The 71,690-nt window shown below is 40.3% G+C and overlaps 1 protein-coding gene across 5 annotated transcripts; it reads right to left on the bottom strand.

Moving 5' to 3' along the window:
- Positions 1-11,554: 11,554 nt before the first annotated feature.
- TFRC (transferrin receptor) lies at positions 11,555-40,247 on the bottom strand. 5 transcript variants are annotated; one of them, XM_032869383.1, is made up of 19 exons: positions 40,195-40,247; positions 32,949-33,007; positions 32,151-32,361; positions 30,933-31,146; positions 29,607-29,756; positions 29,324-29,429; positions 27,470-27,583; positions 26,682-26,780; positions 26,168-26,307; positions 24,492-24,649; positions 23,640-23,759; positions 21,875-21,960; positions 21,227-21,290; positions 20,009-20,076; positions 18,729-18,787; positions 18,435-18,516; positions 16,708-16,929; positions 15,414-15,554; positions 11,555-14,614 (listed from the first exon to the last, which is right to left on the bottom strand). In XM_032869383.1, the coding sequence occupies exons 2-19, from the start codon at positions 32,982-32,984 to the stop codon at positions 14,372-14,374; spliced, it is 2,313 nt and encodes a 770-aa protein (XP_032725274.1). In that variant the 5' UTR covers positions 32,985-33,007; positions 40,195-40,247; the 3' UTR covers positions 11,555-14,371. The 5 variants fall into 5 exon arrangements, with proteins under 5 accessions (XP_032725274.1, XP_032725277.1, XP_032725276.1 ...); XM_032869386.1 differs by having other exon boundaries at positions 29,324-29,426; XM_032869385.1 differs by having other exon boundaries at positions 40,219-40,228.
- Positions 40,248-71,690: the final 31,443 nt, after the last annotated feature.

Genomic DNA, 71,690 nt, shown 5'->3' with positions numbered 1-71,690 from the left:
AAGCTGTCCCGGCTTACCCTTAAATGGCAAGATATTTTATCACTTTTGCATCTCTCCTTCTTTGTTCAGATCGCCCCATTGGTAGTGTAGACACAGCACAGTCCTTTGCTGCCTGTTCTTCTCTCCTTCTGCTCCAACGATGACCATCCCGGAGAAGCCCCTTCCGGCTGCTTTTTGAGACACCCTCTCAGCTTGGTAAGCTCACATCCACTAACCCGCACACATCCGGGTTAATGAGGCCTGTATGGACAGAGCCTCCCGCATCTGCAGCCGCAGCGGGAGTGACAAGTGACGATGTTCATTGACTCCCAGACACTTAGATTTGGTTACACTGATCCGAGGAAGTAGCAACGGAATCCAAACTCAAATCCAGCTGTCTCCCTTACTCCCCTAGAAACTTGCCCAGAAACTGGACTCAGGTCTTTGGCAACCTCTTTACTCATCTGGTCTGTCACCACTCTCTGCAGACCCCAAACATTGTAGGGTTCCACCATCCCTCCTGCCTCCTCTCCTAGCGTCCTCTCAGCCACCACCTCAGTGTTGTTAGGGAGAATCTGGGCCCAGGGCCCACCTTCTTCATTTAAGTTGTAATCAAGGACCCAGACATCTACCTACACATTGAAATCCCTGTGAGGTGAACAAATGCTTTCCTCAGTGGGCCTCTGTTTCTCCCTTCCCTAGAAGAGCGTATGGATTCGACAAGATGATACTGTGATATGTGTATCCCGTGGATGGTGTTTTACCGCAAATGTCCTTTCATGACCTTACCGACTTCAGTCTCTTTGCCTCCTTGTTAATTCTCTATTCATGTTTCTAAAATACCTGTTAATCGTATTACTCCCTTACTCAAGAACTTTTCATTGCTCCCCAGTTCCTCCTAAGTAGTCTGCAAATCACAGCAGGTGATTCATCCTAGTAACAATGAGAAATTGGGTCCAGATGGGCCAACAGGCTGAAACTAGAGGTCAAGACAGTTCTGCGGATTAGAACACAAGAAAATTCTGTTTCCAGAAGACAAGGCGGTCAGTATGTTGGAAATGAGAGGTGCAGCTAGAACAGCAGATACAAGTCACCAGCCAGCTAAGACACAACCTATAACTCCTACAACAGTGGGCTTGTCCATAGTAAAAAGGCAAGTTCTAGAAACATTAGTTTTAGTTGTCTAAGACACCTCAGTATCAACAGCCTCAAAGGAGGTGATCAGATGGTGAGGCCAAGGGGAACCCCCAACACACCTGGACAGATGCCTGAGATTGCCTACAAGATAAGTTCAGATTAACACAGTCCCATCAATAGCACAACTGCACTCTTGGGAAGGGGAAGAAAGGATTATAATGGTACCCTTAAAGGAAAAAACTAAATCTGGGGTTGAAAGAGGAAATGCACATTCTCAGTGGGAGAAGGATTTTATGTGAGAGCTAGAAAGGCTATCAGAGAACATCAGGCCTCACCCCCAAAGTGAGGGAACTGAGGGGCATAGTAGGTCACTCAAGGACACCCAACAATTTAAGAGTGGTGATTCCACTTGGATTACAATCTCCATGACCCAGATACCAACTCTAATTTTCTTTCACCTGACTCCCTAGCCCCTCTAGCACATATATGTATGCCATGCCAAAGCTGAGTTGCAAAAACAAAGCTAAGAGAGTGAAAATATTTTAGTGGAGGAGCACCTGGTAGGCACCCGACTCCTGATTTTGGCTCAGGTCATGATCTCAGGGTCGTGAGATTGAGCCCTGCATCAGGCTCCACACTTATGATTCTCTCCTTCTCTACACTCCTTGACCCCCCACCACTGGCTTGTGTGCACTCTCTCCTTCTAAAAAATATAAAAAATAAAAAATAAATAAAATAAAATAAAAATATTTTAATGGAGTTGAGGACTTATATGTAAGGATTAAATATGGTGGCCTGGTCTCTATACACTTGGTTGGGAGTGTTGAGAAAGCACTTTAAGGGATTTGTTGAAGGGACCAGCTGGATATCAAGAGAGGCTAGGACTGGATTCTAGCACAGGGACTGGTTAGACCATTAGGACCTCCCTGTTACCCTCCAACTTACACATACATGAACATACCCACATACACTCTCTTCTTGAATACTGGTAGCTGACATAGATAAGAGTCACAGTTTGAGCTGATGAGGTTCCTGGTCCTTGGTGTGGGCACTTGTGTAGGACAGACTATTCAGCAGGGAGAGGATCAGGAAACAGGCAGCAAGTACAGAGAAAAGGAGGAGACAGGGGAGTGATGCTGTATCAAAAGCTACTATAGAGCCTCTTTAGGTATTAAGGAAGCCTTTCATGTGTGGAGAAAATACTTTTTATCAGTTTGTCAATTACCTTAGGATTGGTTTGTGCTGTTTCTTGGCCATGCAACCATAATTTGTATAAAATTGGTTTATCCATCTTTGCCCACAATGCACCTGTTTTGGCTTTGTTTTTTATTTAAAGTCCGTTTTGTCTGATAATAATATAGCCACCCAGTTTTCTTTTGGTTACAATTTACGTAGATTATCTTTCCCCATTCTTTTACTTTCAACTTTTTTGTGTCTTTACATCTAAAGGAAGTCTTTTGTAGATGGCATATAGATGGATCCTGTTTTTTTATTCCAATCTGCCGATCCTGCCTTTTGATGAGAGTTTAATCCATTTACGTTTCATGTTATTACTGATAAAATAGGATTTTCTTCTGCCATGTATCCTGTATTTGGTTTCTATATGTGTTTTATGGTTTTTTGTTCCTCAATTCCCCTATTTCTGCCCCTTTTTGTATTTATTTTCTGTACTGTGACATTCTAATTCCCTTCTTTCCTTTTCTGTATATTTTTAAATTATTTAAAATGTTATCTATTTATTTGAAAGAGAGGGCACGCACAAGTGGGTGTAGGGGCATAGAGAGTGGGACAAGCAGAGTCCTCACTGAGCAGGGAGTCTGACATGAGATCCCAGGACCCTGAGTTCATGACCTGAGCCAAGGTAGATGCTTAACCAACTGAGCCACGCAGGCGCCCTTTAAATTATTTTCTTAATGGTTACCTTAGGGATTACAATTAACATCTTAAATTTAGGACAACCTAGTTTGAATACCAATTTAGTTTCAATAGGATACAAACACTCTGCTCCTATACATTTCCATCCTTCCCTCTTTATACTGTTGTTGTCACAGATTACACCTTTATATATTGTATGTCCATTAACATAGATATATAATTATTGTTTTATGCATTTGCATATTAAAACATATAGGGAGAGAAATTACATACCATACCAGAAGCACAAGAATACTGGCATTCATGTTTACCTAGTTACCTTTACCAGGGTCCTATATTTTTCCTCATGTCTCTCTGTTATTTTCTAGTGTTCTATCATTTCAGTCTCAGTGTCTCCCTTTAGCGTTTCTTGAACATCAGGTCTATTGATAATGAAGTCCCTCAGTTTTCACATGTGATATCTTTTTTTTAAGATTTAATTATTTATTAAGAGAGAATAATAATTTATTATTTATAAATAATTATTGGGGCGCCTGGGTGGCTCAGTGGGTTAAGCCTCTGCCTTCGGCTCAGGTCATGATCTTAAGGTCCTGAGATCGAGCCCCGCATTGGGCTTTCTGCTCACCAGGGAGCCTGCTTCCTCCTCTCTCTCTCTCTCTGCCTACTGGTGATCTCTGTCAAATAAATAAATAAAATCTTTAAAAAAATTATTTATAGAGAGAATAAATAATTACTTATTCAGAGAGAGAGAGAGAGAGAGAGAGAGAGAGAGAGAGACCATGAGCAGGGGAAGGGGTAGAAGGAGAAGCAGACTACCTGCTGTGCAGGGAGTCTAATGCAGGGCTCCATCCCAGGACCTGGGGATCATGACCTGAGCAGACACTTAACCGACTGAGCCACCCAGTCACCTTACCTGCAATGTGTTATTTTTTCTTTCTTTTTTAAAAAAAAAAAAAAAAAAAGTCTTGCCAGACAGAATTCTTGGTTGATAGTTCTTTCAGGACTTTAAATATGCCATCCCATTACCTTCTGGCCTTCATAGCTTCCAGAGGGTAATCAGCTGTTAATTTTATTGAGGTTTGCTGGTATGAGAGGAGTTACTTCTCTTGCTGCTTTCAGACTTCTCCCTTTTTCTTCTGGTTGTGAAAATTTAAATATAATGTGTCATCTTTTAGAGTTTATCTTTTTTGGAGTTCACTGAACTTGGATATGGAGATTTATGTCTCTCCTCAAATTTGGAAAAGGTTTTTGTTGTTGTTTTGTTTTTTGTTTGTGTGTTTAAGATTTTTAAGTAATTTCTACACCCAGCGTGGGGCTCAAACTTAGAACCCAGAGTTCAAGAGTCACATGGTCTACCGACTGAGTCTGCCAGGCACCCCAGGCTTGGTAAGTTTTAAACCATCACTTCTTCAAATGTTTTTTTCTGCTCCATATGTCTCTCTTCTCCTGGGACTCTAATAATGCCTATGTTGGTACATTTGATGGTGTCCCATGGGTACCTCAGGCACTGTTCATTTTTCTTCCTCTTTTTTCTTCCTGCTCCTCATACTGGGTAATTTCAATTGTCTTGTCTTTTAAGTTCACAGATTCTTTCTTCTACCTGCTCAAATTTGCCACTGAATACCTCTCATGAGTTTTTCATTTCAGTTATTTTACCTCTCAGCTCCAGAATGTTTAGTTCCTTTTTATAATTTCTATCTCTTTACTGATACTCTCATTTGTTCTACAGTTTTCCTGATTTCCTTTAGGTCTTTGACCATGGTTTCTTTAGCTCATTCAACATATTTAAAGTAGTCATTTTTCAAATCATTATCCCCCAGTGTGGCTCTACTTTTTCTTTTTTTTTTTTTTTTAATTGAGAACTCGACATACCGAGCATGATGTAGTGATTCTAAAAATCTAATTCTCCTCAAGGATTGTTAAATCTTGCTTGTTGAGAACTAGAGCTGTGTGTTTGTGATGTTTCCAAATTAGTTTTGCAAAGTGTGAATTGCTTGTTGTGTCATTCAAGTTTCTGTTCTGTTATCTATGCAGACAGCCAGTGACCTGACACAAATTTCCTTAAATGTCTGGCTCCCAAAGAGAAATAATGTCTTTTTAAATCCCTTGTAAGTCACTTCAGCCCCTAGGGGTGCAAACAATCAAAAGTGATCAGGAGCAGGGGTGCCTGGGTGGCTCAGTTAAGTGACTAACTCTTGGTTAGAGCTCAGGTCATGATCTCATGGATCACGGGACTGAGCTCCATGCTCAGCAGGAAGTCTCCTTGAGATTCTCTCCCTCTGCATCCCCGTGCACATGCTCTCTCTAAAATAAATAAATCTTTTTTAAAAAGTGGTCTAAAATAAATAAATCTTTTTTAAAAAGTGGTTAACTGACTGAGCCACACATGGGTGGCTCAGTCAGTTAAGCATCTGCCTTCAGCTCAGGTCATGATCTCAGGGTCCTGGGACGGCATCCTGCATCATCAGTCCTACTGTGAGCAGGGAGCCTGCTTCTCCCTGCCTGCCATTCCCCCTGCTTGTACTTGTGTACTCTCGCTCTCTCTCTCTCTCTCTCTCTCTGACAAATAAAATCTTTAGAGGACAAGATCCTTATTGCTAACTCTGTCTCCAGGAAGCTTTACCAGGAATGTGGGCCACTGTCTCTCCTTCCAACTGCTTGCTGAGGCTGAGTAGGGGATGGTAGCCACTATGTGAAAGGCCAATATTAACTAGAATTTACTGAAATTTACTAGCCTCTTCATCGAAGTCTACCCTGGCCATTGTGAATGTTCAACTAGATTTGAGTTCCAAAAGTTACTTTAGACAGTTCTAGCCAGTTCGATAGCTACTGAGGTGAAGGAATGGCTTCCAACTCTGCCATCTTCTGGGATATTACTTCATTCCAGTCCTTTTTATTGCCAAATAACATCCCATTGTATGCTTATACCACATTTTGTTTATTCATTCATCAGGTAATGAACACTTGGGTTTTTATTTTTTTACTATTATGAATAATGCTATGATCTTTCATGTATAAATTTTTGCGTGGACATATGTTTTCATTTCATGACACTGCTGCATACATTGATTTTGGAGTATTAACCCTACATTCTTGGAATAAATCTTACTTGGTCATGATATATTATCCTTTTATACATTGTTTTCAATTTGCTGGTATTGATGAGGATTTTAGTGTCTTTATTCATTATAATATTGGTCTGCAGTTTTTGTAACATGTTAGCCTTTGCTATGTTGTATTAGCCTCAACAGTTTCCTTTTCCTGTTTCCTGAAAAAGTTTGTGTAAGATTGGTGGTATTCCTTCCTTGAATGTTTGGTAGGATTCACCAGTGAAACTGAGTCTTAAGTTTCCTTTTTGTAAAGTTTTGATACTTTTATTTGCTACAGGGCCATTCAAATTTCCTGATTTTTCTTATGTTTTGGTTAAATTGAATTATAAATTTGCTGACTTTGTGTAAGTGGTCTAATTTGTTGGCCTAAGTTGTTCGTGGTATACCTTTATTTTCCTTTAATGTCCATAGGACCTGTTGTGATAACCTCTTTTTCATTTCTGATAGCATGGTTGTTTCATACGTTTTTCTTGATCAGTCTAGCTAGGGGTTTTTCAGTTGTGATTTTCATTCCAAATAACTGTCTGTTGTCTGATTTCTACTTTGATTTTTGCTATATTTTTTTTTTCTATTTCACTTTGGCTTACTTTGCTTTTCCTTCTCTACCTTGTTCAGATAGAAACGGAGGTCATTGATATAAGATTTTTCTTTTTTAAGATTTTATTTGTTTATTTGACACAGAGAGAGATCACAAGTAGGCAGAGAGGCAGGCAGAGAGAGAGGGGGGGAAGCAGGCTCCCTGCTGAGCAGAGAGCCCGATGCAGGGCTCGATCCCAGGACCCTGGGATCATGACCTGAGCGGAAGGCAGAGGCTTAACCCACTGAGCCACCCAGGTGCCCCCCTTTTTTTCTTTTTTAATATAAATATGTAAAACTAATTTTCGCTCTAAGCCATGACTAATAGGAGTTTCTACAGTGATGGAAATATCCTATTTTCTGCTGTCCAGTTCAGCGGCTGCTAGCCACATGTGCCTACTGGGCACTTGAAATGTGGCCAATGTGTCCGAGGAATTGGAACTTTTAATTCTAATTAAATTGAATCACATGTGGCTAGTGGCTACTGTATTGGGCAGTGCATCTCTAAGCACAGCTTCACCTGCATCAACAAATCTTATATTGTATCATTAAATTCAGATTTGTCTAATTCCTCTTGTGATCTCATCTTTGGCCCATACATTACTTATGTGGGTCTAATATGTGGTTTAATATCCTAATGTTTTGGGGGTTCCTGGCTATCCTGTAACAGATTCCTCATTCCACTGTGGTCAGAAAATACACTGTATTTAATTTTAATATTTTTGTTTACACTTGCTTTACAGCCCAGGATATGTTCTATCTTGATGAATATGCCATGCATACCTGAAAAAAAAGTATTTTGCAGTTGTTGGAGGTAGTACTCTATAAAAGTCAAGTAGATTGAGACAGCTGATAAAGTGATTTAAGTCTTTTGTCCTGATTTGTTTAGTTATTCTATTAATTGTTCAGTGGGTGTTAAAAATCTACCACAGCAGGGTGCTGGCTGCGTCCATCAGTAGAGCTTGTGACTCCTGATCTCAGGGTCACACATTGGGTGTAGAGCCTATTTTTAAAAAATTTTTAAATTTATGGCAAAATTGTCAAGTTTATTCAGTTTCTTCATGTACTTTAAGGCTGTTAGGTACATACACATTTATACTTATACTATCGTCCCAAGGAATTGTCCGCTACCATTGTGAAATTCTCCTTATTTTTACCTATGGCAATAACCTTTGAAGTCCATTTTATTTGGGATTTATATAGCCACTCTAGTGTTTTGCTAATTTGCATATTCTATTTTTTCCATCTTTTGACTTTAAACTCCTCTGTAAAGTGTTTCTTTTAGATAGCATATAAATGAGCTTTTCCCTAACACACTGTCATTTTTTAAATTAGAATGTTCCTAGGTCAATAATACATAATTATCGATATGGTTGGACTTTGGTATACCATTATTCAATCATTTTTTTGTCTCCTCTATTTGTTCTTGCCAAACACTTCAGGTTTTACTCCCTCCAGTCCGTTAGCCTTTGTTTACTTTTCAAAGTCCCTGAGTGGTTTTCTTTTTTTTTTTTTTCTATTTTAACCAGTTTTATCATTGTAAGCAGTGGGAGGGTTGGGTTGTAGGGCTTGCATTGTGATAATGGAACCAAACTCCCCATGAGTGCTTTCATGAAGGTTTCATGGACATTTTCACTTATGAAAATATAATAAGAAATTGAAAGTATACATAAGAAATTGGTGGCTGAGGGGAAAAAAAGAAATTGGTTATTGTGGATATAGGGAGAAATTGTGAAAAACAAGAGGAAAAGCTTACTTTTTTCAATACAGACCCCTCTGCACTTTGACCATTAGCATGCACATATTTTCAAAAAATGTATTAACTAGTCAAAGCAGTCCATGTGGGATGGATTAAACATTAGTTTAAAGGACAGATGTAGCAAACAGCAAAGGCTCTAACTTGATCACCTAAAGAAGTAAACCTATTGGTAGCCACAAGGAAGATATCGGTACCTGATGCGTTGTATTCCAAGTGAAAGTGTTCTTACAGATAAACAGGTCTTCAAATATTTGTTTAGGGTTGCTGCCTGGCCCATCTTTCACATAGGCACTATCCTCTGTAGAATACAGCAATACAATTTTTTTTAAGATTTTTATTTATAGGACAGAGAGAGATCACAAGTAGGCGAAGAGGCCGGCAGAGAGAGGGGGAAGCAGGCTCCTGCTGAGCAGAGAGCCCGATGTGGGGCTCAATCCCAGGACCCTGAGATCATGACCTGAGCTGAAGGCAGATGCTTAACTGACTGAGCCACCCAGGAACCCAAGCAATTTAATTTTTGTCACGCTTCTCAAGAGTGGGTGTGCGTGCAGCTACTCATTCTCACAGGAGCAAACTTGGGCACAGGTAAAGCAATTAAAAAGCTTCCTATTCTAGGGAGGGCAATTCCTGTAATCCTACTGAAGAACCCTAGTTGGCACTTGTAGTGAGATTAAATAATATAATTTTGATATTGCATAGAAAACCTGTTTGAAAAAAACAAAACACAGGGGGCTCCGTCTGCCTTCAGCTCATGTCATGATCCTAGGGTCCTGGGATCAAGTATTGCATCCAGCTCCTTGCTCAGTGGGGAGTCTGCTGCTGCCTGCTTGTGCTCTCTGACAAATAAATAAAATCTTTAAAAAAAAAAAAAAAAGGGACACCTGGGTGGCTCAGTGGGTTAAGCAGCTGCCTTCAGATCAGGTCATGATCCCAGCATCCTAGGATCAAGTCCCACATCAGCCTCCTTACTAGGTGGGGAGCCTGCTGCTTCTGCCTGCCTGTGCTTTCTCTCTCTCTCTCTGAAAAATACAATCTTTAAAAAACCAAACCAAAAACAAACTTTACCAATCATGCCTTTCATTATATAGCGGCAGGGTCCACTAACCATAAGTAGCTATGAACCACTTGAAATGTGGGTATTCCAAACTGAGATGTGCTAGAAATACAATAGATTTTGAAGCTTTACCCTGAAAAAATGAATACAACATATCTTGTCAACAATTTTTAAAGCATACATGTTGAATGATAGCATTTGGGGTATATGGAGTTAAATATAGAAAAATTTCACCTGTCTCCTTAGTTTTTTAATGTGGCTTTAAGGACATTAAAAATTACATACATGGCTCATATTTCTGGGGGGAGTGTCCTACTAGAGTATTAACAAAAACTCAAGACGATTTGGACACCCACATGTAAAAAAAATGAAATCTAGACACAGACCATACGCCCTTTGCAAAAATGAGCTCAAAATGGATCACAGACCTAAATGTAAAATGCAAAACTTATTAGAAAACTCCTGCAAGATAATGCAGGAGAAAATCTAGATGATGCTTGGTTTGGTGGTGACTTTCAAAAGCACGATCCGGGAGAGAAAGAGAAGTTGGACTTCATTAAAATTAAAAATTTCTACTCTGTAAAAGACATTGTCAAGAAAGTAAGACAAGCCAGAGACCAGGCAAAAATATTTGTAAAACACTTATCTAACGTAAGACAGTTATCCAAAATACATAAACATTTCTTAAAACAATACCCAATTACTAAAAGGGCAAAAGGCCTAACAGACAAGTCACCAAAGATATACACTTGATAAACACATGAAAAGATGTTCAACATGTCATCAGCGAAATGGAAATTAGAACAAGATACCACTACAAGTACACCTATTGGGATACACTTGACACCACCAGATGCTGGCAAGTATGCAAGGCAACAGCAACTCATTTGTTGCTATAGGAATTCAAATGGGACAGCCACTTTGGAATAGAGTTTGACAGTTTCCTACAAAACTAAACATACTGGGGCACCTGGGTGGCTCAGTGGGTTAAAGCCTCTGCCTTCGGCTCAGGTCATGATCCCGGGGTCCTGGGATCCAGCCCTGCATTGGGCTCTCTGCTCAGCGGGGAGCTTGCTTCTCTTCCTCTCTCTCTGCCTGCCTCTCTGCGTACTTGTGATCTGTCAAGTAAGTAAATAAAATCTTGGGAAAAAAAAAAACAAAACTATTACTTCTATGATCCAGGATCTGTACTCCTTGCTATTTACCCAAGTGAACTGAAAAACCTGTCCACATATCTTTATAGGAGCCTTATTCATCAATTGCCAAAATTTGGGAGCAATGAAGAGGTCATTCAGTAGATGATTGGATAAACAAGCTGTAAGTTACATCCAGACAATGTAAAATTCAGCACTCAACAGAAGTGAGCTATCAAGCCATAAAAATACATGGAGAAATCTTATGTGCTTATTACTACTAAGTGAAAGCAGCCAACTTGAAAAGGCAAAAAAGTATGGAGACAGTTAAAAACACCAGTGCTCCCCAGGGATTACGGAAAGGGACAATGAAGAGAACAGAGATTTTCAAGGCAGTAAAACTATACCGTATTGTATTAAAAATGGTGGATAACTTTCATTACAGATTCGTCTAAACTCACAGAATATGTAACATCGCAAGTAAACTTTGATGTAAACTATGGGCTTTGGGCAGTAATGTGGTATCAATGTATATTCATCAACTGTAACTTGTGTCCTACTCCGGTGGGGGATATTGATCGGTGGGGGATATTGGTCATGGGGGAAGTTGGGCCAGTGGGAAGCAGGCAGAGAGTATATCAAAACTCCATACATTCTGCTCAATCTTGCTATGAACCCAAAACTGCTCTCAAAAAATAGTATCTGGGCACCTGGGTGGCTCAGTGGGTTAAGCCTCTGCCTTCAGCTCGGGTCATGATCTCAGGGTCCTGGGATTGAAGTCCACATTGGGCTCTCTGCTCAGCGGGGAGCCTGCTTCCCACCGCCCCCTGCCTGCCTGTCTCTTTGCCTCCTTGTGATCTCTGTCAAACAAATAAGTAAAGTATTAAAAAATAATAATAATAAAATAAAATCTATTTTAAAAAATGACAACTCAGTGTTCAAGCATTTTATTAAATCAGATGAACTTCCACCCTGTTGCACATACCAGCTTGGACACAATTTTAAGGGCATATCACTTATTTACAACGATAAAGATGAACAGTAATTTGGCAAGTCTAATAAGCCATGTTTAGCCAACTGAAATTTCAAGAACATTCAAAGAGAAAACAGTAAAGGTCATGCAAGTTCTAAAACAGTGAGTCATGATAGAGCTCACTTCTTTTATCCTTTACCTTCAAAATGTGCTTGACATCTTTAACCAGACAGAATCTTAGTAAGTCCAGCAGGCTGTTGCTAGTCAGACACACATTTCATTCAGGAATAGCAAGCCTCTTACGCCTTACTGGCTTTTTTGATTGGAAGTAACTGAATCCCCACCATAGAAAAGAGGTTTTTGAAGAGATTTACTGCTGTAAATGGAAGATTTACTGCTGTAAATTATTCATATTATGTCTTGAAGTTACTTGAGCTTTCACTTAAATATGATTAAGTGTGACACCCAAACCAGGAATCCAGCTATGACCTTTTCACTCAGCTACACTAAATACCAGTTGAAGAGAAAATGCTGTGAAGACTAAACAGATTGAGCAGTGAAGCAATTCAGTGAGGCTGTAATCATCTAGATCTAGGTTAACTTAGGCAGGTGACACAAAGTTTAAGAACCTTAAAAGACCCTATGGACTTTTTCTTAGGTGATGGTTTTAGGGTGAACTACCCTATGACAAACAGCTGATTATCAGGTTTATAATGATGGCTGACAAGAAAATAAAAGTCTTTATTCATGTAGCTTCAAACTTATTTGCTCCCATCTATATTTAACAGAAAACTACCACATACTAATGGGTAGGTAGACATGATCAAAGATCCTTTTGCAAGCTTCGCTTTGCTACACCTTTCACTCCCCACTCCCCCTGAGGCTCCTAGGCAAGTTTCCCTGATTTAAGCTAAAAGGTCAATTCTGGATTCAAACTTGTAGAATTAAGTTTACAGGAGAGAACATGCAAATAAGGGGATAAAGTTAAATTCATCTGTCAATGGCAAACATTATAAATGTATACTACTATCCCACTAAACAGAAGACCTGGAGAAACCACAAATATAACGAAATACTACATTAGGTTTAAAAACAAAGAATCTTGAAGAAGTAATTTTATTTTGTAGTGGTTGAATGCACCCACCAAAAGCCTAATGACCATAAAATATTTCTGCAACTAAAACTAAAAGAGAACTATAGGGAGCTGGGAATACATGTTAGATACTAACGATCTTCAAGCTTTGAAGATGTCATTGCATGAAGAAAATTATGGGAAACACTGTTCCCGATAATTACGTACACCCTTAGTGTAACATATGGAGATCACTGTCTCCGATATAGACACTGTGGTAGGCAAAAACTACCTTGTTCTTTATACATTATGGAAGACACTGCTCCCGATAATGTGAGTTAGGTTTGTGACAAAGGTACTGGAAATTTTGCAAAATTCAAATTAAAGTTACACCTTGGGTAAACTGAGCTGTAAAACTTCACACACATGAGTACTATCACAGCCTTTAAGTGACATTAATTTATTATAATTTGGTCGCAATTTCTTCCCTTTAGGAGAACTGCCATTTTTATCTGGTTGGCTAAACAAAAGTCTAACTTCATTTGCAACCCCCAATTACATGGAATTCTTCAGATATTTAGCTTTGAATTTTTATTTGGCTTGTGGCTGTTTTCTAAAACCCTCGAGTGTTGGCCATATATGCAAAACTTCCAGTATCTGTTGGGTTTTATTAGCAGATGCTGCTTTTATTAAAAAAAAAACGACAGTATAACTGTCATAATTATGGAAGGCACTGCTTCCGATAATTATCTTCTATAAAAAAAACACCATTTATAGTGAACTCTGTCACTGATAAATAAACAATAAATATCTCAGTGCCAAAATGATAGAAAGCTTTTCCAAAAAAGTAACACTTTGGCCAAAATCTGGCAGTGTGTTCTTTAACATCTGACAAACTGAGTTTGAAGTTAAACACCTGAAGCTGGTTCTCTTTCAAAATACTTTGGGAAACACAAGAACGACAAAAAAACTAATAAACAAAGGCTTATGGGGAAGGGGCAGATTAAAAGAAAACATAGGTCTTTGGCTTCTGGTCTCCTCTTTTCATAAATAATCTTGAGGTTAACACATTAAGGCCTTACTCCTGTGATAAACAGTTGAACCTCGTTTTATCCAGCTGAAGGACCTGTTTCAGACCTCATGAGCAAGAAAACAAGTCCCTTCCGAAAGTTAACTTTCATTCAGGGATGTGGAAACCAGCTAAATCCTTAAAGAAGGCATGCATCTCATTTGGAGAATGAGGTCTTACTACCTGGTATCTCCTATCCAGCATCAACTGAAAGCAGAGGTTTGCACCAAGCTACTACTTTCAACCTTCAGCAGATAGCGCCCTCCTCCTCCCTCTCAGAAGATACCAGTTCATGTCCTTAGGGTTTAGAGCAGTAATTCATATAACTGGTTCTAACTTTTTCATAACTAACAAGAAAGAGGCAGTTACCATACAAAGCATTTAAAATTTTAGAGATGATCTGAGAAAAGATTCTATCATGAACATTTTTAAGTGGTTATTCACTTTAACTTGAAGTGCAAGTACCTACCCTGTATTAAAAGCTGCTGCCTAAAGACATCTAGGAGTACCAAGACGCTTGGGTAGAATTTTAACAATATTGGGTTTTGTAGCCCTACAAGAAATTTAGCACAACCAGCACAAGTCTAGAAATCACACTACCCTGATGATCTTACAGAAGTTATGGACATCGCATTTAAAGCTCATTGTCAATGTCCCATATGTCACCGGAGAGAGCATTTGCAGCTCCTTGAATAGTCCAAGTTGCTAGAGCCAACTGGTTTCTCAACAGTGTTTCATTAAAAGCACTGTTATTTTTCTGACGCAGCTTCAAATGCTCTAGTAAAGCTGACAGAGTGTGAGAGCCAGAGCCCCAGAAGATATGCCGGAAAGGAGAATCTCTTGGAGATACATAGGGTGAGAGGAAGTGATATTCCACCTAAGGAAACAAAAACATACGAGAACTTACACACACTGCTGGGACTTTCGCTTTGAGGGGAGGACCTGATGTAGTCAAACAACTGTCATTCTCTCACTTGAAATGTTAAAATTCCCCAAATTTAAGAATATGGAGAACCAGGCTATAATCTTCTAACATTAACATTATAAAGTAAACTGTCAATTCCTTTGTAAAAGTGGTATTGGTCTTTTTAGTTGCAGCCTGGTTATGGAAGATTAGTTAAGTTCCCACTGTGATCAAAGTCTCCTGCTTCTTCCAAGCAGATTAAGATAAAAGCAGTTAAGGGCTGAATTAGGAAAGGGAATACAGAGAAAATGACAGCTACAAATCATTAATGATCCCTTCCTAAAATGTTTTTAAAACCTAAAAGTGTTAATACCAGGTCAAAAGCCTTTAGAACTGGGGCGCCTGGGTGGCTCAGTGGGTTAAGCTGCTGCCTTCAGCTCAGGTCATGATCTCAGGGTCCTGGGATCGAGTCCCGCATCGGGCTCTCTGCTCAGCAGGGAGCCTGCTTCCCTCTCTCTCTCTCTTGCCTGCCTCTCCATCTACTTGTGATCTCTCTCTGTCAAATCAATAAATAAAATCTTTAAAAAAAAAAGCCTTTAGAACTTTCAGTTTGGATACACCAGTTCTAGGTCTTGCTAATGAGAGTTCAAACTCTGGGCTCAATTCTAAAGCAGCAAAGGATTCTAGGCTCCTGGAATTACTACTTTACTTTTTAGAAGTTATACCAACAAAAAAGTAACATACTTCAGTTCTTTTCCAGACTTGTACTTACTTTCATGATACGGTCATTGATCTCCCTCATGACATATCTGTTCGTTCTCTCCGCGTTCTTATAATCTGTTGTTAGCCTGGAGGTGGCGCGGAAAAAGTCCCCACGAGCAGAATACAGCCACTGTAGGTTCAGACCCATCTCCTGAAGCAGAAAGACATGAAACTCTATTAGATGTTCTATTTCTAAGGATATTACTCCATATTTCTTTCTAATTTAGTGGTAGCAGATGAGATGGTTCTGGTAAAAGGGGGTGACTCGTGGACAGAGAAATGCTAGACTTAGGCACCTTGCCCAGGAGGTCCCTGGCTTTATGAACTAGAATAATACACTCGTATCTGAAACCAGCAGATGGCAGTTACACATTCTTAGTCTCCCAAGGAAGCCATCCTCCTTGAGAATTTAATGAGATTAACAGTCCTGTGTAGTATCCAGTTTCCAGGCCAATCTGCTGATGGAAAATCTTAACCATTTTGGCTCAATGAACTTAAGTCTAGAGATTTTTCTCAGAAGTCCCATTTTCTGATCAGTTATGATTAGTTTCAAGTTTTGAGAAAGACATAATCATTAAGATTTATCAGTGATTTACTTCATTTAAGTGATCTGTTGACTTCTAGTATCACAAAACCAATTAGAAACCATATTATTTTTTTTTTTTTAAAAAGACTGATTTATTTATTTATTTGATAGAGAGATCACAAGCAGGCAGAGAGGCAGGCAGAGAGAGAGGAGGAAGCAGGCTCCCTGCTGAGCAGAGAGCCCGATGTGGGGCTCGATCCCAGGACTCCGAGATCATGACCTGAGCCGAAGGCAGCGGCTTAACCCACTGAGCCACCCAGGCGCCCCATAGAAACCGTATCATTAACTTGACTTTATCAAGCATTTGAATACTAGACACGCAGGGACACTAAGTAAGACTGTAACTACCAGCTATGCTCTCTCTCCATCCTTGACATCCCTGAAAGGCATATATGACATACAGCACAAACTCACAGGTCCAACCAGAGTCATGGTTGAGATCTTTATATTCTCTGGGACCTCTTTACAGGTTGCTTGGAATTACATAAATGTAACATACCTTAGGCTAATTATATTCTGAAATACTTGCTCTGTTGTATCCTAGCTTTATAACCCACAGCCTCTCAACTTTCCTTTCAAATGAGTTCTAAATTCTAAGAAAAATTATACATTAGTTCACTTTAAAATGTACTTTGGTTACCAATCATGTCCCTTAGGAACAGTTAATTATTCTTCAATCTATTTCAGTAGTAAGAACCTGATATTAATTAGTACTCACCTTTATGTCTGTTCTGAATCGGTTCATATCCCTCACAAATGAAAGTATTTTGTCATTATACATCTCATAGTTCAGGTTCAATTCAAGATCATAGGTAAGTTTCATTATGAGCTGAGCAGCGAATTCTGCTGCTCCACGTGCCATTTCGCTCAACTGAGGAATTTTCTTTGCCAGTTCCTCATAGACATCCATGGTAGTACCCAAATAAGGATAATATGTGTCCTGAAAAACAAAGCTAGGTAAATGTACTCACCAGTGGATCCTAAGAGCAGGAGCCACGCATTCATTTTACAATCAAGGTTAATAGTAGTACCAATTCTTCCCTTGCTTCTAATGTATTTCTACTCCGATTTTATCTCCCATCCACTACTTTGGTACCGCTTTTGCTACTTCCTCTGAACCTAACCTCCTAGAATAAGGTCTTAGAGAATCCTTGTTCTATCGCATCATATACCCTGAAGAGAAGTCTAGCCAGATTTCTTGAGGTTGTATCCTTATTTTCCTCTCTGGGAAGTTTGACCCATTAGATAAGGACAGCACGCATGAAGTGTGCTTTTGATATAAAGTGTCACACTTAAGACTAAAACTGACCTCCTTTCTAATGATTCAGCACTCAATCCATTCATACATGCTACCCTTTCTAACAAAAGTTCCCTCTACCTTCATTAGACAATTTAAGTTAACCATTTCTTCAACTCTATTTCCTACCATTGTCCTTGGTGATAATCTCACTGACATTCCTTTGATCTGACCTCATTCTTTACTTTCGGACTATACAATTCTGTATTACCCGCTAGGTTTCTAGTATCTTAAGAAGTCAGTAAGAAGTTTTTTAAAAACCTTCTGGAGGTCAACAGGAATCATCCTTAAATCTCAACCCTAGAACCAGACATTCAGTTCTTTCTAATGTACTAAACAAATACTGTGACCAACTATTTCAATGCTATCCATACCGCTGTTCTAGCAGAAGGTCAAGAGAATTCCAGCTAGGTTAACCTCCAAATCCAGATCTTACTTACATCAGTCCCTTGCTTCAGACCTTTCCCCTCCTAGTCCCAGGCCAAACATCCAGGGATAAAAAATCATGTGAGGACATGTCCTCCGTGGGATCAATAATTTGATGTCAAAGTCAACAGCTCCCAGCCTGACCTCCTATACTAAAAACTCTAGGATCTTTTCATCCCTTGGAGAGCCCATTCCAGGGCTGGCTTTCCAACTTCACCACTTGAGCACAGAGGCCTTCATCCTTCTATTTACTCAGAGTAGCCTTCAGTGCCTTCTAACTGGCTCCTGAAACAAGTCAATCTTGCTTTCCTACAACTTGGTCTGTTCAAAGTTCAGTCTCGTAACAACCTGACATCGGTTTGGTTTTGTGCTTTTACCCATAATCCCTGTTTAAGAGATTAACATCTCTAGACAAACGTCTAGAACCGTATCTTAATAGGTATCAAGTACAGCAATGTCCAGGTGAACCTTCTGTTTGGTGGAAATTTTTTTACCTGCACTGTCCAATAGGTAGCCTTGTTACTAAAACTCATCATATCGAATTGAAGATGTTTTAGCAAATAAATTCAACTGCTAATTAAGCTAATTGAGAACAATTCTATCTGATAATAAGGGAGTATGCAATAACTGCATGTGTATAACTTCTGAAAATATTTTAAGTACTCTAGGTCTCAAAATTGATGAAAGAAGATCAAAATTATGACTTCAGAGTTCAGACTTACCTCACAAAAACAGAAAGAAACTGCTGGGATTCCAGAATACGCAAGGAAAGGGAAAGCAGCATTATCCAAAGAAAATTCCTCGCTGAAAGGAAAGCAAGAATGTGACTCTAGAAAGTTTTCTAAAGAGCAGACTGTGCTATCATGCAACCCTACCCCTATCCCCAAATAAAATCGTAAATTGACCCTAAGTATAGGTAAGCTCACTGCAAGGTTAGGTTTACATTTCTACCATAGTAGGTGTCACTGGATAATTCTGCTTTTCTATAAGCTGTTCATTAACTTTTCTCAACTTACACTTTGTTGAACCAGTTGCTGTCCCGATAAAGAGACTGCCCAGTAACTGGATGTTTTACCTGTAAAATAAAAGTTAATGTCACTAAAATGAATCTTTCTGAACATAGTTATTCAGCCTGGTCACAAACATTTAGATCTATATACATTTATTTAAAAAGATTTATTGTTATCTTCTTGAAAAAATTTAAGACTGGTAAAACAATCTCAAATTTCTAAAAAGTTATTCCTACTAGGCTCGTGCCGTCATAGAGTTCCTTCAGTTACTACGAGAAAAAAAATATTCTCCTTAAACCATTTTAAAGGTGGCTTCGCCACAATTTTAAAAGCCCTTTCTAGCCTTCATGGTAGGCCTGCCTTGTTTCTGGTCCTTCTAGCTCATTTTATACTACTGCTGCCTAACCTGCAAACACATTACTGCCTTGCTGGAGACTCTGTAACAATTCCCAGTTTCCCAAAGGATCAAGGCCAAGTTCTCTGACCCTTGTTCTTTCCATCTTTAATCATTCTGAGCCTGAGTGGCTCAGCTGGTTAAGCGTCTACCTTCGGCTCAGGTCATGATCTCAGGGTCCTCAGAAGGGAGTTTGATTCTCTTTCTCCCTCTGTGCTCTCTTTCAAGTAAAATAAAATCTTTAAAAAATTTTTCTGATATATATGGCCTCTAAGCCCATTAGCCAAATCTTATTCCTCCCTATTGCAAAACTATGGTCATTCACATGTCTGTATTTACTCAATGAATATTTCATTTGGTCTTTTTATTTACATATTAGGTATAGTTCAAGCTCATTTATTTATTTATTTTTAAATTTTTAAAAGAGTTAATATTTTAAGTAATCTCTACATCCAACATGGGGCTCGAACTCACAACCCTGAGATCAAGTGTTGCACACTCTACCAGGTGAGCCAGCCAGGTGCCCCCTCCAGTTCATTTAAAGCTTCCTTAACATTCTTACTCTACAGACAACCCCCACTGGACACCCATAGTACAGCTTAGGCCTCAGGAAATTCTGCAGTATTCCCAAAGAGACTACCTATTTTTTGAGATCAGAGCCTTTCATATACCACACATCCCTTATATTTACTAAGTAAATAGTTTACCCTCACCTCACATGTTCAATAGGCAGAGCAAATAAGCCATGAGCAGAACTTAAATAATGCTGCTATAGAATTTATTCTAAATTCCTCTAATTGGCTACTTATGACGGTTTAAGTATTATTTTCCATCTTCCTGTAAATTAGATAAAAAATTAAGTTACAGATTTTGTAATTAGGTATACACTCACATCTTTCATCGTTTTCTCAATAAGCGAATACAACAGTGGGCTGGCAGAAACCTTGAAGCTGTTGGTACCTGCAAAGAGATTATTTTAACATTGCCTCTTCTCTAGTCAAGTAATTTTTACACGGCTACTTCTACAACCAAAAGTGCTTGACATAAAAGGAAGACAGTAACCCATGTAAGTGGCCAAATACAACTACCCCCTTTAAGAACTAGACAAAAGGTGATTAAGAATCAACTTCTTTAGTAACTGAAACCCTAATTTGACTCAACTGATGCTCATACCCCCTCAGCTGGCAAGAGTTAATTGTTTTTTGGTACCTTTCTAGTTCACCTAATTAGGACAGTCATCTGCTAGCTACCATCTACTTCCTACACTCCAAAACATTCTGCCTGTCTACAGGTAAGACAGCAATACATGATGAATCTAATTAAAAATTTAGTTCAATTTTAACTCCTTCCTCTTTCCAATGAGATACTTTACTATTCAATTCATCCACTGGCTACATCTGCACTTTTAACAACACTCAAACTCTTTTAGAATTTGATTATCTGGTGTTTCTATTCATGATGCCACCATCTAGCTTGATGTGAATTAGTCTCTAGAAGTACCATTCTATACAGTACGGTTTGGTTCCTTTTGGTCTAAAAAATAGTCCAGACTCATGGTTCTCAGACTTTAGTGCATCTGAATCACCTGGAGTGCTTGTTAAAACAAAGTACGCCCGGGGCGCCTGGGTGGCTCAGTGGGTTAAAGCCTCTGCCTTCGGCTCAGTTCATGATCCCAGGGTCCTGGGATCGAGCCCCACATTGGGCTCTCTGCTTAGCAGGGAGCCTGCTTCCCTTCCTCTCTCTCTGCCTGCCTCTCTGCCTACTTGTAATCTCTATCAAATAAATAAATACATAAATAAATATTTAAAAAACAAAGTATGCTGGACTTATGCTTCAATTTCAGACTCAAAAGGTCTAAAATTTTAACATTGCTAACAGTTCCCAGGTGGTCCTAATGCTGCTAACTGAGGGCTACACTGGGAACCATTGCACTGAAAAAGGCAATCTGTACCCGTTCTATAATTTAATGGATTACTAAGAGAAAGCTGCAGTCAGTCTTAATTAGGGAATGATGTAAATTGTAAAAAATAATGAATGTTGCTGTGAAAGACTTTCTTCTGTTTTACAAGTTTATCTAAATTCATAAACAGCTAATAAAAAGGATACTTACCAAGAACAGCTTTATCTAGATTAATATAGGTGAAAGCCTTTAAATGCAAGGAGGAAAGGTATCCCTAGAAGAGAAGGAAAAATACTAAATGTACTAACATGTATTAATCTGTCACATGGAGCAGCTATTATTAGGGATACCTTTTTAAATTTAGTCTTTTGAGACTAAAAATACAAAGGCAAAAATGATATACAGTTGACTCCCCTAACGTGGGGGTTGGGGCACTGCCCTCCTCCCACACAACTGAAAACCCACCTATAATTTTTGACCCCCCAAAACTGAACTACGTAACTTAAAGCTACGGGAAGCTTTACCAATAACAAACAGTTGATTAACACATATTTTGTAGGTTCTATGCATCATATATTGTGTTCTTACAATAAAGTAAGCTAGAGAAAAGAAAATGCTAAGAAAATCATAAGAGAAAATACTTAGAGGATGTACTTGTATATATTTACATATATTGTATTTATAAATACATTGTATTTATTTTTTTTTTAAGCCACATATATGTGAACCTGCATAGCTCAAACCTGTGTTGTTCAGGATCAACTGTAATCAAATCTAAAAAGCATGGTTTCTGGAGGATAAATTAAGCCCGATGAGTTCAGCTGCCCATTCTGGGTTATGGATGATGTACAGTAATACCTCTAGCCATTCAGTGGCACCAATTGCTCCAAAGTCTCCAGCACTCCAGCTGGCAAAGACAATGCTTCTGCTGGGTCTAAAGCCATCTAAAAGATAACAAAAAGTTAGTTTTACCTTGGGACAGGTTATAGGTAGGCAACTGACCTAAGATGAAACCAGAAATTTCTAATTCAAGATAGCAGATTAAAAAATATTTCTCTTTTGAGGCCCCAAGTCAAGGAACAAAAATAAAAATTTTTTAAAAGTAATCTACAAGGAACAGGGTAGGAGATCACTGGCAAGATTTCAAATACATGGCAGGTACCAATTTTTATAGGAAGTCACCTTTTTCCAACTCTATTCTTTGAGCTCCTTAACTTCTGGACCAAGGAATACTTGAGATTATGGTGTAGCTATAATGTGTACCTTCTCTGAAAACAATCTGCATAGAGGTCAGTCACTTAAAACGCTGGGTTACTTTACAAACCACTTACAAAATAGAAAAATTGACACATTTAAGTTATAGAGTTTTCAGAGAAATTACATTAGTGACAATTCTTGTGACTATGTGCTGCTGCCCTCCATTCTTCCCCTTTCCTTATGTATTTTTCCGTATTATGTACTTCTGCATAAAGTTAAGCATTGCAACTTACCCTATGACCCAAAGATTCAAGGTAATGGGAGTTTGTTTGTGTGGGGGTGTGTGCAGAGAAATGGCAGCAAGTACCAAGGGAGAAAGGCTTGAAAGTATTTGTATTTACATATTATAAACATATAGGAACGCATCTAGTATTCTAAGTATAATAGAAAATTACATATTATAACTTTTTTAAAGATTTTATTTATTTGGGGGCACCTGGGGGGGCTCAGTGGGTCAAAGCCTCTGCCTTCGGCTCAGGTCATGATCTCAGGGTCCTGGGATCTAGCCCGACATCAGGCTCTCTGCTTGGTGGGAAGCCTGTATCCCCTTTCTCTCTCTGCCTCCCTCCCTACTTGTGATCTCTGTCAAATAAATAAATAAGATCTTTTAAAAAAATATTTTATTTATTTGACAGAAAGAGACACAGCAAGAAAGGGAACACAGGCAAGGGGAGTGGGAGAGGAAGAAGCAGGCTTCCCACTGAACAGGGAGCCCAATGCAGGGCTCAATCCCAGGACGCTGGGATCATGACCTGAGCCAAAGGCAGATGCTGATGACTGAGCCACCCAGGCACCCCCTACATATTATAATTTTATTTTATTATTTTATTTGACAGACAGAGAGATCACAAGTAGGCAGAGAGGCAGAAGAGAGAGAGGGGGAAGCAGGCTCTCTGCTGAGCAAAGAGCCCGATGTGGGTCTTGATCCCAGGATGCTGAGATCATGACCTGAACCGAAAGCAGAGGCTTAACCCACTGAGCAATCCAGGCGCCCCGAAAATTTTATAACAAAATTATAGAAAATTAGTACAGAGTACACTATATACCACTGCTTCCTTTAAAATAGATTCCTTAGGGACCATGCTAGATTTGCCATACCATTCTGAATGTCAAACTAAGAATTAGGGTCCAATACATTTTTTTGGTGTCTCAAAAGAATTGATTCCCAGTGCGATGATGACACTGCATGGAAAGCTGTTTAAAAGTCAAAGGCAGATCCAATAAAAGCCAATCCTGCTTTATACCTAAGAACTCAAGAGTCTGGCACAAGTGAACCATAATAATATAGGCAAAAGTGAGAAAGCATAAAATATTTAGAAATATACATAGCACGTAGATATTCAAGTTCTCAAAATTTGTACTGTACCTTTTAAGACCATATCAGAAAATATCTGGGCAAGCTCCAATAGGAGAGTTGTTCCCACACTAGACTTTGCAGCTCCAGGACCCCAGGCATCCCTCTGAGCCCCTATTACAACATAGCGATCTTAAAGAAAAAAAAAAAGTTATACAAACAACTTTTAAACTGTTTTCTAATATAGAACTCTAAAATAATGTTCGTCGAAAGGGTAAAAATGCAATATATGCTCTAAGGATAAGCTATTTCATCTCTGACTTAGGACTCTGGGAATTAAAAGTTCATGTGACAATACTAATCTTTTTCCTTATTAGTATTGCTACTCTTTCCACATTACCAATTAAGTTTACTTATCAGCCACCTATTAGTGCCCACTAACTGTTTAATAAGCAACCAAAGTCCAAGGGCTTTCCTTACTAAATGATAGACTATTAGATTTCACTTAACTAAATGGCCTATTCAAGGGGTCAGTAGTAAATCACAGCCTATGTGCACATTTATTACATATCATTTATGGCTATTTGCATGCTGCAATGTTGTTGGAATTAAGTAGTTGCCACAGAGACTGATAGCCTGCAACATGTTTATTATCTGCCCCCTTCAAGAAGAAATGTGCTTATGGCTGATCTGTTCAGTAACTTAAAAGAGATTTTCTAGTCATAATGGTCAGTTTTGACAAGTTAGTTTCCTAGGGTCTTATTATCTCCCAATAAAACTGTCACCTTAAATAAACAGCTTAAGGACAGACAGGAGTTAGCACTCTACAAAATCAAGCCAAAGCCAGCCTTCCTGCATTGCCTCTTCTGGTCACATTCTGAAGAACTAGGAAAACACAACCAAAACAAAAACAAGGGTCTTTACCAGGTTCTTCAAAACCTTTAATAACTCCAAAAACGTTAAAAATTCTTATCTCTTTCAGCACATTATTCACAGTGAGCTTCACGTTCCTGTTCTGGGAAGTCTCCAGCCTGCACGCGGAGTCTGTTTCCCAGGCAGAAGGACAGTCTCCTTCCATATTTCTGGAAGAAACGGACATCAGAGTTACTGTTGCTTCCCACAGGCTTTCAAAATCAGTCTTCCTTACTGCCAGGGCAAGTCTAGGCTAAGAGGACATAAGAAGAAAACATATACAAAATTTGCTCCTTGGTGGCCAACCACTTCTGTCTTATTGGACCTGTATGCAATCATTTGAAAATCAGTTACCTCCAAGTTTAACCAATGTTTAAAATTTTCTCTATCTATTCTCCCATCCAAGTACTAACCAGGCCTGACCCTACCCTTCTTAGCTTCCGAGATCAGACGAGATCGGGCGCGTTCAGGGTGGTATGGCCGTAGACTCTCTATCTATTCTCATCCGACCCATGCCTTTCTGCCAGAGACAGTTATAACTTAACATTTTAAGTAGATACTAAGATGGACTCAGAATGAAGTTCTTACATACAAGCCCATTAATAGATTCCCATGTTTCCTCACTCTCTCTACTAACCAGTATACATTCTTATCTTAGTTATAAAAGAATATTTTCATGCTGCTGATAGATAGGAATCTTCCCCTATTGAATTCCTCATGTTATCCAAACAATGCTCTACTTACAGAAGTATGTCAAAACATTATTACCCCCCCACTACACAAGGATAAGATAGGGAGCTGGCTTGATAGGTTAGGGAAGACTTGTAAGTGGTGGTAAGAACGATAAAAATCGCCTATTAAAAATGCCTCGCAGATAGCATTATTAATAGTCACATAGTATTATACCGGTACCTTACATGTAGATGCTCTTCATTTGAAACCAATCACCCTGTTAAGTTGAATATATTTCAACTATCTAAGTCAGAGAAACATGATCAGTGGGGTTATAGTAACTTGTTCTACGTCACACAGCAAATAAATGCTCACATAAGTGTCTGAGACTAGATCTATTATCCTATGCCAATACCAGGTGGGAAATATGTCCAGCTCAAGATAAAAATTAATGACAAGTACTCTAATCAGACTGGGTTCTATTATTAAAGAGGGATACTACTACATTAGGTAGGATATCCAGAACTACTCATGACTATAAAGCATCTGGAAACTGTCATGAGAACTGAAGATAATCAATCTACGGACTAGAAAACTGGAACTGTTCTGTTACTAAGAAGAAAATCTAGAAGTAATGCATGTTACAGGGAGTAAGATTTCAGCTCAACAACAATTTTAACAGATCTACTCCAATAAGTGAATGGGTTGCCACAGGCAGCAAAGTGCTTTACCTCAGGAAGTCCTCAAGCAGAAGGCAGGCCAGGAATAATATACAAGGAATACACTGGGTACACTGAACAAGGACTGGCTGAGTTTATAAATCCAATGTCTAATTATTAAGATCACTTTATGGAGGAAAACATTCATGTTTATCTACAAGTTAAGAGCTATCCACCCCACAATATGCCAAATAGGGAAAATTATAGCCAATTGTTTTAAATGTTATCAAATTAAAATATTCCTTTTTATTTATAAAACCAGTTTTCAGATAAGAGAGCTTTCCAGTAAGAACTTACTCAAACAACTTTTCTGCAGCAGCTCTGGAAATTGTTTGGACAGGAATGCTGGGCAATCCTGATGACTGGGATGGTGGAAACTGAGTGTGATTGAAAGAAGGGAATCCAGGTGTGTAGGGGTCACCTGTTCCCAAGTGAGCCTGGTAAAATAAAAGAATAATGCGCTCTGTCAGGTCAGGCATTTGTTCAAGAAATCCCTAGAAGATTCAGATTTAGTATGAGGGTAAAGCTTAAATTTAGTTTAGTGCCTCAAAGCCTAATGGTCTGAGTGGCCTACAACACGTGACTCTTATCTTTATATGGCATGTGCCAAATTCCCAATTCAAGTCACTGCTGAGAAGGTTCCATCAGCAATAATAACTAGGTCTCAAAAGTCACATCCATCTTCTTGTGAGTGCTAGACTCTCACAGAAAAAAAGAGCACTTAAGGAAGGCATGTTGTACTTCTAATGCAGACAGAACTCAGCAACAATTTGTAGAACCCAAAAACTCATTTACTTAAGAAAAAACTCACATGGCCAAATACTGGAGTCTCTGCATTAATAATGGGAAATCTAGACTGGTCCATGTATATCAAGACACCAATTGCATTGAATCTTTGAGCATTTGCAACCTGAAGGAAAACATGCAAAGATCAGAAAATGAAGAGGTAATCACACAAAATCAGAAGATATGTATTGCGCTTTATGCTAAGACAAAGGGTTACAGAGGACAGCACCAGAACTCCCCAATGTTTCAAAGAGCTTATATATTGAGACAAAATTCTTGCCTTAACTAACTCATCAAGGAGTTTCTTTTTTTTTTTTTTCCCATCAAGGAGTTTCAAAGACAAATAATAAAAACCTATCCAACACAACCACTATCTTTTGCTATGTTCCATTCTAGGCTCTTATGGAGTTCTGACTTTTAATTCTCCTTTTCATAAAACAGTTATAACTGAATTCTCTATATACATAAAACTCGGTTATATAGAATGTAACAAAGCACCTTAATTTAACAATTTAACAATCCTATATAACAGAATATTGTTATTTTAAATCTAAACTCCCTTCACTTAAGCATTTCTCATTACTTCTTTTTCACTGGAAGACAATGACTGCAGAATACTCCAAGTGGCTATGCCATAGTTTTACAAGTGTCCTACGGTTTAGAGAATTACAACTTATTTAATTTGTTGAACACTTTAATAAATTATTAGGTATGAGAGTTTAAGACTGAGTTTTCAGAATGTAAAAAAAAAAAAAAATCAATACTATTTAAATGAAAAACAGTGTATCAATGTATTCAAGAACTTAAACTCACCTTTTCAGCAAAAGTGATTTTCCCTGCTCTAACGATCACTAAAGATCCATTCACACGGGAGTTTAAATTTTCAAAGTCTTTTTTTGTGCCAAAATTAGCATGGACCAGTCTACCCTAGAATAAAAACAGAGTTAACGAGCATTAGGGTAACTAGAACAACCACAGAGTCTAAGACAGGATGGTTTTACAGATGAAACCCAAGAGAGAAAACAAGAGACAAAAAAGATGCCCAAGCCTAGAAAGGATGTAAGAGATTTCTATTTGAACTGGTCAGTTATCAGGAGTGAGTCAAGACTTCTGGTCCCCTATATTCACGTCTTGTATCATCGCATGCTGCCTTTAATTTGCACTGACTTACTGACATATAATCTCTTTTACATCGCTTCTAATATCTGGGGGAAGAGAAAAGCTAACAGAATATGATAAACAAAGACAACCAATATAAATACTGTAGGCTAGTCCCGGCAGCACCAATTACATAAAGTTCCTAACAAGTGAATGCTAGATAATTAAGGACATACATAGGAACGGGTCTTAACCGAAAGTTCTGATAATAAACCTGTGTGAAAACTATTAAATACTATTACAATAATAAAGAGATTTGCATAGATCAACTTTTAGGTGTCTATAAAAGCTGTCTCATAATGTTCCTAAATTCTATTAGAGCTATCAACTGACTTTGACAACCAAATATCCAAATACGGGACAGCCTGCGGATGAACTAAAACCCTCAATGTTCTTTTTCTCTTTCTAATTAATTTGAGAGAGAGAAAGAGAGAGAAGGGGGATGTGGGAGGAGGGGGAGAGGGAGAGAGAGAGACAAGCAGACTCCATGCTCAGTGTGGAACCCCACATGGGGCTCAATCTCACCAGTCTGAGATTAAGACCTGAGCTGAAACCAAGAGTTGGATGCTTAACTGACTGTAACACTGAACTCTCAATGTTCTTTGCCAGAAGTGCACCCATCCCCAACCCCTAGCTTGCAGGTAGCCAGGAAAAGTGATACGGCACAGTTAAGACTTCATCTGGCTTGGAAAGCACCCACTAGATAGACCCCTGACATACAAACATGTTTTCTCACCTGAAAAACCTACATAGATCTGTTTTTTAATTTCTGTAGTAGTTTGGCCATATTTGCCTAAATTTTAAAAATGATCAAGCATTAAAGAGTCAAGCTAAGACTAGACTCTAGCCAAAATGGTTACTTCTATCTGTCCCCACATGGCATCTTGATTATCCACATTCAGCATACACCACTGTCAGGCACTATGCAGGGCTCTGTGACATAGCAGTACAGAAAGCCAACCTCTAGCTCTCCGTGTAGCTTACATTCTAGTGTGGAAACAAATGTCAGGTGTGTTAAGTTCCATGAAGAAAAATAAAGCAGGATAAGGGGAACTGATTGAAGGAAGGCCATTTTTACCAAGATAATTAAGAAAGACACTTCCCCCTAAAGAGGTAACAGTGGAGAAGAGACTTACACAAAATGAAGAAGAGGCCATTTTGGTTTTTAAGGGAAGCATGGGGCTGGCAGAAGGAAAACTAAGTTTTATAAAGGCCTTGAGGTGGAAGCATGCCTGTGTTTTAGAGTTTGCGGAACACCAGGGAAGCTGGGGTGGCCAGAGCACAGTGAAGGAGGAAAAGAGCAGGCGGATGACTTAGGGCCCTTGCTGTCCTATTTGAGAACCTGGGATTTTACTTTCACTGTAGTATAGGAGGGTTGAGAATAATAGTATCTCACGATCAGGGACATTTTACAAGTAAATTTACACCAAAATTCCTACAGAAGTAACAATGAGTTTCTGAGCTATTCAGCAGGGAAAACAATTTCATGTACTGTTTTGCCTTACTTACTGTAACGGTCGCTGCCTTACTGTATGCCACGTAACCCTCAGGACTCTCTACCAGGTATACCACACCACTGTCCGTGCCCACTATGGTCACCGAGTTCTGAGCACTGCTAAAAAGATTAAGTTAAAGTGAAACTAAAGGTAAGGACAACCTTGGGGAAAAAAATTAAATGGTTTTAATACATTTAGTATTTGACATGCATTATTTACTATGAAAGTCTCTGCTGTATTAGCACACATGAAAATAGCTACTTACATAAAAATCAGTTTACCATCTTTCAACATACCTGCTTTTGACCTGAATCTTAACAAAATGTTCATCACGCCAAATTTTGCTAAGTAGAAATGCACGGAATTGATTCTCAACGAAAAAAGCAAGGCTTTCATCTTTTTGAGATCCCGCCTCACGAGGGACATATGTGTTTTCATTCAGCAGCCTAGAGGAAAAACCATCACTGTAAAATGAACTGAAATTTAATTTAAAATAAACTGTGAACTCAAGTATCGAGCGAATTGTTTTAAAAGCGTAACTCAATAGTAGTCATAGCTAAGATAAATTAACTGTGACTCAAAATTTCTGGACTAAAGGCAAACTTAGGGGAAAAAAATGGCCAAGTATCTGAAGGTATTTAGGTCTTCAGCTTGTTAAAACCTCTTTATCCTAGTAAAGTGGTCCTTCAGGAGCTCCATCCTAAGGGGGTACCTGCTTAGGGTAGCTTTAGGGGAAATGAGCAGTTTCCAAGAAATCTGTTGTAAGCAAAATGAAAGATAGTGTTACTGTTGGTGAACTCAAGTACAGCTTTAATTTTCACCTACTTTGAAGCAAAACTACTGCTTGTTCTGGTCTCCTATGTCTCACTGTAAACATATGTAGATCATATAGATTTTTTTCTTTTGTAACCTACACTCTCATTTTATCTATAAGGCCTGGTATATAGTATTCACTAAAGTATTCACTAGATGAAGTAAAAATGCCAAGATTCCTAACCTAAGATTAAGAGAATTACTCTATCACTGAAACTGTAGGAAGCCAGCTAAAAGGTAAAGGATGAATACATCCTTTACACAGAGTTAGATAAGTTTCTAAGGAAGATCTTAAAAACCAAAGGACAGGAACCTTAAGGACACTTCTTAGGGTATGGATTAATGAGAACCAGAAGAAATCAAGGAGTACTAAAGACATGATATGTCTCTGTATCAAGTCAGGCAGTCAAATTAGTCCTGATCTCAAAAATAAAGGCTACTTACTGATACCTTTGTGGATAGTAGCAAAGCACAGCATGACTTACAAGAGGTTAAGATGCAAAATCAAAGCAGAAAAGAGTCTGACACAGGGAACAGACTATAAAGAGAGCCAGATAACAAAAAGATCAAAGAACTATGGATTTTTTTTTTTTTTTAAGGAAAAGGGAGTGTCCTCAGGAAAGTTCTTTTTCCCATCTGAGGGTTTGAATTCCTTACTAATTGCTTTCCCTCCAGCTGAACACAGGGGGAGGCCTGCCCTAACTCTAAGGCTTTCCTCCAGACTGTCTCATTTGTTTTGTTGAACTGTTCTGAGTAATTGCTATTTGTTTAAATACTGAGATTAAATTTGTGAAGTAGTTCAAGCTTACCTCATAGTGGTGAGGAACTCTGTGTTGTGCAGTCTCTCTAACAACTTTTTTTTGAGGTCTGCCCAAAATAAGCGAGAAGGTGTTTCAGGGAAGTACTCTTCTGTTTCTGAAGGTTCTGTTCCCTCTGCCTCCAGAGACTCCGTTGCTGATGGTGTCTCACATTCAGCTTTTGGTTCCACACGCTTACAATAGCCCAAGTAGCCAATCATAAATCCTACGGATAAAGTTTCACAGCTGAACTCAGAATTTCCTTTATAATATATTCCTATAGGAACTGTTAATATTTTCAGCTAAGCCTTGAATATAGGTTTATTCAAACTGTAAACAGTTTGAAAGTAAATAATAAAATCTCAGTTTTATGTGTTTTAAACCAGTGAATCTAATAAATCATACAGTTGACTCTTGAACAATGTTGGGGGTGGTTTTAGGGTGTAAACCCCCACACAGTGAAAAATCTGCATATAACTTTTGACTCTCCAAAAACGTTAATTACTAACAGCGTATTGTTGCCCAGAAGCTTTATGATGACATAATCAATTAACACATATTTTGTACATACACGTTACTTACATGCATACATATGTGAATACAGTATATTCTTAAAACAATACCTAGCTTTTTCTTAACCTTTTCAGTATTTCTAGGCTATGCAGTTGGGAAATTCTTTCAATTGTCACAAATCTCCAAAAAATTTTCCAATATATTCATTGAAAAAAATCTGCATGTAAGTGGACCTACACAGTTCAAGCCCACGTTGTTCAAGAGTCAAATGTGTAAGAACTTTAAATAGTTACTTTTTTTTTCATTTAACTAATCTCCACACCCAATACAGGGCTTGAACTCATCACCCCAAAATCAAGTCACATGCTTTACTGAGCCAGCCACATGTCCCTCAATAATTACCTTTGTAAGACATAGGTAACTTTTCTTCCCAGAAGCCTTCTTTAAATCCTTAGGGCAAGCTTGTATGCTACAAATATTCTGTGTGTATTTCTAGTATAACATTGGCACATTTTAATGCAATGATTCCTGTATCTCTCCCCGCACACAAGGCTCAACTCAAGGCAGGCTTACTTAGAATCTCAGTCATCATTATATTCCTAGTGCCTAGCATAATGGCACATAAAAAGGTACAAAATATATGTTTGCTTAGCTGAATTAACAGACCTCCTAGAGTCAGTGACAAGGAACATTTAAGTTTAGAATGGCCACTCTTACCAATCAAGAAAAAGAGGGCTACAGCAATAGTCCCATAGCAGATAAATCCATTCAACCTTTTTGGTCTTGTGACACTGGCATGATTACCCCTCACGTTATTGTCAACATTTTCTTCTTCATCTGCAGCTAGTTTCATCTCCACATGACTGTTATCACCATCTACTTGCCGTGCCAGACTAAACCGGGTATAGGACAATGGTTCTCCACCAAACTGAGATTTGGAAAAAAAAAAAAAAAAAAAAAAAAGGGAAAAAAGGCATTATGAAAGAGAAGAGAGGGAAGAGGAACATTTACAAAAAGTTTGGTTAGGTACTATACTTATTATTGGGCCATTATTGGGACTTGCTATATATTCTTAAGGAAAAAGAAGTTCCTCTTTCAAAGCAACATTCTTCCCTATGCCCTGTTCTGTCCACGGCAGATGAGGGCTAGATCACACACTGGCCTTTATCTCATTCAGCCTTTTCATTCGGGGTGTCTGTTATGTATGTATAACATGGGTATACATGTTATACAGTGCTTTCTTCAGTTCCTCTTATCTACTTGGCTGTCCCCCTTGCACCACACCCAAAAAATACCCTGAAAAGTTCTCAAAGGAAATTTTCAAGTTCATTCTACTCCAGATTGAATATACCCTTCCTCTGTGGAACAGTTACATCTCAAGACTACCACTTCAAGATAAACAAATACTTTAGGATACCTTTGGATAGGACTTCATGATTACTGGGTAAGAGTCATTCTTGTATACTTCATATTCTCACAAACTGGTGACAAGAAATACAACTTAAAATATCTTACCAAAGTAGAGAACGCTGATCTGGCTTGATCCATCATTCTGAGCTGCCACACAGAAGAGCCTAGAGATTAAAACAGAAAATTAATGTGAGATAGATACCACTGTATTATTATACATCAAATTTACTTTTAAATATATTATCACCTTTCTAGAAAGCGTCTTTAACAAAGACATTTAGCTTATATGACAACTAAATTTAGTGTAATCCTTGATTAGATCCTGAATTGAGGTGGGGGGGTGGGGGGGGGGAAGGGACAAACTATATTATTGGGAGAAATAAATCTAAATACAGACTATATACTGGATAACAATACTGTATCAGTGTTAGATTTGGAGAGTGCAATAATGGTATTCTGTTTTTGGAAGAGAAAGCCCTTGTTTATAGGAAATTAATACTGAAGATTTTAAGACTGAATATCAGGGAGCCTGGCTGGCTCAGTTGGAAGAGCATGCAACTCTTGATCTCAGGGTTTTGAGTTCAAGACCTATGTTGGATGTAAAAATTACTAAAATAATAATAAGCTTAAGAATGAAGTATCATAGGGGCGCCTGGGTGGCTCAGTGGGTTCAAGCCTCTGCCTTCAGCTCAGGTCATGATCCCAGGGTCCTGGGATCGAGCCCCGCATCGGGCTCTCTGCTCCGTGGGGAGCCTGCTTCCCCCCCTCTCTCTGCCTACTTGTGATCTCTGTCTGTCCAATAAATAAATTAATTAAAAAAAAAAAAAGAATGAAGTATCATAATGTCTATTTTTATTTTATTTTTTAAAGATTTTATTTACTTATTTGATAGAAAAAGCACACAAGCAGGAGGAGCTGTAGAGGGAGAGGGAGAAGCAGGTTTCCCACTGAGCAGGGACCTCAACCCAGAGCTCAATCCCAGGACCCTGGGATCCCGACCTGAGCCAAAGCCAGATGCTCAACCATCTGAACCACCCAGATACCCCACTATCTGAACCACCCAGAAACCCCACATTATAACTTGTATAATTTACTCTTGAACAGTTCAGTTTTAAAAAGTGTTAAGAAATAAAGCAAATGTGGCAACTATTAGGAACTGGTGAATCAGAGTAAAGGGTACATGGATACATACTGTACTGTTCAATTTTTCCTGTAGGCTTGAAAATTTTCAAACTTAAAAATGTGGGGGGGGGGCACTTGGGTGGCTCAGTCAGTAAAGCGTCTGACTTGGTTTCAGCTCAGGTCATGATCTCAGGGTCATGTGATTGAGCTCCATGGCAAGATCTACACTCTGCAGAGAGTCTGCTTGAGATTCTCTTCCTCTCGCTCTGCTCCTCACCTCCCCACCAAAAATAAATAAGTAAATCTTTAAAAAGCATGTGGGAAAAATCAGTTAGAATGTCACCCATGTTAAGTAGATTTAAGTAGCTGAATTTAGTAGTCAAAAGAACAAATACAAAAGACAACAGACTAGCACCTGAAAAAAAAAAAAACTAAACTAAAGCAGAATTAAGCCAAGAATGGTCATGCTACAAAGACCCATAACAAAGCATTTGCAATAAAAATGACCAAAAACCCAATCCTTCTGATTAAATGAACAGTTCTTACAAATTATCTAGCAGATCTTTGATGGAAAAAGAATAGACAAAAAACACAGTACGCAGACAAAGAAGCCAATTATCTGAGATGTTAAGTGTCTTGTTCAAGGCTGAAAACTGATCATCTAAAACTGAAGTTCAATGGGTTACTGGGTTATAAAACTTGTGTTCTTATCTCCAGAAATTTAAAAAATTAATCTTAACCCTGAATCACTGTTGCATGCCTAAAACTAATATAATATGGTATGTCGTGTATCAATTAAAATAAATTTTAAAATAATTCAATGACAACCAGTTTAGTAGTTTGTTTGTTTGTTTCCCACCCCCCAGTAATCTCTACAGCCAACATGAACTTACACCCACCCTGGGGGTCAAAAGTTACATGCTCTACCAACTGACTTAGCCAGCCAGGCCCCCTGACAGCCACTTCAAGAGTAAAAAACCAGGGCCCCTGGGTGGCTCAGTGGGTTGAGCCGCTGCCTTCGGCTCAGGTCATGATCTCAGGGTCCTGGGATCGAGTCCCGCATCGGGCTCTCTGCTCAGCGGGGAGCCTGCTTCCCTTCCTCTCTTTCTGCCTGCCTCTCTGACTACTTGTGATCTCTCTGTCAAATAAATAAGTAAAATCTTTAAAAAAAAAAAAAAAGTAAAAAACACCTCCTTAACCAAGAGAATCCTATATTAAGTTACAGTACAGGTATTAACTGAAATCTGGATTTTCTAATTAATTTGGTTTGAATGCATCTAGGTGTTTGAAAATGATATTATGTTGAAGTAAATAAAATGGTCACTTAATTCATACTATCTATTTTAAGGCTTTTCCTATATTATAATTACACTTAAAGCGCATTTAACACCCATGTACCACAAAGCAAACTGTGAGATATATGAAGATTGTAAAAGGCATTATATAAACTGGCATTAGAAAGTCTCCTGTCAAAACCTGTTACCAACAAAAATTTCATTCCCAAGCCTTAAAGACCAGAGCTAAGAAGCAGGAGATCGTTTCTAGGAGGCAGTCTCTTGGCCCATCTGGTACAAAAAGTTTATCACGATCACTGCACCACAACAGCACAAACCCAATCACTAACACCAGAACTGGAAGACTCCACCCTGAACCAATTTTAACCACCCTTTTCTAGGAAAGAGCCGCTTTCAAGTTTAATATTCTTCTGAACCAGCCATTCCTCAAGGTTTCTAGTTTTAAATGAATTTTGAGACTAAAGGGACAACACTCTTAAATAAGGATCCAAGTGAAGGATTTAAATAAACGACGAGATTACGTGATTCCAAGTCTGCATAAACAAAGATATTAATAGAATATGTAATTATTTTATATAATTAAAATCTAAATACATTTTTATTGAGAAAACCAGTATTTCTATTCCAATACTCAGACACAAAATATTATAACATAAAAGAAATAAAGTTGGAGGAAAAACTGTGACCTAGGCAATTCCCATTTTATCTCATAATTTAACCCCACATCTATAAAGAATACAATTGTAGATATCTATAAGTTGTTCCTTAAGTTTTATATATAAATTTGAATCATTCTTTCAAAAGGACCTCACACACAGTAAAGCTCTGTATGTAAAAGAACCCCTTAATAAATTTTCTTCCAATTGAAATCACTCTAATTTATGTGCTCTAAAAGCATGGGCGAAACTTTCCATACCAGTTGTAACTGTCTATAAGCAGGTAGTTATGTTAAAAGACAGCATCTCAACGCCAAACAACTTTTATTATTTCAAGATATCACCACTGCTGATAATTTATAACAAGAGACAAACCAAACATCACCTTGATTTTTATACATATTAGCACCTTGTATATATTTAGTGCTCTCAGATAACTGGAAAACCTATTCAGTTTCTCACAATAATGAAAATCAAGGTAAGTAAAACAGAGCCCGTTCATGTTTGGGAACATGAAATGGAAGGATTTGAAATGTCTTCTAATTGAGCCATGGGATAGAAGACAGGAGGTAGGCAAAGGTACTAGCTAGACTACAGTCCTAAACTTTGTAATTCAAATCATGTTATTCCTACTTTCTGGAAATGTGGCATTGATTTTTATTTAATTTTTTAAAACAGCAACACTTTGAGGTCTTAAGCTACTTTGGAGTGTCTCAAAACCAAGAGTCTGTACACAAAACATATAGCTAAGTGGGGCAGAACAGATCATGTACCAAAATACACTGTCATCTATGTCTAAGATGCCCAAGGCTGCTATTCCATTTTACCTGAAGTAACAATAAGCCACTTTTTTGTTATTATTGACAAGCTCAATTCCACTTAGAAAATGGACCACAGTTTCAAGTCCTTAGAGTTCACATAAAAGGAATTTCCTCTACCTCTACCTGTTTTTGAGGCTCTGTTCTAGGGGACTTCACTACCTATTAACTACTGTCCTCTACTTTCTCCAAAATGGGACTAACATTCTTCCTTTGTTCTTGTTTGACTCTTTTCTTCCTGACTCAGTTCAGGGAACATCTTTTTGGAGCCTTCTCTGATTTCTCTGCCCTACATTTAATACAGAATATATGAAAGATAAGGGACGCCTGGGTGGCTCAGTCAGTTAAGTATCTGCCTTTGGCTCAGGTCACCATCTCAAGGTGCAGGGATCAAGTCCCCCATCTAGCTCCCTGCTCGGCAAGAAGTCTGCTTCTCCCTCTATCTCCTCCCCTTGCCTTGTGTTCTCTTTTGCTCATGCTGTCTCTCTCAAATAAATAAAATCTTTAAAAATAAGGAATTTACAAGGAGTAATTAAGAATAAAGATATTATATTTCTTTTTTTTTTTAGAGATTTATTTATTTATTTGACAGAGAGATCACAAGTAGGCAGAGAGGCAGGCAGAGAGAGAGGAGGGAGCAGGCTCCCCACCGAGCAGAGAGCCGGATGCGGGGCTCGATCCCAGGACCCTGAGATCATGACCTGAGCCGAAGGCAGAAGCTTTAACCCACTGAGCCACCCAGGCGCCCCAGGATATATTTCTTAACAGTAGTGGGACATGCTTAATGTATATGAAGTTCATTCTTCTTATCATTTGGAAATTACATAGAGAATATAATGAATACCTTACACCTGGAATCTTCTGCCATCCCTGGCACTTTTCTGGTTTATCCTGGAATCACTGGGCAAAGCATGGACAGTAGGGAGATTTTAAAAAGCAGAAAAACTTCAGGGGCGCCTGGTGGCTCAGTCAGTTGGGCCTGACACTTGGTTTCGGCTAAGGTCATGACCTCAGAGTCACGGGATTGCAAAGAACATCCAGCTGTGGATCTCTTGACCTCTGCCAAAGAGCTGGCTTGAGATTCTTTCCTCCTTCTCCCTCTGCCCCTGCCCCCACTCATGTGCATGCATTCTTTCTCAAATAAATAAAATCTTAAAAAAAAAAAAAAAAGGCAGAAAAACTTTAAAGGTTACCTGGTAGGGCTCCAAGTTCTTAAGCAATTGATTATGGATTCCCGTTTTGCAAACTCTTTCCCTATTCATTTGCAGGGGAAAATGAAAAGGTTACATGAATACAAAACTTCTGCAGAGCCCTCAGGACACATAATTGTGTCCACCTAGTATGACTTGTAAAGAGATGGTCAAAGTCTTTCCTAGCATTAAGGGTCTAAAATGAAAGGGCTGTGAAGTGCCTGGATGGTGGCTCAGTCACCTGGATGGCTGAGTCTTAGTTTCAGCTCAGATCATGATCTCAAGGGTGGTGAGATCCAGTCAAGGACAGACTCTGCACTCAGCCGGAAGCTGCTTGAAAATTCTCTCCCTCTGCCCCTCCCCTCAAATAAATCTTTTCAAAAAATACAAAAATGAAAAGGTCCTGGAGGAAAACAAGGAGAATCTTCATTCCCATTCAGCTTTCTGTAAAAAGACTGCCCTACTCAAAGGTCAGGACCACTTGAATTCATTGCTATCTACCTGTACGGTGTTTATCTGAGAGAGCACAGAGAAGGGCTCCAAAATGTGGATCACTTTTAACTAGCTTTCACTGTTGTCTGATTCAAGTTCCACCAGGAACCATGCTCCATTATAGATAAGTACATTATCAAAGGCAAATAACAGCCACCAACTTAGGGCAGAGTTAGTGGAGTTATTATCTCTACCCAACAATCTTCAGCACAGGCTAATTTCACAACCATTACTTCCCAAAAACATTCCACTAAAGAAAGTTCAAGGGTGCTATGCTATATAAACCTTTAGAAAATACAATATTTCATTATCGATGAAATGTTTTAAATTCTAGATCTTCTTGTGAAGTATATTGAGTTTATTATAATCCAAAAGGGAGAAAAAAAGCCCAACAGGGCCAACAAGTACTATAGATAGTCTCACTTGAGTTTTGCAAGAGAAAACTTCTGGAAATCACCTTAAATGTCTTTGTCAGTAAGGTCAAATCCCTCAGCTCAGAAGCAACTGAATAATCATCTAGTATTCCAACTCGTATCTAAGCCTAGAATAAAAATATCAGGTATCCAAATACTTCTTTAAGAGGACAACTATATTGACCTACTTCAATTCTCTTACCCAACCTCCCAGAAAAGAAAGCAGAAGCAGTTAAGTTCCCTGGTCTACCCAAGGTCGCTGAAAGCAAAGGAAAAGTATTAACCGAAGAGCCGGGTCACAAAACATTTTCTTACTCACCCTACCCACTACTACCTTAGAAAGCCATCCACCAGCAGTAATACAATGGGTCTCTAAGGCATTCATTAATATAGCACAGCCTTTTAGCCGTATCACTAATTTCCTGAAAGCAAAAGCCAATTCCAATCCCAACAGCTTTCACTTAGCCTCCAGACCATAGCTTCACAAACCAGAAGTCATCCCTGCGTCTCCCACCTTCCAACAAGGAGAGCCTAGCAATCACAGTATTCTTTCAGTCAATACCCGCGGTGTTCAAGCGGCTTCTGCCTGGGGAACACTGAGAACCCATACACAAGGCCAGCGGCAACGCTAGATCAGGGTGTATCAGGGTTCACACTCAGGGCTTACAGAAACTCCCATCAAATTCCCAGGACACACTCGTAACCGAGTCGAGGACAGCTCTGACCCTTTCAGCAGTGAGACCAGGGCCCAAGTAGGCCCTGGGATCGAAGGGCTACAAGCTCAAGGTCACCCATGCACCACGACAGCAGTTCCCCGAGGACACTTCTCGGAGCAGCCACGTGCTCTCAGTTAGAGCGGGTCGCCGCTGCGGCAGCGTGGCTCGCACTCCCGCGCCCGCGGCCTAAGGCTGTCCCACGAGGTCCCGCGTCTTTTAAGGACGAGCCAGGGAGGACAAGGGATCCGGGTGGCCCGAGGAACCGGAAGCAGAATGGCGGGGCTCAGAGCTACAGTGGGTACCCCTCATCTCGCCCTCCATGCCCTAACGGAAAAACCATTTGCCGCTCCGTGACCAAGACAAGGCGCAGGAAGGCAAAGAGGACAGCCTTTCGCCCAGCGGCTCCAGCTCGCTGCACCTGCAGCCCGCTCCCCGCGCCGCCGCGGCCCCTTCCTGACCCGCTCGCGGACCCCGCTCCATCCCCCTCGCCCCTCTCAGAAGCCGCCGCAGCCTCCCCGCGGCCCCCGCGGCTCCCGGACACTGCTGGACAGCACCCAGGGGGCCGCCGCGGAGTCCGCTCGGACCAGCCTTGCAGGCTGAAGAGAGGCCAGGAGGGCCGGCAGTGTTCTAGCATCGGCGCGACATTCACACGGACACCCCCTCCAGCCGCTACCTCCAAAGCCGCCACAAGCCGAAGCTGACGCTCTCTGGGGGATGTTCGCCCCCAACCGGCTGTTTATAGCTTGGCTCCACCCTCTTCCAACCCCTCCCCCGGCTTTGCGTCACTTCCTGTCTCACGTACGCCCCAGAGGTGCCCTGGCTGTGGACTGCCTGGGGCGAGCGGTGCTCAGGCAGCGAGACGCGGACCCTAGGCTAGTGTGCGAGGCGGGGCGGGGCGGGGCGGGGCGTGGTCGGACAGAAAAGGCGCCAGGACTGCAGGTGCGGGGAGGAGCAGTCGGGTCCGCGTACTGGCTTCTTTCTTACTCGCGGGTTTCTGCTGCGGCACACGCGGGCCGCAGCCCTGCTCGGTGGATCCAGCAACCTAACCTTGACCGACCTCCAGGCCTTGCAGTGCAAAGGCAAATGGTGTTGGTTTTCACTCCTAAATGCTGGATACACACGCGGAAATAATTCCTTAAAGTGTATGTTCTTGTTGAAATATTAGGGAGCCACTAACGCCATATTGTATATATTTTGCAACCTCAGAAATATTTAGGATGAGTAAAAAGGAACATTTAAAAGCAAAATCCAAATTTGTACTTAGGATGTGTAAAAGCTGCACATGGACCCAAACTGCCACAGTGCTTTGCATAATGTTTAATGCAAGAAGAAACGAAAGGGAAAACAGAAACAAGTGAGATTTATTAGGGGGATAGGATTGTAGATGAACTTTTATACTCATCGCCATTATTATTACAGACTTGTGCAGTGTATAACAAGGTAGGATTCTGGTCGCTTTTTAAACTCGTCACATCCACAACCTCTCCCCACCTCTAGGCGGTAATTTGCAACCCTCGGAGGGAGATTAGAGGAGTTTACTAACTGCTACAACGCCACTAAGGGAGCTAGGGCCATAAAAGGGTTATAGATAAAGCGCTTTCCAGGTCAGTCCCGAGGGAAGCAGGGCAGTCCTTTTAAAATGCAAATCTGTTTTCTGGCTTCGGGATCCCGCTCTTTCCCCTACTCTGCGATATTTTAGAGGAAATAACACGGGGTTTGCCCGCCGCCCTTTACTTTGGCCCCGTTCTTTAAAAATCTCTCCTCAGGGAGAAATATTCTTAAATCTTGTAAATCAGGAGCTTCGCTGCATCTCAGTGGATCCACACAGGAAAAAATGAAATCGAGGAACGGGGTGGATATGGATTAGCTGTGGAGGGTCTTGAAATTCAGACAATGGGGGAGCTGAGTCTCTTCTTTTCCTGGACTGATGGGATCTTAACAATGCTAGGATCCAGGTGAAAATCTTATAACCATATGAAGAAATGGGCTTAGGAGAACAGGGTCAGGAGGAAACCTATGAAAATTCAAAATTAAAGAATTTACCTTTGGGGCGCCTGGGTGGCTCAGTGGGTTAAAGTCTCTGCCTTCGGCTCAGGTCATGATCCCAGGGTCCTGGGATTGAGCCCTGCATTGGGCTCTCTGCTCAGCAGGGAGCCTGCTTCCCCGCCTCTGTCTGCCTGCCTCTCTGCAGCCTGCTTGTAATCTCCTCCTGTCAAATAAATAAATAAAATCTTAAAAAAAACAAAAACAAAAACCTCCTATTCTGGGTAAGAGCCCCAGTTTAGATTATACACGGTAGTTAGGGGAGCGGCAAACCTATCTCTTGAGCTTGCAGGTCTCAGTTGCCTTCAGCTCAAAATAATCCACAAGCCCAAATAGTATATTTTAGGGTCACATATCTGCTCCCCTTCACATTCTTCCAAAAGGTACATAGAAATTTTTTAAGTCATGTGTATGAGTATTTTGTATAAAGGAAACTGGAGGTTGGAGGAGAATGTACAATGTAGTTTAAAAAAAAAACAAAAACCCTTGGGGTCTGGGGGGAAGAGCACAGAGTCAAGGAACAGGAGTTTTCAACTTTCATGAGCCTGGGTATCAGTATTAAATGGAATTGGGGTGCCAATTGGTTAAGTGACCGACTCTTGACTTCTGCTGAAGCAGTGATCTCAGGCTTGTGGGATTGAACCTCATGTCAGACTCTGCAATCAGTGGGGAGTCTACTTCTCTCCTTCTCCCTTTGCCCCTCCCCGGCTCTCTCTCTCGCTGCTCTCTCTTTTTAATAAATAAATAAATCTTTAAAATGGGATTAAAAATACCTATCTTGCAGATTTTCCGTGGGTTTAAGTGCAGTAAGACAGTTGCAAGCCCCAGGGCGCCTAGGTGGCTCAGTCGTTAAGCGTCTGCCTTTGGCTCACCTCAAGATCCCAGGGTCCCAGGGATTGAGCCCCGCATGGAGCCCTGCATCGGGCTCCCTGCTCAGCTCTCTCTCCCTCTGTCTACCGGCCCATGCTCTCACTCTCATTCTCCCTCTAGCTCAAATAAAATCGTAAAAAAAAAAAAAAAAAAAAGACAGTTGCAAGCCCCTAAAAACACACAGGAAACTGGCACATTGGTTGAGTCAACCTGGATGGAATGGAGCAGAGTCTGGCAGGAAAGTAACATGGAAGATGTCTGCAGACCAGTGTAGGATTTTAGGTTAATGAAGAGGAAGAAATAAGACCTTCACCCTAGGAGAATGGCTTGCCTGAAGACTCCGAAATGAGAATGAGCCTGTGTCATGCCATAGTTAAAATAGTCTACTCTACAGAAATACCTGACAGCTACTTCCAGCAAGTTACTGGTGGAAGAAGGGGTACAGGAGTCATTGGCTATAAAAGTCTCCCCCTTTCCCTTTATTCTTCACCTGGAGATAAAAGCCAAAGTTGTGCTATTTGGTGAGGGAGAAACTGCAGGCAAACAGAAACCAGAAAACCCATCCCCGCCTAGAAGTCAGCAACTGGCCTCGGGGTAGTTACTAATTGTAATGCAGAAACGTGGGCTTAATTGCCTCAGTTTCCCCACTGGCTACATGGAGATAACAACCCTTTATTTCCTTCGCCAGTAAATGAAAAAGTAGAAAAGTTCCTGAACCCATATGGTTAGGCAAATATAAGGTGCAGCTAGTTCAGAGCCCAAGCCAAGTGAGTAAATGTAGCTAGAGGGGGAGAAGCCTGGATACCGTAAAGTTCTAAGTAGCTATTGCTTAAGAAAAGGAAAACTGTCTTTAACGGCTTTCAGTGCCCTGATTCCAGAAAAAAAATGACTCATTATTAATAATGGTTGAGAAGAAAAGGTCATTAATTACCATCATTATTGACATTTATTGTAGTGTTGTGTGTCAGGCAAAGGCGTGTAGGTAGATATGAAACAAATCTATACCCTTGAAAAGACAAGGTAGCTGGGGAAACAGTTTATACTTAAAGGACAGAGAACAAGTATGCAAATGTTAAATACAAGTAAAAATAAAAGTAGAACTGTTTTTTAATAATAAATTTTATTTATTTATAATTATATATAAATATATAAATAATCACAATAATTAATTAATTTTAATAATCAATTTTTAATGTAAAATTACAATTGCATGTAAACACATTCTCCTCCCTAACTCAAGCCCAGGTGCAAGAGGGAACTTAGGCTGCTTGGCCCACAAGATCAAAGTCAAAACATACACCTCTCACCTTAGTTACAGATAAGGATCCTAGGAAGAAGAAAAAAAAAAAAAAAGGTGAGTAGGGAAGTGGGGAAGGCATTGGAAACCTAAACCTACAAGACGATGCAATTTGGAGGTGGGAGGTTTTTAGTTTTTGTATTTTGTTCCTTCCATTTAAAAACATTGATCTGAGTGGCTGGGTGGCTCAGTGGGTTAAAGCCTCTGCCTTCAGCTCGGGTCATGATCCCAGCGTCCTGGGATCGAGCCCCACATCGGGCTCTCTGCTCAGCGGTGAGCCTGCTTCCCTCCTTTCACTCTGCCTGCCTCTCTGCCTACTTGTGATCTCTCTCTGTCAAATAAATAAATAAAATCTTTAAAAAAATAAATAAAAACATTGATCTGTTTATGTTATGTATATTTTGTCACAATTAAAAAACACATATTAATATGCCAACTTAGTAATAGAAGATCTAAAATCATTTGCTCTTCCCAGAGTCCTATCTGTGGTCCAAATGCTAAATGGGGTCTCTTACGGTCACATATTTTTGATAGCACTCGATGGTAAAACATCCATTTTACCCCACAACTCAGTATATGTGTGTATATGCATGTGTGTGTGTGTGTGTGTGTGTATGTGTGTGTATTCACATGAAACAAGAGTTTCATGAAATAATATATTTGCCATGTGCAAAACACTCTGGAATTTTCCATTTAATTTTTAAAATGCTGATTTCAACCCATTCAATTGATTTCTCAATGGGCTGTGAACTGTGTTGGAAAACTACAGTCGGAGGCCATCTCCTGTCTCAGAGTACAATTCTCGTTAGTGAACAGGACAAATGACTTGCTCAAAGTTAAATTTCAACTCCCAAGGCTTCTCCCTGTTACTTTGCCCAACGTTTCAACTTTCTAACACCCTGCACTTCAGCGAATATTGATTGAGGTTTTATGAGTCGGGAGGTAGAGTTAGAAAACACAGATAACGTCTTTTCACATGCTGGCCAATTCGGTCAGTCACAGCAGAACTCTGCCTGTCACATAGTAGGTCCTCACAGCAACCGCCACAGAAGCCACTGGACCCCACATTCAACTCTCACCACAACTCCTGTTTGACAAACTGTATCCATTTTCTTTACCTTGGAATCCCTAAGGCTAGGGCGATCACTTTAGGACCAGAATCATAAAATAAACATGTAGACCTCTGCACACTGGAACAGGATGCATTCCATAGAATGGAGGTGGACTGTCAGCTCACATATTTGAGGTTGGTACTGTTTTCCCTTTTCTTTTGCATTTTTTTTCTTTTAAAAATGTACTTGGGAACCTTCAGTTTCCTGTCCTAATACTGCTGACTAAATTATTTTTGGTTTCCCCTGTACTAAAAGGAAGCTTACACCGGAGAACATTGAAAAAGAGCAATATTGAAAGAAGTTGGAAGAGTTTGCCCCTAATTTACAGCAAGTTGGCAAAAGTTACTCATGGCAAGGAAAGAAACATAATTAATTTTTAAATTAATTTAAATTAATTTAAAATTTAAATTATTGTAAACTTTAAAATTTAAATTATTTTAAAATTTAAAATAATTTAAATTAATTAAAATTAATAAGTAAGGATCCTTATGCCAATGAGTTCAATTGTCTTAGTTGGAGTTTTGAGCAGGATATGAGGTTCTATTTCGTTTCATCTGGACAAAATAAACCTCAAAGTTTATATATATATATATACATATATATATATACACACACACACATATATATATGTACATATGTATGTGTGTGTGTATATATATATATATACACATATAATCTCAAAGTTTGGAAGGAACTTCAACTCTTATACCATCCCTGGCCTATAACAGATATTCAGTAAATTTACGTTGAATTCACTGAACAAAATCCTTCTACTTCACCCTACCAAGTGCTTATCTAACTTCTCCTTAAGCTTTTCAAGGAGTGCTCAGAGAGCTTTGAATAGTTCAGATGGTTAGAAAGCTTTTCCTTGTATTATTAAGCTGAATTCTTTCTACCTCTCCTTTATAAGTTTGTTATTGCTTGAAGATTGTGCTCCTGTCCACAGCTGTCTTCTCTTCTTTGACTAAACGTGCTAATCCCTTGTAAGGACTACCACAGGACAATTCCACATCTCCCCACCCACTGGTCACTTTTGGAAGAGTGGTTTGCCCAATCTAGGTGGAACTTGGTCACATTCTTCTGTTCTGGAGGCTCCAGCCTTTACAAACGCCATCTGTCTGCCACCCCATCCACTACCCTAACAGTCGCCGCACATTGTCACCTAGTGTTGAACTTTCAACAGAGTTCAATGGGAACGGATTGGCCATTGGAGCAGAAAGACCTGAGTTCAAAATCTAGGTTTGCTGTATACTAGCTGATTGTACTAGTAGGCCGTATTTCCATGGATAATGTGATATCCAGATGTTGTTGCAGTCTGATACTGTGCATAGACTGTGTCCCAGGTTATCACCAGGCTAGCCAGCTCGTGATGGAAGAGTCTCACCTGCTTGGCTGGGAACACCCTTGCCATTAGCACTAAATGATAACAGAAGATAACCGCTAAGATTTACTGAGCATCTACCCAGGCTGGGAACAATTCTAATCCCTTTACAGTATTACCTCATGTGATCCTCACAACAATCCTTAAAAATAAGAATTAATATTATCCTTATTTTCCAGTTGTGAAAATTGGCATTATACAGAAGTTTAAAAATTTGCCCTAGGTCATAATGGCTAATAAGTGGTGATAACCTGGCCGATCTAGCTTCTGAATCCAGCCCCAAAAACCCCACTCTACTATCTCTTTATGAATCTAATCATGGCACATACTATCATGTGGCACTGCAGACTTCTACCTAAGGCAGAATCTTTATTAAAAGAGGTTCAGAGGGGCGCCTGGGTGGCTCAGTTGGTTAAGCGTCTGCCTTCAGCTCAGGTCATGATCTGGGGGGTCCTGGGATCGAGCCCTGCATCAGGCTCCCTGTTCAGCGGGAAGCCTGCTTCGCCCGCTGCCTGCCTCTCTGTCTACTTGTGTTCTCTCTCCATCTCTCTGTCAAATAAATAAAATCTTTTAAAAAAAAGATTTTATTTATTTATTTGACAGAGAGAGAGAGCTCGAGCAGGAGGAGTGGCAGGCAGTGGGAGAAGCAGGCTCCCTACTGAGCAGGGAGCATGATGCGGGGCTTGATCCCAGGATCCTGGGATGATGACCTAAGCCGCAGGCAGCCGCTTAACTGACTGAGCCACTGAGGCCCCCCAGTAAATAAAATCTCAGAATGAAATAAAAGTTCTGAGACTGTCCAAGTAGCACGATTTGAGAAGATTCAGTTGAGGGGGGATCCATTTATTTTTCATTTCAGCTTTAATTACATTTCAAAATTTGGATTCATATTCAGGTTGAGAAAATAATCTCAGATATTCTAAACGTGATATTTTGTAGTATAACTTATTCTCCAGACAATCAGGTACATGTTTAACAGAACAGCAGTGTTATCGCATTGTCCTTCCAAGATCCTGGTTTCTTTCTTCCCTCTTTCCTTCCTTGCTTCTTTCCTTTCTCTTTCTTTCTTCCTTCTCCTCTTTCCTTCTTTCCTTTCTTCCCTCCTTCCTTCTTTCTTTCTCTCCTTTTTCCTCTTTCTTCCTTCCTTATTCATTCATTCTTTCTTTCTTTCTTTCTTCCTTCCCTTCTTCCTTCCTACTTCCCTCCTTTCTTCCTTCCTTTCTAAGATTTTATTTATTCATTTGACAGAGAGAGAGCACAAGCAGGGGGAGCAGCAGGCAGAGGGAGAAGCAGACTCCTGGCTAAGCAGGGAGCCTGATGCGATGTGGGGCTCCAACCCAGGACCCTGGGATCATGACCTGAGCAGAAGACGGGCGCTTAACCGACTAAGCCACCCAGGCGCCCCAATCCTGGTTTCTTTAAATTCTCCCAACGTATACTACCTTCAATGAGGAGAGTTAGTGAATTAAAAGAATTATATTAACTTTGTTTCCAAAATATCAGTGAGTCAGTTTAGTTTTTATTTCCATCTTCCTCTTTTCAACATCTGTAGTTTGCAGTTCTTTCATGTGTGTTTGAGTTTCTCTTCCTCTCTGGCATACATCTGGCATCTTGAACAATAATACTTCTGATAAACTGTATCCCATAGGGCCAACATTTCCTAAATTGAGGATTTTTTTTTTTTTAAAAAGGCTAAAAAGAGTTCTCTGAAAGAACATCATGTGTGCTCGTTGGCTGCTGACGTAAACAGGGGGAATGAACATGTGTGTAAAGAAAGCACTTGCAATCAGACGATTCAGTCTAAATCCCAAGTCAGCAAATCCAGAGTTCAGAAAAAGTGCCATATCATCAGAAACTCTTTGGTTTCTTCAGCCTAACAGACACAAGTAGACAAGTGTGCCCTTGGTTTGGAAAATGTCTCTTCCAAAATTTTTAGTTCTCGTACATGGAAATGTGGTCAAGGAGGTAACCTTTTGGTGGTTATAATGAAGGATCTTTTGGAGAAAGGCAGGCGGGGACAATGGCCCCCTGTCCTAAGAGGAAACTACCCTTAAAAGGAAAAAGAGCCCATCCTGTTATTCTAGGCTTTACTCAGTGCCCCAGCTTTAAGCCTTCTTCCTGGGAAGACTTACAAAAAACTTGAATGTGACAGAAAGGAATGGAATGGTCTTGGGCGTCCTAAGGTAGGCTGGGCGCTGGGGGGGGGGGGGGGGGGGGGGGGGGGGGGGGGGTTGGGGGGGTTTGGAGAGCTCAACAGCCAGTGGGATCTTTAAACAAAGAGCTTTGAGCAGCCTGGGTGGCTCAGTGTGTTAAAGCCTCTGCCTGCGGCTCAGGTCAAGATCCCAGGGTCCTGGGATCCAGCCATTGCTTCCTCTCTGCCCCTTCTCTCTCTCTGCCTTACTCTCGGCCTACTTGTGATTTGTCAAATAGATAAATAAAACTTTTTAAATTAAAAAAAAAGAATTATATTTAAAAAACAAACAAAGAGCTTGATCTGGTGGCCTGAGGGCATGCCTTAAGGCATGGTGGCCACCGCCCTTTATATCTCCCTACAAAACACCACCCAGAAAGAAGCCTTCTACCCTTCCCCCTTCTCCACCTAGGGGTAGATGACAAAAAGCTGATCGAGTGACAGGCTCAGGGAGGGTTAATCAGATTAAAACAGCCACACAAAGAGCCCATGAAACCCTCTAGATTTAAGTGCCAAATTGGCAGCCCTAAGGGTCCCCTCCCTGTACAGGAGCTTTGCACGATCACCCAGTAAACTCTGCTTTGCTGCCCACCAGTCTTTGTCAGGTCTACCTCTTCAATCTTCCAAGTGGCGTGTCCAAGAACCGCGGGCACTAAGGAAAAGAAATCCCACAACAGTTACATCTGTGAGGGCTGGCCTGGCTTCCCCCAGTTCATCTCACAGTCTCCTAAGTGGTAGGGAAGCTGTGTCCCCGAGCCAGGACTCCAGAGCTCCATGTGTCTGTCAGTCTACCGACATTCACTGAGCCCAGGGCCCATCCAGGGGCTGGGCTGGGGCTTATGCTGTGTCACCGTATCTCAGCCTCCCAAGGATCCTGTGAAATACACACCAAACCCATTTTGTTGGTGAACAAGAGCAAGTGCAAAGAATATAGAACAATTGTCTTCAAGTGCCACACATGTTATCATTATTATTACTTAAGATTTTATTTTTAAGTAATGCTCTACACCAAACTCGGGGCTCAGACTCACCACCCCAAGATCAAGAGTCGCATGATCCCTAGACTCAGGCGCCCCAGAGTGCCCCAGTGTTTAAATGGCATAGCTTAGCTTGAGATCTTTGAGGTCTGCCAGCTTAAAACCACCTTTCACTACATCTCAGGTTGGAATTTTGAAATACAGTCCAGCAGGGGGCTGGTTGAAGCTTTGTGCCCCGAATTATTTATCGCCAGGCTCCAGCCTGGACTTTATAACCATACCCATCTTTAGAAGGTTTGAGTCCAGTTTATAATTGAATTTGATGTTACTGGCACAAAATAAAAGACCCAAAAAAATTTTTTTGAAGATTTTATTTATTTATTTATTTATTTATTTGAGAGAGAGCGATAGTGAAAGAGCGCAAACAGGGAGAGGGAGAAGCAGGCTCCCCACTGAGCAGGGAGCCCCATGTGGACAATGGGACTCCATCCCAGGACCCTGAGATCATGACCTGAGCCAAAGGCAGACACTCAACCAACTGAGCCACCCAGGTGCCCCTAAAAGACCCCAAAATGTAAAGAGAAGCTCACTAGACACTGGGTATCTGGGGTAACTATCTCTCAGAAGGCTTCCTAGAAGTAATCTATGCTAGAGTGAGATTTTGAATGAACTGATGACAGGAAGGTCCACAGCCCACAACCAGGTAAGCAGAAAGCAGCCAAGCTAAAATGTAGTCATGAGAAACCACCTCTAAACTTCTTCAGGTCACTGCCTTTTTTTATTTTTTTTTTTTTAAGATTTTATTTATTTATTAATGAGAGAGAGAGAGAGAAAGAGACAGAGGGAGAAGCAGGCTTCCCACTGAGCAGGGAGCCCGATGTGGGACTTGATCCCAGGATCCTGGGATCATGACCTAAGCCGAAGGCCGATGCTTAATTATCTGAGCCACCCAGGTGCCCAGATCACTGCTTCTGAGATGGGATTCAGACAAAGAAGCATTTGAAGGGACCCAGTGGTTTGTGTAATAAAGTCCAACACAGGACTCCAAGGTAAGCAATGGCAGCGGAGAGCTCCAAAAGCAAAGAGAAGCTGGGGAACAGGAGGCATTCCTGCTGAGCTCAGGGCCATCCACATTTCAGGCAGAGATCCAAGGTCCTGCCTTGACTTTATGAAAGGAAAAGGCAGGTTCCCTGCAGGTGCTGAGATGAATCAAACTGCTGTGAATTTAAACTCTATCCTGGGGCTTCTGAAACCTTAAAGTGCACAGAAGTCTCCTCCCGGGGGTCTTTTAAAATGCAGATTCTGACTCAGAAGTCCCCAGTGACTTGGCTGTGTATTTCTAACAAGCTCCCTGATGATGCCCAGGCACAGGGTTTTAGAGCATGTTGGAGTAGATGGTAGAGGAAAGAAAGGTTTTCATTAACTGCTTCCCCAGCACGCCCCACAGGCAGGCCACACTGTGTGGCCAGCCGGCTTGAACGTGGTTTCTGCTTGGCAGCTCTTCTGGTTACTGTAGTGGCCTGTATTTTACAAAGCTTGTCAGTGGGCAAGGGCAGTTCCTGGGGCTACCACAGCTTCCATAAAACAGCCCTGAAGACCATTCAGCTCCTTTGCTGGGATGCCACGATTGCCAAACAACCTGTTCATCCGAATTCCTGAGTGCACATGAAACTTAAGTTCGAAGATTCGACCTTGCCAGCTCTGAGCAAACTAATAAACAGGCCCGGTGGCTCAGTAAGGATTTCCTTACCACTGTAGGTGAGCTGGTAAAATTGAGTTTCTGAAACTGAATGAGAGGAATGACCTCTTGGGAATTTCACAGAGTAACCCAAATCCCTGCCCTCTTATGCCCGAGTTTTTGCGTCTGAGAGACCACTAAGGAGCCAACACCGATGTAATCACATGAGGGTTTTTTTGTTTGTTTGTTTGTTTTTTATTTGACAGACAGAGATCAAAAGTAGGCAGAGGCAGGCAGAGAGAGAGGAAGGGAAGCAGGCTCTCTGCTGAGCAGAGAGCCCAATGCAGGGCTCGATCCCAGGACCCTGGGATCATGACCTGAGCTGAAGGCAGAGGCTTTAACCCACTGAGCCACCCAGGCACCCCTCACATGAGGGTTTATTTGACAAGCTTAAGCTTGGGCCCAAGTATACCCGATGCAGCGGAGTAGGGACTTGGACCCTGAACCAGGTTATAGTCAGAGTTTTTAAAGGCAGAGTAGGGGTGGACTCGGCAGTGGGTGAGGAGAAAGGGGGTGTTCAGAAGGGCTATCAGGGTAAAGAAGACTGTCAGGATATTGGAGGCCTGGTTATTATCAAGCCAAGGCTGTTTTTCCCTCTAATTAGACACTAACATGAAGACAGTGGGAGTTTCCTGGTGGAATGTCACATTCCTCTCCTATCAAGCATCCTTGTTAGTGAGATTTTGCATTGGGACATTTGTAAACTGAGGGAGACTCCTGTCTTGCAGGATTGTGATTTCTACAAGTTAATTATTTGTTCACACATATTACCGAGGGGAGGGGAGTGGGTGGAAAGGGGTGCAAGGTGCCAGCTTTTGCTTTGTTAAGATGGCTGTACTTATGTCAGGGCTAGACTCGAGGTGAGTACAGCCTTGTTTTTCTTGGCCTCCACAGCCCCAGAGTAAGAGCAAGGATTTCACCTTGTCTGGGCTCCAACATGCTTGGCCTACGTTTGTGATGGTTTCTCTCAGCAGAGCCCAGGCTAAGCCGTGGGGAAGAGGCTGAGACACACCAAACGTGTTTCTGGAAGTATGCCGATGTGTAAGTAAGTGCATAGAAAACAGCCAAGGGGGACATGCACCTCACTAACAGGTAATAATAGGGGAAACAGAGTGGGGGCTAGCCAGGAACTCTGTACTGTCTTTACCATGTTTCTGTGAAGCCAGAACTGTTCTAAAAAATAAAGTCTAGGGGCACCTGGGTGGCTCAGTTGGTGAAGCATCCAACTCTTGATCTCAGCTCAGGTCTTTTTTTTTTTTTTTAAGATTTAATTTATTTATCAGAGAGAGAGAAAAAACGACTCCCCACTAAGCAGGGCTCCCCGTGTGGGGCTCTATCCCAGGACCCCAGGATCGTGACCCAAGACCAGGGCAGACGCTTAACTGACTGAGCCACCCAGGGGCCTCTCACCTCACAGGTTTAAATGAGATAGTGAAGTAAAATGTTTATGACAGGTATGGATACCTTGGAAAGGCTTTTAGTGTGTTAGTTGTTGCTGATGCTGCTGTCAAAACTTAAGGTCAGAATCACTCCTGAACTAACTGAAGCCCCATGTTCTTCTCCCCAAGCTTCTCACTCTCAGCTTCCATTCAGGTCAGACCCCAATTTTGTTCTCCACTCCTGACTTTCTAGACTGACTTCCTGTGTCTTTCTCCTTTTCTATCCCCTCATTTCAAGCCAAGGGGGCTCTCCACCACAGGGATGGCCCACTCCTCCATGGGCTCCTTCCCTATTCCCCAGGTAAGCACTTATTCTTTTTGTTTCTCCCCATCACTGACTATCCTGATCCCCTTTCCCCCAAATTTGTCCTAGTACCTGTCAGGTACTCTGGATACTATATTTATTTGCCCCTGTATCATAAGAATCATCTCTAGTTGGAATTCAAAGATAGTAAGACAGGGACCATCTTATCCTAAGACATTCAACCCAAATGTATACTTCTCCTATTATAAACAACAAAATCAAAAGGGCTAGCTAAAGCATTTTTTTGGAGAAATATATTATCTGTAGTCCCCTATAACATGGTACCATCTGGATTATTGGAAGGGGTGCAAAATATACATGGCCTGGGGGAAATCTCACACAAGAGGTTGAGATTATCAGTTTAGCGAAGAAAGTACTTTTCCTCTCCGTGACTATAGCCCTTTACCCTTAGCAGAATGAGATATCCTTGGACATCTGGTATTTATAAGGTTAGCCATTGGACAAGAGATTGATAAAATTAATCAAAGGAACAGTATCTCCCTCTCAGGCACACCCTTACTTTCCAGCGGTTTCCCAGGGCTTTCAATCCATCAAAGCAGCAAAGAGCAAGATTAACAGAGGGCCATAAATTAGGATTTGGAGTCGTTTTAGCTGAAAAGTCCTCTGGCGTGGTGTATAACAATTCTCATTCAGTGCTGGCAGGAATGCAAAATGGTAGAGTCACTCTGGAAGACAGATTGGCAATTTCTTATAAAGTTAAATATAATCTCAGATGCCTGGGTGGCTCAGTCAGTTAAGTGTCTGCCTTCGGCTCAGGTCATGATCCCAGGGTCCTGGGATGGAACCCCGCGTCTGGCACCCTGCTCAGGGGAGTGGAGAGGGTTGAATAAGTGAATTATGTGTTAGGGCAGTAAAACTATTCTGTACATTATATGAGGCTACGCATTTTTTAAACCTTAAACTCATAGAACTTTATAGCACAAGAAGTCAGCCTTAATGTACACAAATAAAAAAAAAAAATAGGTCAGGGAAATCCCAGAGCAGAATGTAGACTATGATAAAATAATCTAATTGTTATTAAAATATATGATATAACTTAACTGAAGAGAGTGGATGTTTACCTCAGTGACTTTGAAAATGAGTGGAGATTGGAAAACTAAAGGAACTGTACCTAAGTACTGTAGTCTAATTGGTAAAGTTATTTCCCATGGGAATATGGGCTAACAATTCTGAAGCCACCAAACACATATACTGGGATTGAACAAATAAGTAAATGGGTGGCAGATAATGGGAGCCAAATTTATCACTCTCGGAGTGTGAAGTTACAGATAAACGGGGAAAGGCTAGAATGAATCATGCACTACTAGTTTGAGGTTGGAGACATCATTACAAAAGATGTTTAGCTTAATATAGATACAGATGGATATAATATAGTAACAATTATGATCGTATAGATATGCACAGATTGGTATATACATATAAAACAATAAAGTTAACCAAACCAAAATTAGTCCTTTGAAAAAGATCAGCAAGATTGACAAAATTTCAGCTGAACTGACCAAACTGAAAAAGAGAAAAAACTCGCTCAAAATATGAAAGTCAGGAGTAAGAGAAAATCACTACCAACATTACAGAAATAAAAAAGATTATCAAGCTATACTGGGAGTAACTATATGCCAACAAATTAGACAATTTAGGTGAAATGGACAAATTCCTAGAAAGACACAAACTACTGAAACTGACTGAAGAAGAAATAGAAAATCTAAATAAACTTATAACAAGAGATCGAAGTAGTTATTTTAAAACTTCCCACAAATAAAAGCTCAGGCCCAGGTAGCTTCACAGGTGAATTCTAACACATATTTTAAAAAGGATGAATAACAATTCTTCACAAACACTTCCAAAAAATGAAAGTGGAAGAAACACTTTCCAACTCACTCTATGAGGTTTGTATTACCCTGATACCAGAACCAAAGACTTTACAAGAAAAAAACAGAGCAATATCTCATATGAATATAGATGTAAAAATTCTCAACAAAATACTTGCAAAATGAAATCAGCAACACATAAAAAGGATTCTACACCATGACTAAGGAGGATTTCTCCCAGTAATGCAAGGTTGGCTTAACATCTGAAAATCAATTAATGTAATACACCATAACAATAGAATGAAGGACCAAGCCCACATGATCATCTCAACAGATGCAGAAAAAGCATTTGACAAAATCCAGCACCCTTTCATTATAAGAAAACACTCAACAAACTAAAGGAAACGACCTCGATTTGATAAAGAACATTTTTTAAAAACTCATAGCTAACATCATACTTAGTGGTGAAACACTGAATACTTTCCCCTAAGATCAGGAACAAAACAAAGATGTTAACTTTCACTACTTCTAGTCAACATCATGCTGGAATGTGATTAGGCAAGAAAAAAACAAATACATAAAAAGTCTCTAGATTGAAAAGGAAGAAGTAAAACATAATTTTGTATGTAGAAAATCCTCATGAATCCAGTCAAAAAAACTATTAGTATATACATGTGTATTTCTCAGTTCTGCACACTGTAGGGGCCCAGAAGCAACAACACCCAGGTACATTGAGCACACCCAGTGCCCAGATCTTGGTTTCTAATACCATTCCTCAATAAAAAGAAATTAGGCTTCTTGGAGAAATGGTTGGGGCAGGGAATATACAATATATATGGAGCATCTTCTAGTACCAGAAAGTAAGGAAGTGCTCAAAGAAAAACCTGCAAGAATATGTCCATGGCATAGGAGCCAACTGAAAGAACTCCCAATAGCCCAAACTGGAATGATGTCAACAACAAAATAGCATAATACTGGATTATAACTCAAGGTATTAATACCCATGAGATCCTACTTCTTATCTCAATAAATTATTGACTAAATAAATACGTAGAAAAAAGTCAAACCTCCTATACAGAAGAATTCCAAACAATGTATGTAGATGTTATTTCGTTAAGGAGTTGGAGCAAAACTTCCTACCCTCAAAGTCCAGGATGTGCATAGTGACTTTCTTCCAAAGAATATAGAATGAAAGGGCAGAAAAAAAGAAAACATTGCAAATAATACCTCAACTGGTGATCAAAGTCAACATCTATATACCAATAGTACCATTGATATGATGTGATATAATGGCCCTTTACCTCTGTGGTTTTCCTCCCCAAAACCCATGACCCCAGTCTAATCATGAGGAAGACATAAATACCAAAGGAAAGATATTACGAAATACTTAAGCAGGACTCCTCAACACTGTCAAGTTCACTGAAAACAAGTCTAAGAAACTCTTACATTCTAGAGTAGCCTAACAAGACATGATTTCTACTTCTAATGTGGTATCCTGGATGAAATTCTAGAACAGGGGCACCTGGGTGGCTCAGTGGGTTAAAGTCTCTGCCTTTGGCTCAGGTCATGATCCCAAGGTCCTGGGATCGAACCCCAAATCAGACTCTCTGCTCAGCGGGGAGCTTGTTTTCCCCTCTTTCTCTCTGCTTACTTATGATCTCTGTCAAATTAAAAAAAAAAAAAAAAAGAAATCCTAGAACAGAAGTGGAATATACATAAAAACACAGAAATCTAAATTCAGTATGGACTTCAGTTAAGAGTAATGTATTGGGGTGCCTGGCTGGCTCAGTTGGTAGAACACAAGACTCTTGATCTTGGGGTTGTGAATTCAAGATCTACATAGGGCATAAAGCTTACTTATAAAAAATAATGTGTCAAGATGGGATTGGGAGGGAGACAAACCATAAGTGACTCTTAATCTCACAAAACAAACTGAGGGTTGCTGGGGGGTAGGGGGGTTGGGAGAGGGGGGTGGGATTATGGACATTGGGGAGGGTATGTGCTATGGTGAGTGCTGTGAAGTGTGTAAACCTGGCGATTCACAGACCTGTACCCCTGGGATAAAAATACAGTATATGTTTATTTTAAAAATTAATTAATTAATTAAAAAATAATGTGCCGGGGCGCCTGGGTGGCTCAGTGGGTTAAGCCGCTGCCTTCGGCTCAGGTCATGATCTCAGGGTCCTGGGATCGAGTCCCGCATCGGGCTCTCTGCTCAGCAGGGAGCCTGCTTCTCTCTCTCTCTCTGCCTGCCTCTCTGTCTACTTGTGATCTCTCTCTGTCAAATAAATAAATAAAATCTTAAAAAAAATAATAATAATAATGTGCCAATGTTGGTTCGTTAGTTGTGATACGTGGTACATTTATGTACCACAATGTACCACAGCAATGTAAAGTAAGAGTAGGAGAAACTAGGTGTGAGCTATATGGAAACTCTCTCTATTATCCTTGTAACTTTTCTGTAAATCAAAAAATATATATATTTTTATTTTTTTAATTTAAACTTTATTTTTTCAGTGTTCCAAGATTCATTGTTTATGCATCACACCCAGTGCTCCATGCAATACGTGCCTTCCTTAATACCCACCACTAGACTCACCCAACCCTCCACCCAAAATATATATATATTTTTTTAAAGTAAAAAATTTATTTAAGAAAACATATATGAGGGGCACCTGGGTGGCTCAGTTGATTGGGTGTCTGCCTTCAGCTCAGGTCATGATCTCAGAGGTCTGGGATCGAACCTATGTCTGGCTCCCTGCTCAGTGGGGAGTCTGCTTCTCTCTCTCCTTCTGCTCCTTCTCCACTCCTCCCACTCATATTCGGTCTCTCTCAGATAAATAAAATAAAATCTTTAAGAAAAATAAAAATAAATAAATAAAAAATCATATATGGGTGAAGGGGACCAAAAGATATAAGCCTCTAGTTATGGGGATCCTGGGTGACTTAGTCGTTGGGCGTCTGTCTTCAGCTCGGGTCATGATCCTGGAGTCCTGGGATTGAGCCCCGCATGGACTCCCTGCTCAGCGGGAAGCCTCTCTCTCTTCCACTCCCCCTGCTTGTGTTCTCTGTCTTGCTGTATCTCTCTCTGGCAAGTAAATAAATAAAATCTTTAAAAAATAAAAACTAAAAAATAAAAAAAATAAACCTCTAGTTATAAAATAAATTAGTCCTGGGGATATAATGTGCAATATGATGACTATAGTCAATAATAATAATTTGAAATTTGCTCAAAAATACACAAATACATATGCACATCTGCACATAATTGTTAATAAGGAATAGAAGAAAAAGATACTAAAAATTTAATGGCAGGTAATTTTTTAAATTTTCTATTTTTTTATTAACATATCACAGCACTCACCATAGCACATATCTTCCCCAATGTTCATAACCTAACCACCCTCTCCCTACCACCCACCCCCGGCAACCCTCAGTTTGTTTTGTGAGATTAAGAGTCTCTTAATGGAGGGGCGCCTGGGTGGCTCAGTGGGTTAAAGCCTCTGCCTTTGGCTCAGGTCATGATCTCAGGGTTCTGGGATCGAGCCCCACATGGGGCTTTCTGCTCAGCAGGGAGCCTGCTTCCTCCTCTCTCTCTCTGCCTGCCTCTCTGCCTACTTGTGTTCTCTGTCTGTCAAATAAATAAATAAAATCTTAAAAAAAAAAAAAAAGAGTCTCTTAATGGATTGTCTCCCTCCCGATCCCATCTTGTTTCATTTTTTCCATCCCTCCTCCCCAAACCCCCCACTTTGCCTCTCAACTTCTTCATATCAGAGAGATCATATGATAATTGTCTTTCTCTGATTGACTTATTTCACTCAGCCTAATACCTTCCAGTTCCATCCATGTCATAGCAAATGGCAAGATTTCATTTCTTATGATGGCTGCAGAGTATCCCATTGTATGTATATACCACATCTTTATCCATTCATCTGTGGATGGACATCCAGGTTCTTTCCATAGTTTGGCTATTGTGGACATTGCTGCTATAAACATTCAGGTGCATGTGCCCCTTTGGATCACTGCATTTGTACCTTTAGGGTAAATATCCAGTAGTACAATTGCTGGGTTGTAGGGTAGCTCTATTTTCAACTTTTTGAGGAACCCCCATGCTGTTTTCCAGAGTGGCTGCACCAGCTTGCATTCCCACCAACAGTGTAGGAGGGTTCCCCTTTCTCCGCATCCTCGCCAGCATCTGTCATTTCCTGACTTGTTAATTTTAGCCAGTCTGACTGGCGTGAGGTGGTATCTCATTGTGGCTTTGATTTGTATTTCCTGAATGCCGAGTGATATGGAGCACTTTCTCATGTGTCTGTTGGCCATCTGGATGTCTTCTTTGCAGAAATGTCTGTTCATGTCCTCTGCCCAGTTCTTGATTGGATTATTTGTTCTTTGGGTGTTGAGTTTGCTAAGTTCTTTATAGATTTTGGATACTGGCCCTTTATCTATTATGTCATTTGCAAATATCTTCTCCCATTCTGTCAGTTGTCTTTTGGTTTTGTTGACTGTTTCCTTTGCTGCGCAAAAGCTTTTAATCTTGATGAAGTCCCAATAGTTCATTTTTGCCCTTGCTTCCCTTGCCTTTGACAATGTTTCTAGGAAGAAGTTGCTGCGGCTGAGGTCGAAGAGGTTGCTGCCTGTGTTCTCCTCAAGGATTTTGATGGATTCCTTTCTCACATTGAGGTCTTTCATCCATTTGGAGTCTATTTCCATGTGTGATGTAAGGAAGTGGTCCAGTTTCATTTTTCTGCATGTGGCTGTCCAATTTTCCCAACACCATTTGTTGAAGGGGCTGTCTTTTTTCCATTGGACATTCTTTCCTGCTTTGTCAAAGATTAGTTGACCATAGAGTTGAGGGTCTATTTCTGGGCTCTCTATTCTGTTCCATTGATCTATGTGTCTGTTTTTGTGCCAGTACCATGCTGTCTTGATGATGACAGCTTTGTAATAGAGCTTGAAGTCTGAAATTGTGATGCCACCAACTTTGGCTTTCTTTTTCAACATTCTTCTGGCTATTTGAGTTCTTTTCTGGTTCCATATGAATTTTAGGATTATTTGTTCCATTTCTTTGGGAAAAATGGATGGTATTTTGGTAGGGATTGCATTAAATGTGTAGATTGCTTTAGGTAGCATAGATATTTTCATAATATTTGTTCTTCCAATCCATGAGCATGGAACATTTTTCCATTTCTTTGTGTCTTCCTCAATTTCTTTCATGAGTAATTTATAGCTTTCTAAGTAGAGATTCTTTGCCTCTTTGGATAGGTTTATTCCTAGGTATCTTATGGTTTTGGGTATAATTGTAAATGAGGTTAATTCCTTAATTTCTCTTTCTTCTGTCTTGTTGTTGGTGTATAGAAGTGCAACTGATTTCTGTGCATTGATTTGATATCCTGACACTTTACTGAATTCCTGTACAAGTGCTAGCAGTTTTGGAGTGGAGTCTTTTGGGTTTTCCACATAAAGTATCATATCATCTGCAAAGAGTGATAGTTTGACTTCTTCTTTGCCGATTTGGATGCCTTTAATTTCTTTTTGTTGTCTGATTGCTGAGGCTAGGACTTCTAGTACTATGTTGAATAGCAGTGGTGATAATGGACATCCTTGTTGTGTTCCTGACCTTAGCGGAAAAGCTCTCAGTTTTTCTCCATTGACAATGATATTCATTGTGGGTTTTTCATAGATGGCTTTGATGATATTGAGGTATGAATCCTCTATTCCTACACTTTGAAGAGTTTTGATCAAGAAAGGATGCTGTGTTTTGTCAAATGCTTTTTTTAGCATCTATTGAGAGTATCATAGGGTTCTTGTTCTTTCTTTTATTAATGTATTGTTCCACACTGATTGATTTGTGGATGTCGAACCAACCTTGCAGCCCAGGAATAAATCCCACTTGGTCATGGTGAATACTCCTTTTTTTTTTTTTTTAAATATTTATTTATTTATTTATTGGAGAGAGACAGAGAGAGAGAGAGAGGAAGGGAGAGAGCATGAGAGGGGTAAGGGTCAGAGGGAGAAGCAGACTCCCTGCTGAGCAGGGAGCCCGATGTGGGACTCAATCCCTGGACGCCAGGATCATGACCTGAGCCGAAGGCAGACGCTTAACCAACTGAGCCACCCAGGTGCCCGTGAATACTCCTTTTAATGTACTGTTGGATTCTATTGGCTAGTATTTTGGTGAGAATTTTCACATCTGTGTTCATCGAGGATATTGGTTTGTAACTCTCTTTTTTGATGGGGTCTTGTCTGGTTTTGGGATCAAGGTAATGCTGCCTTCATAAAATGAGTTTGGAAATTTTCCTTCCATTTATATTTTTTTGGAACAGTTTCAGAAGAATAGGAATTCTTCCTTAAATGTTCGGTAGAATTTCCCTGGGAAGCCATCTGGCCCTGGGCTCTTGTTTGTTGGGAGAGTTTTGATAACTGCAATCTCCTTACTGGTTATGGGTCTGTTCGGGTTTTCTATTTCTTCCTGGCTCAGTTTTGGTAGGTTTTATGTCTCTAGGAATGCATCCATTTCTTCCAGGTTGTCCAATTTGCTGGTGTAGAGTTGCTCATAATATTTTCTTATAATTGTTTGTATTTCTTTGGTGTTGGTTGTGACCTCTCCACTTTCATTCATGGTTTTATTTATTTGGGTCCTTTTTGGGTTGGTTTTTTTTTTTTTTTTTTTTTTTTTTTTTGATAAGTCTGGCCAGGGGTTTATCAATCTTATTAATTCTTTCAGCTTCTAGTTTTGTTGATTTGTTCTATTTTTTGTTTGTTTGTTTGTTTGTTTGTTTCTATTTCATTGATTTCTGCTCTGATCTTTATGATTTCTCTTCTCCTGCTGGGTTTAGGCTTTCTTTGTTGTTCTTTCTCCAGCTTCTTTAGGTGTAGGGTTAGGTTGTGTATTTGAGATCTTTCTTGTTTCTCGAGAAAGGCTTTTATCACTATATATTTTCCTCTCAGGACCACCTTTGCTATGTCCCACAGATTTTGAACAGTTGTGTTTTCATTATCATTTGTTTCCATGAATTTTTTCAATTCTTCTTTAATTTCCTGGTTGACCCATTCATTCTTTAGTAGGATACTCTTTAGCCTCCATGTATTTGGGTTCTTTCCAAATTTCCTCCTGTGATTGAGTTCTAGCTTCAGAGCATTGTGGTCTGAAAACATGCAGGGAATGATCCCAATCTTTTGGTACTGGTTGAGACCTGATTTGTGACCCAGGATGTGATCTATTCTGGAGAACATTCCATGTGCACTAGAGAAGAATGTGTATTCTGTTGCTTTGGGATGGAATGTTCTGAATAGATGTGTGATGTCCATCTGGTCCAGTGTGTCATTTAAGACCTTTATTTCCTAGTTGATCTTTTGCTTGGATGATCTGTCCATTTCAGTGTGGGGGGGTGTTAAAGTCCCCTACTATTATTGTATTATTGTCAATGTGTTTCTTTGATTTTGTTATTAATTGGTTTATGTAGTTGGCTGCTCCCATGTTAGGGGCATAGATATTAAAATTGTTATATATTCTTGTGGATGGACTCTTTGAATATGGTATAATGTCCTTCCTCATCTCTTATTATAGCCTTTGGTTTAAAATCTAATTGATCTGATATAAGGATTGCCACTCCTGCTTTCTTTTGATGTCCATAAGCATGGTAAATGGTTTTCTACCCCCTCACTTTAAATCTGAAGGTGTCTTTGGGTCTAAAATGAGTTTCTTGTAGACAGCATATTGATGGGTTTTGTTTTTTCATCCATTCTGATACCCCATGTCTTTTGATTGGGGCATTTAGCCCATTTACATTCAGGGTAACTATTGAGAGATATGAGTTGAGTGCCATTGTATTGCCTGTAAGGTGACTGTTACTGTATATTGTCTCTTTTCCTTTATGGTCTACTACTTTAGACTCTCTCTTTGCTTAGAGGATGCTTTCAATATTTCCTGTAGAGCTGGTTTGGTGTTTACAGCTCTTTTAGTTTTTGTTTGTCCTGGAAGCTTTTTACCTCTCCTATTTTCAATGATAACCTAGCTGGATATAGTATTCTTGGCTGCATGTTTTTCTCATTTAGTGCTCTGAATATATCATGCCAGTTCTTTCTGGCCTGCCAGGTCTCTGTGGATAAGTCTGCTGAATGGCAGGTAATTTTTAAAACTTTTTTTTCTTTTTCATTAAATGCTTCTTAATGAATGTGTAGTCCTTTGAACAGTGAAAAAAAAAAAAAAAGCCCGTCATTTTTTTCCAGCTTTATTGAGGTGTAGCTGTCAACTCAAAATTGCATATATTTAGGGAGTACAATTTGATATACATATACATTGTGAGATAGTTTCCACAATTAAGCTACATAATATATCTCTCTCCTCCCGTAGTTGCCATCTTCTTCTGGTAGTGAAAATACTTCTCTTAGCAGTTCTCAAATATATGAAACAATCTTACTAACCATAGTCATATTGCTGCACATTAGATCTCCAGGGCTTATTCATCTTGCAGAACTGAAATTCTGTACCCCTGGACCAACATCTTCCTGTTTCCCTCCACCACATTTTTTTAACCATGAAAAAAGAAAGCGATTATTTATTTAAAAACAAACCCTGGCTTTCTCACTTCCATATTATGTCTATTTCTGCTACATAATGAGGCATATCGTTCTCTTATGCTGATCATAATGCAGATTATAGATTCTTGCAAATAACCAACTCATGCTCAACACATACACTCTGTCATGGACTGCGTGTACATCGTGTCAGTCAATTCTCACAACGACATGGTAAGGTAAGTACTCATGTAATCATCACGCCCAACATACAGCTGAGAAAACTTAGAGTGGTTAGGAATTTGCCCAATGAGTAAGGTGTACAAGGTAGAATTTGAATCCAGGTCAACTGACTCCAGAGCCCACGTTGGCTTCGGTTCAGATGAAGCACAAGACCTGAGGGCTGCATGGTTGACCAGCTGGCTAATACTCAAGGTTCACTGGGATGGCAGAAGAGTAGGTTATCAGGTCTGGAGTGTCTCTGCCTGGCAACCACACAGGCCACAGCCTACTTGGGGACTTCCTAGTCCTCTCCCACCCACTCCACCATGGCACAACCACTGTGGAGCTATGGACTGGAGTGGAGCCTTTCCTTCCTCCTCAGCCAAAAGCCCCCTTCTTCCACAGAGAGAGACAGAATGGGGAAGAGGAGCCTTGGCTGACGGGGTCTGTGCTTTTTACAACATTGTGGGTGGGTCTCCCTGGAGCTGAGCTACCTGCAGGTCTGGTGGTTGGTAGCACTGTCACTAAATTTTTAGCATCATGCCCCTGCCTTCACTGAAGGACAATAATGGAAAGTCACATGAAACAATACTGATTGAGCTTATCGTAGGAGCTATGAAGGAAGATGGCCTTCAACACTTCTCACGCAATGGCTATCTTTTGAGGCTCTGGGAATTTTGCTAGGGCTTCAGGACCAGAAAAGACTGACTTTGTTCTGATCAACTGGGTCAATCAGATTTTTTATCTTTTTTTTTTTTTTTACTCAAGTATAACATACATATACTAAACTTCACAGACCCAGACCTTCTGTGTAGGACTATTAAAATGCTCATGCATACTTGAACTTGTGTAATCAGCTCCTGATTCACAACACAGAACAGTCTCCTGCCCGCCACCTCTCAGTCAGTAAGTAGCCTTCCCACAAACATAACCACTCTTCTGACTTCTTCCATTGTGGGTTTGCTTTTACCGCAGGGGTGCTGCTGGGAATCTGGTGCCTGATTGTGTTTCTTTCTCTGACATAACCCCAGGAAGTTAGAATCAATTCTGGGGCACTCTGCCAGTGACTGTGCAGGACTGTAGGGTGTGCATTTTTTAGATAGGGGCTCTATCCATCTGGTTTCGTCTTATGTCCACCTCATCCTCCATAGGACCAAATGGTTAAAACAACAGACTCGGAACCAGTCCAACCTTCTGTGTTGCGGTTCTCCAGTCTCTCCCCATCCTGCTGCCCACCCCCTGCAGGTACTAATCCCAAGGACCTTTTCAATAAACTTCCTGTGTGCATATCTCCCTCTTGGTCTGTTTCCCAGACACCCTACCTGCAACAGTTGTCCTCACCTATAAGATAATAGGACCTAGTTCACAGGGTTGTTCTGAGGGTTAATAAAATATGTGAAATAATTAGCTTGGTACACAGCCTAGAGTAGGACTAAATAAATGGTAGCTAATATAGTAATTTAAAAGTTGTATTTACCTCCATGGCCACCACAAATCCTTGTTTTGGAATGACATAGGGGTAAAACAAGTATAAAGATAAAACTCGGGGAGCCTGGGTGGCTCAGTGGGTTAAAGCCTCTGCTTTTGGCTCAGGTCATGATCCCAGGGTCCTGGGATGGAGCCCCACATCAGGTTTTCTATTCAGCAGGGAGCCTGCTTCCTCCTCTCTCTCTGCCTGCCTCTCTGTCTACTTGTGATCTCTGTCTGTCAAATAAATAAATAAATACATAATCTTTAAAAAAAAATAAAAATAAAGATAAAACTCTGAGCTAGTCCAGACCTTTCCCTGTGCAGCTACCAGAACATTCTTTTCCTATCAAAACACAAGCAAACAAACAAACAAAAACCACTACAGAGGTAATGGAAGTGTAATCAGAAGGGTGCTTGGTAGAATGGACTAAGGACAAAGGAAGTCTCTCTCTGGAGATTACCCATGCCTGAAGAGACCTGCCTCATGTCATCCCCATGGAAAGGGTCACCCAGCTCCAGAAGCTTCTCGTTGTAGGACTGGCTGAGGCCTGTGCTCCAGCTGTGGCCCAGGCCAACCTCTCCCCACCCTGCTGCCTTCCCTCCCTTCCCTGAAGATGTTAGTTGTGAGGACATCTTTAATGACGTCCCATGTGCAAATCTTTGTCTTAGTCTTCTTCCCGGACCCCCTTCCTGCAACAGCTGCATGGTTTGATTATTAAATGTCCCCGTCTCTGACAGTCTAAGGGGTTTGTCTTCACACTGGCCATGTACCCTCCTGGGTCCGCTATAGGACACCATCTCCTTCAGACTTGGTAACCTGTAGAAAATGATCAAAGCTAGAGACAGGGAAAAAATACAAAAGTCCTAATGTTTCCTCTGCTCCTACCCAAGTGAAAAAAATGTTTTAACAATCCCACAAACCACAGAAGAGGAACAATCCAAATCACACTTCTCAGAAGTATTTGCCATTAAAGTTGCTTCATTCTGTAAGGCTCCTTAGTAAAAACTGAGTTTTTGTTTTTGCCCTGACATCTCAAGTTAAGCAAAAAGGAAAAACCCACTGGTTGTGCTGAGTAAAAAAAGGGGCAAAAATCTTCAAGACTAATCAAAATTTTAAAATATTTTTAAAAGATTATTTATTTATTTATTTTTATTTTTATTTTTTAAAGATTTTATTTATTTATTTGACAGAGAGAAAGACCCAGCAAGAGCCAGAACATAAGTAGGAGGAGCGGGAGGAGCAGGGTTTCTGCTGCGCGGGGAGCCAATTCCAGGACTGTGGGATCATGACCTGAGCGGAAGGCAGATACTTAACGACTGAGCCACCCAGACACCTGGATTTTTTTAATTTTTAAGTCATCTGTACACCCAATGTGGGGCTTGAACTCACAACCCTGAGACCAAGAGTTATGTGCTCCACCTACTGAGCCAGCCAGCTGCTCCCAAATTTTAAATTTTAGTAATAATGAGTTCCTTAATGAAGCCCTAACTGCCGGGATTTAAGGAAAGAGGGAAACACACAGGGGTCAAATGCCAGGTTGTGAAGTGAAGCTCAGGCCTTGAAAACACTAGGAGAACTAATGCCCATACTCCTGGGTAACTTGCAGGTCACTGATTCAGCTGCAGAGATTAGAAAGAATGCATATAAATCTATGGAACTCAGGAAGGACTATTCTACATTTCCAAGGAGGGTCCTCAGAAGTCCTTGATGCTGTTTGTAACTGAGTACACATACAAAGTGCCAACACATCTTTTAAATGTGTACTTTAGGGGCAGCCTGGGAGGCTCAGTTGGTTAAGCAACTGCCTTCGGCTCAGGTCATGATCCCAGGGTCCTAGAATCAAGCCCTGCATCAGGCTCCCTGCTCAAAGAGGGGGTGGGAGTGCTTCTCCCTCTTCCTCTGCCTACTGCTACCCCTGCCTGTGCTCTCCTGCTCTCTCTCTGTCAAATAAATAAATAAAATCTTCTTTAAAAAATAAATAAATGTGTATTTTACTACTTTGGGGGTCATAGTCATATTAATAGTAATTCAATTGGGCAAAATTCTCTCCAATGTGTGTTATTGGGGTGCAGAGCAGGTGCTGGTAAGGTGGAGGAGCAGCCAAGAGAAGCTTTCTTCTCACTGGGAACGGCTGTTTCCTCTGGTCCTGTGATCTACGTGGCCAGTTTTAGCTTTCTTTATTTTTAGAGAGACATGGTCTTGGGTCTGTTGTTTAAAAAAAAAAAAAAAAAATTATTTACGTATTTGAGAGAGAGACTGAGCATGAGCAGGGGAAGGAGCAGAAATATAGGAAGGGAAGAAGTAGTCTCCCCATGGAGCAGGGAGACTGACTCAGGGCCTGATCCCAGGACCTTGAGAGAATGACCTGAGCCTCTGGCAGCCACTTAACCAGCTGAACCACCCAGGTGTCCTGGTCTTGAGTCTGTTGACCAAGCTTGTCACGATAATCTGTTGTCAGATAAGAGATGTTCTAGATTTCCAATGGACACTGTTCATGACAGATACAAAGTTCCATGCATAAAACTACTCTAGTTATCGAGATCACATTGGTTTTATTTTGACATAATTTAACGTTATTATTTGCTTTGACTCTTACCAGAAGCAAATATTCATTCACTCTTGTATATGCTCCCAAATGTGTTACTCCTTAAGTAGAAGAGCATATCAGTCATTCCTTTGCACTACATACTTTATTACATATCAACATGGGCTTTCTTTTTTAAGAATTTAATGGTCAGCAGTGCCTCTATCTCACTTTGTTGTTGTTGGTTGTTTAAAAAAAAACTTTCAGGGACGCCTGGGTGGCTCAGGGGATTAAAGCCTCTGCCTTCAGGTCAGGTCATGATCCCAGGGTCCTGGAATCGAGCCCTGAGTCATGTTCCCTGCTCAGCAGGGAGCCTGCTTCCCTGCTTCTCTGCCTGCTTGGGATCTCTGTCAAATAAATAAATAAAATCTTAAAAAGAAAAAAAAAACAAAACCTTCAGATTTATGCCCATAATTATATTCATTTGCCCACTTAAGAAGAAAGATCCTTAGTGCTCAATCTAACCCCCCCCCCACATAATGTACAAATGCACGAACTGAGGTCCAGTGAGTTCCCTTGAAGAGGGGTAGTTCCTGTTATGAGATTTTTAGAAATATTGTGTTTATTGGTAGGATTAATAGTATCTACTTTTTTTTCCTGGTGATGATTTTTAAATAATAGCATCATCTTACATAGATAAAGCAGGATTTGGGATTTCACTGGATGGAGCAGAGATTACAAACACAACCCAAGGAAAGGTAAGAACAGGGACCCTGGGGCTTCATGCTGTGAGACTGTCTTGCTGTCACTTAGAATGTATGCACTGCATTGATATTGTTTGCCTTTTTTTTTTAATGACAACATTCCTAATGTCTATCTATAAGGAATTCTGATGCATCCACATCATGCATACTATACAACTATTTAAAAGAATAAGGTAGAGCTCTAAGCACTCCAAATCACATCCAAGATAGATGTATTCAAAAAAACAAGTTGCAACATGGTTGTCTTGGCCCCGGGGGTTGGGGGTGGGGTGGGATGGGGGCTGGGTCAGGAAGTGGGGATAGTGGGAACTGACTGGAAAGGGACATGAGAAACCTGGGGGATGGAAAAGTTACTATCTCATTTTGAGTGGTGGTTATATGGATGTGTCCATTTGTGTTATAAAAGAGGAAACAGAAATATTTTTTCCTTACACAAGCTTAAAAATAATTCCTGAAAGGACACATAAGAGATTACAGATAATGGTCAGCTCTAGGGAATGGGTCAAGGTAGAAAAAAGGGAAAGAGAAATTTGTTTTTCAATTTGTAGCCTTCTGTACTGTTGGAGATGTTTTCTTTCCCTTTGTAAGTGCCATTTGTTTCGTATGAAGAGTCTGGCTGCAAAGGCCTTCCAGAAGCCTTTGTTGAAACCCTCACTAAAGTGACTTTATAATAAAAGGAATTTTTCATTGGATGAGAAAGATGTCCCCTAACTACCACCTTTCTACAAATTAAAACATAATGGACTATTGGCTTTGAGTGGTTAACCTAGAGTGGCGCTGGTAGGTTGACGGTAAGACAATTATTTGGACCTAATGACTGAAATATGGTTTCATGTTTTCATGGTTTCATATTTAAAATCCAATTGATTTTAACCATGTTTATCCCGAGGTTTGGCAGCATCTAGCCATGTGAAGCATTTAGTTGTTCATAGACGCTTCTCTCTGCTTGTGGAAAAGTAGAGGGTCATTGTAGGATCTTAAGAAAAATTTCTGGACCATAGCATAGAAAGGTAAGTTACAAAATAGAACGTGAATGAGAACACACACACTGTGCTTACCAGACTCATTCCACACTCGATCTTAGCCAAAAGGCCAAGAAGCGATTACGACTCATTTCAAAGGAAATGAGTTTGGGAGTCCCCAGTGGCCCATAGAACCTACATGAACTATATATATACCCATGTGAAAACAATCAATCAGGAAGCTAAAAAATATGTGGTGTTCTCCTTAACAGTAAATTCCTAATTAATTATTCAGAACTTTCATAATTTGTAATTTCCTTCTTTTTTTCCTATACAGGACCTACTTCTATCTAGATAGACCCACAGTAGATACTAAATAAAATCTTGTAAAATTTAACTGGAAGAAGTAAACCTGGTTTGTATAGTTCCTGTGTGTGTTTAGAGACCACACACATACAATGTCTGCAACTTAGTATACCTTATATCACGCTCAAAAACAAAAACAAAAACAAAAAAACTCACCCAAAACCAAAAAAACCCATACAAAGACCTTTAGCTTGATTAAAGATATAAACATAAAAGGCCAAACTAGAAAGCATTATCGAAAACCATCTTTATGACTTTGGAATAGGAAATGAATCTTTAAATATGATATGGAAAAGGGCAAATCATAAAAGAAAATGTTGCTAAATTCTATTCCATTAAAATTAAGAATTTATTTTTATTAAAAAATTCCATAAAGAATTTAAAGCAAAAAACAAACCACAGATATATCACTAAACTGTATAGCCAACAGAAGGGCCTGGGTGGCTCAATGGGTTAAGCATCAGCCTTTGGTTCAGGTCATAAATCTGGGGTCCTGCGATCGAGCCCCATGTCAGGCTCCCCCTGCTCATGTGCTCTTTTTCTCTCTCTCAAACAAATAAATAAAATCTTAAAAAAAAAACAAAACTGTGTAACCAACATATTATTTGTATATAAAAATATATATGTTGTAATGCATTAAATCATTTATATGTGTGTAGATACTATTTTAAGAACATATTTTACAGTTAAAAAAAATCAAGAAAGACAAAATGAAGACTTGGAGCTGGAGGGAACCTGGCCTGGGTCTGAGTCCCTGAATCTCGTCAACCTCAGTTTTGTCATGTTCTACATGACCTTCATAGTTATACCCCTGTAGGGCTCCCAGAGCTTGCTTGTTTTCTTCTCCTGGAGTTTTAAATGTCAGTATCTGTAGAGCAGCTGACACATGGAAAGAGTGCAACAAATGGTTAATGATTACAACTATAAATAAATAATAGTGTCAGAGTAGGACTGGAATCAAATTCAGCTCCTGATCTAAAACAGGATCATTCCCGAACACATGGCTGGAGTTAAGTGGCCTTGGCTGTGGAGGGAAAAAGTAAGCGGGGACTGATGGATGGAACTTGCCCACTAGGTTGCCTCTTACGTAGCCGAGGCCGTCGGCTCCCGACTTAAGCTCCAGACGACACCTCACAGTGAGTCTCCTCAGAAAGCTACCATCTGGGCCAGGCCTGGAGTGGGGGGAGGGTAGGCAGGGGGGCTGGATCCTGAGGGTGGACTCCAGCAAAAACATTCAGGGCAGAGAGTCGCCTTACATTTTTACATTGGAGCAACCAAATGTAAAACTCACGAGCCCCTGACTCAGCTGCACGGAGACCAGGAGCTCTTCCTCTTACTCTAAACAGGTTTAGGTCCTGAGAGAAACTCTTGGCCTGTTCTTAAATTGTCTATTTTGCTAATAACACCGCAAACTGTCAAGATAATGCAAAAATGAAAAACAAGGGACTGATGGAAGGAAGGAAGGAAGGAAAAAAGAAAGGGAAGGAAGGATGGAAGGGAGGAAGGATGGAAGGGAGGAAGGAAGGGAGGAGAGAAAGAATGAGAAAGAAGGAAAGAAAGAGAGAAAGAAAGAAAAGAGAGGGAGAGAGAAAGGAAGGAAGGGAGGGAGGAAAGAAGGGAGGAGAGAGTGGGGGAGAGAAAGAGGAAAGAGAAAGAAAGGAGAGGGAAAGAGAAAGAAAGTAAGGAAGAAAGAAAGAGAGGAAGGAAGGAGGAAAAGAAAAGAGGAGGGAGGGAGAAAGAAAGAGGGGGGAAGGAAGGCAGGTGGGCTTGAATGACTCTTGTTTCAATCCTGATACAGGAAACAATCAGGGCCAGACCAGCTGGGAAAGCCCAGGGCTCCAGGGGCACTTGGCTCTGGAAGGACCAGAATCAAAAATGCCCCCTCCCTGCTGGGACTGGGGAGCCTGGGGTCCCTCCTCTGGATCCTTGTCATAGGAAGCTCAGTGTTTCGTGGCTGGGGTGGACGGAGAGGATGCACAGTGGAGGCTAGAGCAAGTGGCTTCCATGAAATGAGCAGCTAGCTCCGTTCACACCACAAATAAGCCCGTTCTTATCTGATCCTCTATCTGTACTGTTTATTCCAAAAGTATAGTCACTATGACCCTTTCATTCTAGGGCTTTTTGAGGAATCCTTT

Source organism: Lontra canadensis, unplaced genomic scaffold (genome assembly GCF_010015895.1).
Source record: "Lontra canadensis isolate GAN:19392208 unplaced genomic scaffold, GSC_riverotter_1.0 scaffold38, whole genome shotgun sequence".
In the NCBI taxonomy this organism is placed as follows: domain Eukaryota; kingdom Metazoa; phylum Chordata; class Mammalia; order Carnivora; family Mustelidae; genus Lontra; species Lontra canadensis.
Note: the sequence above shows the minus strand (reverse complement) of the source record. Positions and strands in the feature narration are given on the sequence as shown.

Coding starts and splice junctions, on each gene's coding strand:
- TFRC (XM_032869383.1), bottom strand. CDS start 32,984: ATGATGGATCAAGCCAGATCAGCGTTCTCTACTTTG. Junction 24,650..26,167: donor GCTGCAGAAAAGTTGTTTGA/GTAAGTTCTTAC, acceptor CGTTTCTTCCAG/AAATATGGAAGGAGACTGTC. Junction 23,760..24,491: donor TAAAGGTTTTGAAGAACCTG/GTAAAGACCCTT, acceptor TTTTTCTTTAAG/ATCGCTATGTTGTAATAGGG.